General features: G+C 36.5%; 1 protein-coding gene and 1 non-coding gene across 3 annotated transcripts; one reads left to right on the top strand and one right to left on the bottom strand.

Moving 5' to 3' along the window:
- Window positions 1-20177: 20177 nt before the first annotated feature.
- LOC107893956 (uncharacterized) lies at window positions 20178-23031 on the top strand. Of its 2 annotated transcripts, none has more exons than XM_016819117.2 (5): window positions 20178-20561; window positions 20913-21013; window positions 21590-21706; window positions 21790-21891; window positions 22693-23031. In XM_016819117.2, exons 1-5 carry the CDS (start codon window positions 20345-20347, stop codon window positions 22861-22863), a joined length of 708 nt encoding a protein of 235 aa, XP_016674606.1. In that variant the 5' UTR covers window positions 20178-20344; the 3' UTR covers window positions 22864-23031. The 2 variants fall into 2 exon arrangements, with proteins under 2 accessions (XP_016674606.1, XP_016674607.1); XM_016819118.2 differs by having other exon boundaries at window positions 20212-20561; window positions 21593-21706.
- Window positions 23032-53718: 30687 nt separating this feature from the next.
- LOC121207881 (small nucleolar RNA R71) lies at window positions 53719-53825 on the bottom strand. Its single transcript, XR_005902990.1, has one exon. It is a non-coding gene; the product is annotated as a small nucleolar RNA R71 (small nucleolar RNA).
- Between the last annotated feature and the right edge of the window lie 18264 nt (window positions 53826-72089).

Raw genomic sequence — 72089 nt, forward strand, 5'->3', positions numbered from 1 at the left:
CACTAAGTGTGTGAAGTGGAATTCATGTAAGACCTCGTCTGGGACGAAGGCATTGATTTGAGATAGTGTGTAAGACCATGTCTGGGACATGGCATCGGCTCGATATGTGAGAATATGTAAGACCATATCCAGGATATGGCATTGTAAGAGCTATATGTGCTTAATAAGTATCCATAATGATTTCGAATGATTCAACGGGTATATTTAAGATGATAAATAAAGTAAGATCAGAATAAGTGATACAGGTATGTACGGAAGGTATGTGAAAATCAAATGAAAGTAAAAATTGGTGAGTTCATATTATATTATGTTATGTATACTAAAGAAGTGAATACGTAAAAAGATGGTGGATATGTTGTTAAGAAGTAAATTCATGTTATAAATGTGTTACGGATTTAGTCTATGGAATGCTTGGTATATGAAGTCATATGTGCTATTGCTAAATGACCCCTATTTTTTTTGTTAATAATATTCAAGAAATTATTTCAATTAAGTTCGACATTTGAAAGCCTGTAAGAATTTTTGAATACTGATAATTTTGGATATATGGGTTATGTGCTAAAATAAACCCCATGCCGGTATACTATATGAGGCTTTATGCCAAATCGATTGTATACGGGTATCGTTAACGGTGATTGAATGTGCTAAATGAATTCAATGTTCAGGTATGTGGAAGTTGATTTCCTGTTGAAAATAGGTTAAGTTGAATAGTGAGATATGATGGAGTTATAAAGGATATTTATTGGGATGTTTGAGTATATGTGTACTTTCAGTCAGATTACAGCTTATACATGAATGAAAATGTGGGTTACAAATACGTGGGTTGATGATGTGAATTATACATGTTAATATGTGCTTAACATGTGTTTGAAATGCATTTGTGAATTAAATCAAGTGATTATTGCTTATGAAATCAAGAAAATGAGCTATATGTGCATACTTGTAGAAATGTTTATGTATTTGTTTTAAGATAAGAAAATGATTTTTATAGATCGATGCGAAATCAATAATGAATTACAATTGCTATCAATGAGCTAATGTCTTTGTGGATATAATTCAATAAGAGGACGTTATCCTAAACTATGCATCGGTAGAAATTTTCGGGGACGAAAATTTCTTAAGTGGGGGAGAGTTGTGACAGCCCTAAAATGACCCTAGTCGGAAAGCGGTTTCGGGACCGCTAAATCGAGTCACCAAATTATTTGAATATGATATTTATTGTCTAAAATATGTGAATATGAATGTGTGAAAGTTTTAAGCTTCGATTTAGTCGATTGCATGTGAATTTAGTAATAGGACTTATGTGTGACACTTTTGAAATGTTATAGGTTAATCCATAAGGATCTATTAGTGCATGTAATCAAAGGGGTGGACTTGCATGTCAATTTCCCCCATTTAATTACTAGTGGCCAGCCATGACAAAGGGTGATGGGCAAAACATGTCATAAAACATGTTGTGCTAATGGTTTATGTGAGAAAGGATAAAATAATAATGGGAAGGTAAATGATGACAAAAAAAATGTGTGTGGTTGCCCCCCCTCCATTGCCATGAATGGAAGAAAGAAAGACTTCAACTTTTATTTTTCTATCTTGCTTCCTTGTCTCTTTCAAATGAAGCTAGAGAGGAGAGGCCGGCTGCATGTAGGGGAAAACCATGAAATTTGTTTGCTTATAAGTTGAAATTTTCAAGTACAAGGCTAAAAAGGGGAGGAGCAAATTGAATAGGTAGAATCAGTGTTGGGAACCTTGGTGAGTTTTCCTTGAACTTTTATTTGATAATTGTTGAAACTGTCAAATTGCTGTCCGAATTTTACCTTGTTGGTGTTGTTAATTGCTGCCCTGTTTATGCTGTCTAAATATTGTATTATTGATGCTGTCCGAATCAGCCTCCGAATGTGATATGTTACAGCAATTAAGCCAAGTGTTGCGAGTCCTCTTAGACTGCCCACAACGCAACCTTTCAATACTAATGTTACCATGAATTTACCTTCAATTGATGGTGTGGTGTATATACATTTTAGAAAGAAAGATGTTGTTGTTTAGTTGAATTTTCATTTGATAAATGTTCATTCGGTCAAATGGGAGAAGAATGAGATGAATTTAAATGTTGTGGTTTATTATTTTAGTTGCTAAATGAAGAAAATCAGCTAACAAGGGAGTACTAAGGCCGAATACGATTTTGAATATTAGTGGTGTAGTTGTCGAATTTGAACTATGAAGTTATTGAGTAATGTGTGTGTTTTAAGTGATAGAATTGAGTGAATGCTTGGAATGTGATATGTATGAATTATGTGTTAAATTAAGGTTTGCTAAGCTAGCTATTAAGATGAAGTGAAAATGTTAGTAATTGATTGCTAGTGTATATATGTGTACTAGTCGAGCTTTGAATTTAAATAATGGTTGGAGCACCGTGTGTTGTAATGAGATTATTTGAGTGAAATCATAGATATTTATATGATGAATTCAATTGTGGATATACATGCTTAAATAAGATGCATACATGAATGAATAGATAGCTTGGTGTTGCATGTATTCGGTCATAAAGGTGCACATGAGGAAATGTTAGATTAATTGTATTAAATTGCTCAATGTGATTAAAAATGCGTATGACCATTTTGTGTTTGAGCTATAGGTGGCCATATGACCTATCAAACTCCTTGTCATATTCGGCCATAAGCTAGCATAATGAGACTTTAATAAGTTAAATTTGTTTGAATTAGCTCAAGAGCTTAGAGGACCAAAGTTGGATAAGGGAAGGGAAAAAGTGATCGAATCGCCGCCGAAATCGTTCGACCACATCCGAGGTAAGTTTAAAGTGATTAAATGTTGAGTAAATTCAACTATAATAGGATATAATGAGTTGATTTAATAAGATATGATGTGGCCATGATATGTCTTAAACTCAAATGGTAAGTTCCTAAGTGTTTGGACTTGGAAATTTAAGAGCAAATTGTAATAATTTGCTCAGGACAGCCACAGTAACGTGATTTTAGAAAATCACTATAAATGTTTGGTGTGGAATTATAGGCTGAATAAAATATACAATCAAAGCTTAATTAGTCTAGTTTCTTATAAAAGAGACCGTGTAAGCAAAGGAATTTCCTATAAGAGATATTTAAAGTTGTGTGAGACGGTGTCAGAATGACTCCGGAATCCCTTGTTCTGGTTTAAGAAAATCACTATAATTTGTACAAAAATGGTTACAAGATAAAATTTATATGCTTAGACTCCTTAATGAGTCTAGTTTCAAATTAAATCAAATAGAACATACTTTGAATTCTGTACAATGAGAATTTTGATTCGTAGTGAAGACTGGTCAGATTAGTGAAACAGTGAAACAGGGGAAACTTTAAGAAAAATCTGGTATTGATTGGCCAAACCTAAAATTCTGAAATATTTATGGATGAAAGATATACGAGTCTATATTCAGGGAAAATTAACGGCAAGTGATTTGGAGTCTTGTAGCTCCGGTTATAAATAATTTAGTGACCATTGCTCAGGAAAACAGCTCGTAGTGAATATGTGATTTTGTTGTAAACATGGATAAAACTTGTTTTAGTTGCTCATAAGCTATTGATTAAACCCATACTTGAATTCTAAATCATGATATTGTAAGTTTATGAGTATTCTAATATGAAATGATAGTATGGCGTAAAATTGAATTATTCATTGGAAAGTGATGGATGTAGATTCGGCCAAGACCAAGTCTGTACATGATAGTATATGTGGTATGTGAAGTATATTTGAATAAATGTGAAAGTGTATATATGTGATAAGGCCTAATGGCCGATGTGATGAATGTGAAAGTGTATATATGTGATAAGGCCGAATGCCCAATGTGATGAATGTGAAAGTGTATATATATGTGATAAGGCCTAATGGCCGATGTGATGAATGTGAAAGTGTATATATGTGATAAGGCCTAATGGCCGATGTGATGAATGTGAAAGTGTATATATGTGATAAGGCCGAATGGCCGATGTGATGAATGTGAAAGTGTATATATGTGATAAGGCCGAATGGCCAATGTGATGAATGTGAAAGTGTATATATGTGATAAGGCCGAATGGCCGATGTGATGAATGTGAAAGTGTATATATGTGATAAGGCCGAATGGCCGATGTGATGAATGTGAAAGTGTATATATATGTGATAAGGCCTAATGGCCGATGTGATGAATGTGAAAGTGTATATATGTGATAAGGCCTAATGGCCGATGTGATGAATGTGAAAGCGTATATATGTGATAAGGCCTAATGGCCGATGTGATGAATGTGAAAGCGTATATATGTGATAAGGCCTAATGGCCGATGTGATGAATGTGAAAGCGTATATATGTGATAAGGCCTAATGGCCGATGTGATGAATGTGAAAGCGTATATATGTGATAAGGCCTAATGGCTGATGTGATGAATGTGAAAGCGTATATATGTGATAAGGCCTAATGGCCGATGTGATGAATGTGAAAGTGTATATATGTGATAAGGCCTAATGGCCGATGTGATGAATGTGAAAGCGTATATATGTGATAGGGCCGAGTGTCCAACCTGATGGATGTGAAAGTGTAGAAATGTGATAAGTGCCGAAGGGCATTTGTGTCAGTACTATATCCGGGTTAAAACCCCGCAGGCTTTATGCGAGAATATTACTGATTAATGTCCGTAGGCTTCGTGCTCGTACTATATCCGAGCTCTAAAGACCCGATGACTACGTGTGGAGATTTTGTCCAGGTAAGCCCCGAACTAAAGGTTTTGCTGAAGATTCAAGTAAAGCGTAAGATTATACAACTTCACAGTAACAATTGGTAATAAATACGTTCAATGCGTTAAGTTGGTTAGGTATGTATTTTGAGATTATATTTAAGTTTGATTTAGACTAAATCACAAGGTCGTTATGTGATGCACATGTGAGTAAAGCAATAAGACTGTTCTATGATTATTGTGCATTTGGTCAATGTGGAAAGTCAGGAAAAAATATGTAATGTACCTATGATCATAAGAGGTCACTATCAAGTGAGAATTTATCTGCCTATTATATATGATGAGATGTGCATATTCGGTAAAGGGATGGTATGCCCGAAGGAAGAGTGAAATAAAAATACGAACAACTATGTTATAATTTGATTGTTATCTGTTGACACTGCTTAAAACTTACTAAGCATTGTAATGCTTACTCCGTGTACTTTGTTTCCTCTGTTTTATAGATCTCATTTGGAAGCTACAGGCTCGGGGATCATCAGCAACTAGTCACACTATCACTATCCACTGTTTGGTACTGCTACGTTTTAGATTATTTTATGGCATGTATAGAATAGACTAGTAGTGAGAGGATATTTTGGTTAATGTATATAAGCCATGCGAAAATGGCATCTTTTGAATGTGTACTTATAGAAGTTTAAATTGTATCCCTGACTATCTTTAGTACTTATCTAAAGGAATGTTCAAAAAAAAAAATTTACTGTTCTGATATGAGTTTCAAGACTGGTAATGCCCCTTTATCTATTCCGACGACGGATACGGGATTGGGGTATTACAACACAGGTGGAGATACGGTCGTGTGTCTCAACCGTGTAGAGGACACGGCCTAGTACATGTGCATGTACCATGGTCGTGTGCCCTTAAAGGGTTGCTGAGTCAGAAACAGAATGTCAAGGTTTTTGTCCACGGGCTGAGATACGGGCGTGTCATGGCCGTGTAGGGGACATGGGCCATGAACACGGGTGTGTGCCAAGCTGTGTAAAAACCCCTGTAGGTTCAAATCAAGAAATAAATTCACATGAGCTAGAGACACGGGCGTGTCCTAATATGTTTAGGCCGTGTGAGCCACACGGGCCTTCAACATGGCCATGTTAAGAAGACACACGGGCATGTCGCCCTTCCACACGAACGTGTGCCTCTGTCTGCTTGAAATTTTACAAAGTTTTCTAGAGTGCACAAACTAGTCTCGAATCAATTCCAAAGTGTGTTCGGGGCCTCGTAGGCCCATAGTAGGGACATTAAGGTATTGTGAAAAGTTTTGAATTGGAGCGAAATTTCATAATTAGGAAATGTAGGTTTGTATGTGTTGAGATAGATAGCGCCTCATACTCTGTTTCGGAGTCGGATATGAGTAAGGGGTGTTACATTTAGTGGTATCAGAGCTATGGTTTAGTCAATTCTCTGACTAACCTAGCATGAGTACGAGTCTAGCTATACATTCCATTAATACATTCTGATAGTGTGACGACTCTTGACAAATTTAAATTGTGTTTTAATATAGTAAATGGATCCCGACGGAGCAATGGTAGACGATGTAGAGAGTAACGCACCGACTCCCACTGAAAGGACTGCACCAGTAGAGAGCAGGCCTGTGACAATGAGTCAGGGCGGAGGGGTTAGAGAAGCCTACCTCTATATGATGGATGCCTGGTATTCGGAGTTTTTTCGTGCAAATCCGAACACTCCACCTCCCCCACCCGCTCCAATCTCTCAACCTAACCCCATTGCGCCCCAAGGCGTAGAGATGTTAAGAAGGGAGAAACCTCCGGTTGACGGAATTAGGAAGCAAAGGGCCAAGGAATTTACAGCAAATATAGATGATGACCCAGAGAGGGCAGAGTTCTGGCTAGAAAATACCATTAGGGTTTTCAATGAGTTGTCTTGCACACCTGAGGAGTGCATGAAGTGTGTTTGTCACTCCTGCAAGACTCTGCCTACCAGTGGTGGAACACCCTCGTGTCAGTTGTACCAAGGGAAAAGATTACATTGGAGTTCTTCCAAGAGAAATTTCAAAAGAAGTATATTAGTCAGAGGTTTATAGATCAAAAGAAGAAAGAATTTCTAGAATTGAAGCTAGGCCGAATGACAGTAACAGAGTATGAACGTGAGTTCGTAAGGCTCAAAAAATACGTTAAGGAGTGCGTATCTACCGAAGCCATCATGTGCAAGAGATTTGAGGACGGATTGAACGAAGACATCTGATTATTAGTTGGCATCTTAGAGTTAAGGGAGTTTGTGGTGCTTGTATAGAGAGCTTGCAAGGCAGAAGAATTGGTAAAGGAGAAGAGAAAAGCTAATAACGAGTCTCGTGACTCAAAGAAAAGACAAATGGGAAAATTGTTTCAGACCTCGTCCAAGAGATCGAGAGAGTTCACTACTCGGTCAAATACTTTAGTGGGATTCTCGAGTAGAAATAAGAATAAGCAGTACACGGCATCCAAGGCTCAAACCACTTCTATTGCGATTGTTGGTAGTGCTTGACCAAATAGACCAGAATGTTCACGGTGCGGTAGACGCCATTTTGGTGAGTGCCAAGGAAATGAAAGAGGCTATTTCAAATGTGGGTCGTTAGACCATTTCATCTGAAATTGTCCTGAAATGGAGGAGAAATGAGAAAAGCAAGATGCGAGAACGAGTAATGCTCCTTTGAGAGGTAGACCATAGAAAACCCGGAAGAGGAGCTAATAGCAGAGGTGTGCCTAGAGATTTTTCCGTGAGGTCCGATGGCAGAGCGCCTGCAAAGAATTATGCCATTCGCACTAGCGAAGAGGCATCGTCATTATGGGTACCTTTTCTCTCCATGATATTTCTATTGTTGCTTTGATTGATCTGGGGTCTACCCATTTATATGCTTGTGTGAAACTGATGTCTAGCCTAAATATGTCTGTCGAGTCTACAAAATTTGTGGTAAAAAGTGTCAAACCCATTAGGCAAGCATGTGTTAGTTGAAAAAGTGTGTAGAAACTGTCCTTTGATGATTAGAGGTCATTGTTTTCTGGCTAACCTCATGTTATTACCGTTTGATGAATTTGAAGTTATTCTTGGTATGGATTGGTTATCTAGCCATGACGTTATAGTAAATTATGGAAAGAAATTCATTGAACTGGAATGAGAAAATGGGGATGTTCTTCGATTTGAATCAGGTGAACCGGATAGCTTACCTGTACTGATTTCTTCTATGACTACTGTGAAATACATGAGAAAAGAGTATGAGTCTTCTCTCGCATTTGTGATGAATACCAAGTGTCGGAGGTAAAGATTGTGTCAGTGCCAGTAGTATGTGAGTTTTCGAATGTGTTTCCAGAAGGGTTGCCTAGACTGCCTCCATCTAGGGGAGTCTAGTTTGGTATTAAGTTAGTCCCTAGTACTGCACCTATATCGATTGCCCCGTATAGGATGGCACCATTAGAGCTAAAAGAATTAAAGCTCAGCTACAAGAGTTAACGGATAAGGGTTTTGCGAGATCGAGCTATTTTCCGTAGGGTGCTCTGGTACTTTTTGTGAAAAAGAAAGATGGGTCGATGAGGTTATGCATAGACTACAGTCAGCTCAACAAGGTGACTGTGAAGAGGAAGTATCCTTTTCTAAGGATCGATGATCTGTTTGACCAATTGAAAGGATCCATAGTGTTTTCTAAGATAGACTTGAGATTCGATTATTACCAGCTAAGAGTTAAAGAGCAAGATGTGCTGAAAATGGCATTTTAGACTAGGTATGGTCATTATAAGTTCCTTGTCATGCCCTTTGGCTTAACAAATACTCCCGCCGTATTTATAAACTTAAAGAACTTTATTTTTCGACCATACTTGGATAAGTTCGTTGTTGTCTTTATCGATGAAAATTCTCATGGTTGTGGCTATTTTGGTTATGTGTGTTTGTGCTTGGGTTGGTTATGTTTGATGTTGTGTAAGTTGGTGCAAGAAAGGGTGGCAAAAAGGCTTGGTAGATAGCCTTGTTTTTGTCCACATGGGTAGGTAAGGCATGTGTCCCCTACACCTAAAGTTGGCAAAACAGAATGCCCAATAGCAACCACATGGGCGGAGACATGACTGTATGTCTCAACCGTGTGGAGGACATGGTGTAATATCCTGATTTTGGGCCTAGTCGGAATAGTAGTCTCGTGACCACAAAATTCGAGATAGAAACAATTATTTTAGGATTATTTTTAGGTCTATGATATGATTGCATGATTGTGTGAAAATTTCGTGAAGAAATTTTATGCATAAAGTGCTTAAATTGAAATTAGGGACTAAATCGAATAATTTGTAAAATTTGCATTCTAGAAGTTTCTAGTATGAAATTGTTTTGAAATATTAATTAGGAGGTCTTAAATAGAAATTTTACCAATTTCTAAGTCTATGGACAAAAATTGGACACGGATGGAATTTTTGGAAAGTTTAGTAGTAAGGGCATTTTGGTCATTTAGGGGTAAAATGAATTAAAATACAAAATTAAAAGCCAATTTTTCTCATCTTCAATTCCATGGCCGAATATAGCAAGGAGAAACCATGGCTAGGGTTTTTCAAGCTTCCAAGCTCGATTGTAAGTCCGCTCTAGCCTCGTTTTTAATGATTTTTACGTTTTTGGAGTCCCGGTAGCTCGATTTAGCTTATGCTAGCAATAATTTAACCTAGGGTTTATATTTGGAAAAATACCCATAGCTGAAATTTTTGTATTTTGGTGTTTTATGATAGAATATGAGGTTTTAAATTATGTTAGACAACTTGTGCTACTCGGTTTTAAGCGAAAACTAGCAAAATGGCTTAATCGGTAAAAATACCTAATAGTCATAAGTACATGTTAGAGTGAGAATTTGATGTTGCCATAGAAGGGAAAAATGATCAGCATGTCATAAAACATAATAAAATAGGCTGAAGTTTAATTTACGAGCTTTGGGGTAAAAGTGTAAATATGCAAAAGTTTAGGGGCAAAACTATAATTTTGCCAAAATATGATTTTGGGTCAATTTGAATAATGTGAGTCCTAATTAGACTATATTTTAAATGATAGAGCAAGTAAAACTAAAATTCAGGCTAAAATGGGGAAAATACCAAGTTGTGGACGAAATGGTAAAAGTAGCCATTTTCGCATACGAGGTAAGTTCATGTATAAATATAGTAACATAATTGTCATTTTAAGCAATTTAATGTTGTTTATATGATATGATGCTGATTATTATCATGAAATATTATGCTTTGTGGTTATTGTTGAATAATATGTAATTATGTGAATTACTTGATGAGTATGAACTATCACCGAAGTATCAATTTCGATATTCCGTGGAAGATGGCAAAGATGTGTGATCGAGGAAAACGCCCGTTTGAACCTTAGGAATAGATTAGGATACAAGTGACATGTCACTAGGATATTTGGGCATCCGAACTCGTTGAGTTGAGTCCGAGTTCACTTATGGATGCGAATGTCCGAACTCGTTGAGTTGAGTCCGAGTTCGAGAGATGTAACTAGGCATCCAAGCTCGTTGAGTTGAGTCCGAGTTCACTTATGGATGCGAACGCCCGAGCTCGTTGAGTTGAGTCCGAGTTCACTTATGGGTGGGTTACATGGTAGCTTGGCTACATATGTGGCACTTATGTGCAAACTTTCCATGTATCCGAATTATATTCCGATGTGTTCAACGGGTAAAATTCTACTCAAATGGAGGAATACTCGAGATGAAAGGGATGTATTGGTAAGTGTTGTGAAATGAATACTTTGAACAGGTATGTACTTAACCCTCGGGTTGAAAACTCGATATAACAACAATATGGTAAGATGATAAATGAAAATGTGATATGAATGTCTCGGTGATGATTATGCAAATGATGTTTTATGTTTGCTTATATAGTTGTGTTACTTGCTAGTTGCATGTGAGCTTACTAAGAATTTATGCTTACTTCCTCCTTTTCATTCCTTGTAGTGTTGACAAGCCAGCTCGGAAATCGGGAACGGTCAGAGGCATGCTCACACTATATCCGTATACCATCTTCGCATAATGGCTTGCATATTTTGAGTATGGCATGTATAGCATTATAACCATTTTGTATATATGGTCTTATGATATGGTTATTGAGTGGTATGGAAATGCTTGGTAATGATTAGCCATTGGAATGGCTAATCATGATCATATTTGGTGTTATGTATGCTAAATTACTAGCTAATCCATGGAAAACTTGAAATAGGTAAAATTTACCATAAAATAGATTCAGACAGCAGCAGTGACGTGAGTTTGAAAAATCATTAAAAATAGTAGAGATACAATTATATGGTGAATAAAATATGGAATTGAAGAATTATGAGTCTATTTTCATATGGATGGAACAAAACAGGTATATGAGTTATATTTTATGAGATGTTTAAATTTTTGTGAAACAAGTCCAGAGCGATTTCTGGATCCCTTGTTCTGATTTTGTAAATTCACCATAAATTGTTCAAAGATAATTAGAAGTCATGATTTATATTTACAGATTCCTTATTGAGTCTAGTTTTATTAGAAACAAACGGTATAGTCATTGAAGCTCTGTACAGGGAGATATCTGATTCGTAATACACAGAGGTCAGAGCAGTCGAACCCTGAAACAGGAGAGATTTTAACTAATAAACTGTACTAATTTGCTCGACCAAAAATTCTAGAAAAAAAAATTAGTAAATAGATATATGAGTCTAGTTTCAGGGAAAATTTACGGAATTGAATTTCGAGTTTCGTAACTCGAGATATGAATTTTTAAGCGACTATGACGCAGATTGTTAGCTTGACTGAAAATTTTAAAAATAAATTGTTTGAGCTGTTTAAGTAATGAATTAAGTTTGTTAACACCTCGTGTTCGACTCCGGCGAAGGTCTTGGGTACGGGGCGTTACATTTGGTGGTATCAGAGCAGGTTTAGTAGGTTCTCGGACTAACCTAGCATGTGTAAAAGTTTAGCTATACATGCCACAGATCTGTGATAGTGTGATGTCTTTCGACGCGTATGAGTACCGTCTTATTTAGACAGGGTACTCTCCAACCGAGCTGCGCTGACCATGTTCAATGTTATGTGAAGGTATTTGAGTAAAATTATGATTATGATAAGTCTCGGTTCAGAAAAGTATGAATAAAAGTTTATGATACATATGTGATAAATATCCATATTTGCTTAACGCTCATACGATGTAGTGTATGTGGCTTACTTGATAAGATGAACGGAATAAATAGAAAGTAGTAGAGGTATGAATAAAGGTCATAATATCATGATACGAATGAAAATGTCCTTGTCTTGATTGGACGTTGAATGTTGATGAATGTTAATAATAAACAATTTTTATGAGATAAAGGATTATAATGAAATGAACTTATCTATGTTAAATTGTTGGACTGAATTATATGATTGTAATGATATGTACATGATGATGCACGAAATGAAAGTTGTGATTGTGATGCAAATATCTATGTTTGTTTGGCCTTATATGATGTCATGAGCATGAATTAATTTAATTAAATGAATGGATAAGTAAAGCTATCTAGAAAACATAGAATGTATGCATAAGTATATTGTCTAAATGGGACAATAGGAAAATTGGTGTAAGCCAACATGAATGTTGCATTGCCTGAATGAATGACATGATTTTGATGATGTTGCTATGATGATGGAAGTTGTGTCATATGTGTATGTATAAGAAAGTCGAGTCAGAGGTCCTACAACCCCTCCCCCTTACCGAAGTGGTACTTATAATGGAATTTCATGAGATTTGTATTGAATAAGTTTCCGGTTGAGAACCCAAAGAGTTCAGTGATAGAATAATTATAAGTATGATCAGAGATTGAAAATGAGCTGATAAGTAAAGTCAGAGTCAGTAAAGTATCGGATTGATATAAAGATTATTGGAATTATGCACTGTCCCAGTTAGAGAAGGAAATTCTCTTTGGTAAATCGAATTACTCAGGTGCAAGGTCGAGAAAAGTGTAAATAAAAAATTTATTCAGAACTGACATTCTTTAGTGAATGGTTTAATATGAAATTTGTGATGGCAGAACTAGTTGGGGAAATGATATTTGAAATGTGAACTATCTGAGTGTGACAGTTATGACTGGACAGATTTAGCAGTCTCTTTTGAGATGTTCTATGTGTTTACCCGTTCTCAAAAATATTTCTATGGCTATTGATCTTCTGAAGAAATTCTTGTTATATGGGAATGTCTTCTAATTCTGGTGTTGGATGAAAGCATTGGTAGTCTGACTGGTTTATAATTTATATTGCTCTATTTCATCAGGTATTCTATTTCATTTCGTCTGATAAGAATTGATGAGAGAATACGTAAGATATTATGTTTCTGTTTCTTCTACTTGATGCTTCATCTGATATATATGTATGGGAAGATATATTGCTCTTGTTATATTTGATTCCAGTGGGATTAAATGATGTTTTCTTTTGGACTTTCTTTCTTTGAAGAATTATCGGGGTATTCTGTATTTTCTCTATGAGTTTGGTTTTCATTCTCCGGAATAGTATCATATCTTGGGTTTCTTTATCCTAGATCTCTTTATTCTGGATTTCTTTATTCTGGGTTTCTCTATCTTGGATTTTTTTATTCGGTTTTCTTGTTATCTTTGTTCCATAATTTTTCAATTAAGACTCATGTTCGAAGTGCATTCTTCAGCTCGTGATAATCATGTCAAATATGACTATACTTCTAATTTGATCTTTGTAATGTGGTGATTTTAGTATTGGGATTTTTTCTAATTTCTATATAAGGATTTGACATCAGTAAAGGCATAGGTGATAAAAGCGCGAGTTTCAGTCGGTATGGTGAATTATTTATTTGAAAGATTTCATGTGACAATTATGTCAGGATTATTTTTTCAAGTCTGATAATATAATTTCATTTTTGTACGGATAAAAGAGTAAATAGTCTGAACGAGAAGTGTATATTTATTAGAAAGGGTTGGATATTAGTTAAAATCACTACAAATGATAAGGTTTTCATCTTGTGAAAGCTGAAAAGTTCATTACATGTTGACAAAGTTTGGATAGATGAGAATATTGGTAACCGAAGCATCTGAACTAGACTAGTCTACATTGAGTAAAGACTTCCTGACTTTCAGTAATGTACTGTTGTATGAATTGTGATGTGTTTCAAGACAGTGAGGTAATGTGATAGTTTAAAGCATTCGATGTTACATAAAATCGGAGTTGTTAAAGGGGTTAAAGCCGAACATTGGGATCTATCAAAATTATCCTTGTCAGTGTTGATATTAGGATGGAAATGAGAAGGATTATTCTTGAGGCCATATCAGAAATATTTCCATGGCGGAAAGAGGAAAATGTGATGTATCCTATTGTTAAATGTTTGGCGAGATCTATAAATCATATATGTATTGAATGAATTCCTACTCATCAGATTCAAGGAATTTCAGGTCTCTTTGATTGTTGGATTTCTTAGAATTCCGGTCTCCATTAAATCAAGTTGAGATCTGGGTTTTATGTCATGATATCATAGGAAACTGAGAAGGGTTGAAAATTTAAGAACAGTTGAGAGTTGAGACTGTAAGCTTTCAGATCATATGAGAAATTAAAGAGATGTATTGGAGGTACAGCCTAAGTGAAAGTTCTTCGGCACCGAATATGAGATTAAAAGTGAAGACCACTTTTCTGGTAAGATTTTCGGGGACGAAAATCCCTAAAGGGGGGAGAGTTGTAATATCCTGATTTTGGGCCTACTCAGAATAGTGGTTTCGTGACCACAAAATCCGAGATAGAAACAATTATTTTATGATTATTTTTAGGTCTACGATATGATTGCATGATTGTGTGAAAATTTCGTGAAGAAATTTTATGCATAAAGTGCTTAAATTGAAATTAGGGACTAAATCGAATAATTTGTAAAATTTGCATTCTAGAAGTTTCTAGTATGAAATTGTTTTGAAATATTAATTAGGAGGTCTTAAATAGAAATTTTACCAATTTCTAAGTCTATGGACAAAAATTGGACACGGATGGAATTTTTGGAAAGTTTAGTAGTAAGGGCATTTTGGTCATTTAGGGGTAAAATGAATTAAAATACAAAATTAAAAGCCAATTTTTCTCATCTTCAATTCAATGGCCGAATATAGCAAGGAGAAACCATGGCTAGGGTTTTTCAAGCTTCCAAGCTCGATTGTAAGTCCGTTCTAGCCTCGTTTTTAATGATTTTTACGTTTTTGGAGTCCCGGTAGCTCGATTTAGCTTATGCTAGCAATAATTTAACCTAGGGTTTATATTTGGAAAAATACCCATAGCTGAAATTTTTGTATTTTGGTGTTTTATGATAGAATATGAGGTTTTAAATTATGTTAGACAACTTGTGCTACTCGGTTTTAAGCGAAAACTAGCAAAATGGCTTAATCGGTAAAAATACCTAATAGTCATAAGTACATGTTAGAGTGAGAATTTGATGTTGCCATAGAAGGGAAAATGATCAGCATGTCATAAAACATAATAAAATAGGCTGAAGTTTAATTTACGAGCTTTGGGGCAAAAGTGTAAATATGCAAAAGTTTAGGGGCAAAACTATAATTTTTCCAAAATATGATTTTGGGTCAATTTGAATAATGTGAGTCCTAATTAGACTATATTTTAAATGATAGAGCAAGGAAAACTAAAATTCAGGCTAAAATGGGGAAAATACCAAGTTGTGGACGAAATGGTAAAAGTAGCCATTTTCGCATACGAGGTAAGTTCATGTATAAATGTAGTAACATAATTGTCATTTTAAGCAATTTAATGTTGTTTATATGATATGATGCTGATTATTATCATGAAATATTATGCTTTGTGGTTATTGTTGAATAATATGTAATTATGTGAATTACTTGATGAGTATGAACTATCACCGAAGTATCAATTTCGATATTCCGTGGAAGATGGCAAAGATGTGTGATCGAGGAAAACGCCCGTTTGAACCTTAGGAATAGATTAGGATACAAGTGACATGTCACTAGGATATTTGGGCATCCGAACTCGTTGAGTTGAGTCCGAGTTCACTTATGGATGTGAATGTCCGAACTCGTTGAGTTGAGTCCAAGTTCGAGAGATGTAACTAGGCATCCGAGCTCGTTGAGTTGAGTCCGAGTTCACTTATGGATGCGAACGCCCGAGCTCGTTGAGTTGAGTCCGAGTTCACTTATGGGCGGGTTACATGGTAGCTTGGCTACATATGTGGCACTTATGTGCAAACTTTCCATGTGTCCGAATTATATTCCGATGTGTTCAACGGGTAAAATTCTACTCAAATGGAGGAATACTCGAGATGAAAGGGACGTATTGGTAAGTGTTGTGAAATGAATACTTTGAACAGGTATGTACTTAACCCTCGGGTTGAAAACTCGATATAACAACAATATGGTAAGATGATAAATGAAAATGTGATATGAATGTCTCGGTGATGATTATGCAAATGATGTTTTATGTTCGCTTATATAGTTGTGTTACTTGCTATTTGCATGTGAGCTTACTAAGCATTTATGCTTACTTCCTCCTTTTCATTCCTTGTAGTGTTGACAAGCCAGCTCGGAAATCGAAAACGGTCGGAGGCATGCTCACACTATATCCGTATACCATCTTGGCATAATGGCTTGCATATTTTGAGTATGGCATGTATAGCATTATAATCATTTTGTATATATGGTCTTATGATATGGTTATTGAGTGGTATGGAAATGCTTGGTAATGATTAGCCATTGGAATGGCTAATCATGATCATATTTGGTGTTATGTATGCTAAATTACTAGCTAATCCATGGAAAACATGAAATAGGTAAAATTTACCATAAAATAGATTCAGACAGCAGCAGTGACGTGAGTTTGAAAAATCATTAAAATAGTAGAGATACAATTATATGGTGAATAAAATATGGAATTGAAGAATTATGAGTCTATTTTCATATGGATGGAACAAAACAGGTATATGAGTTATATTTTATGAGATGTTTAAATTTTTGTGAAACAGGTCCAGAGCGATTTCTGGATCCCCTATTCTGACTTTGTAAATTCACCATAAATTGTTCAAAGATAATTAGAAGTCATGATTTATATTTACAGATTCCTTATTGAGTATAGTTTTATTAGAAACAAACGGTATAGTCATTGAAACTCTGTACAGGGAGATATCTGATTCGTAATACACAGAGGTCAGAGCAGTCGAACCCTGAAACAGGAGAGATTTTAACTAATAAACTGTACTAATTGGCTTGACCAAAAATTCTAGAAAAAAAATTAGTAAATAGATATATGAGTCTAGTTTCAGGGAAAATTTACGGAATTGAATTTTGAGTTTCGTAACTCGAGATATGAATTTTTAAGCGACTATTACGCAGATTGTTAGCTTGACTGAAAATTTTAAAAATAAATTGTTTGAGCTGTTTAAGTAATGAATTAAGTTTGTTAACACCTCGTGTTCGACTCCGACGATGGTCTCGGGTACGGGGCGTTACACATGGCCTAGTACACGGGCATGTACCATGGCCGTGTGCCCTTAAAGGGTTGCTGACGTTAGAAACAAAATGTCAAGGTTTTTGTACACGGGCTGAGACACGGGTGTGTCATGGCCGTGTGGGGGACACGGGTCAAGGACACGGGCGTGCGCCAAGCTTGTGAAAACCCCTGTAGGTTCGAATCGAGAAATAAATTCGCATGGGCTAAGGACACGGGCGTGTCCCAATATGTTCAGTCCATGTGAGCCAGACGGGCCTTCAACATGGCCATGTTAAGATGACACACGGGCATGTTGCCCTTCCACACGGGCATGTTGCCCTTCCACACAGGCGTGTGCCCCTATCTGCTTGAAATTTTACAAAGTTTTCTAGAGTGTACAGACTAGTCCTGAATCAATTCCAAAGTGTGTTCGGGGCCTCATAGGCCTATAGTAGGGACATTAAGGTATTGTGAAAAGTTTTGCATTGGAGCGAAATTTCATAACTAGGAAATGTATGTTTGTATGTGTTGCGATAAATAGCACCTCGTACTCTGTTCCGGCCTCGGATATGAGTAAAGGGTGTCACATAGCATTTGATTGTTGCAATAAATAATATAAAATATCATAACATACAAAATTTAATAAACATCAAACTGATAATTTACTCAATATAAACTTCAATTTATTTGTATCATAATCATTTACTAAGTTCTCATGGACCTATTATCGAATTCATATCATTTCAACTTCTATAATCATATACACGTTTTTCATATCCAAATAGTCATTTATATATATATTTAAACAATTTAATATCACTATATACATATCAATTTCATATCAAACATAACATCAACAAATTTTCATTCAACTAAATCAATATACCTCAATATGGTACCCAAATCATACCAATTCAATTTATGCAAATCTAACTTATATCATATGACATTCAACCATTAGTCAATCCCATAGTATTTACTTGATACCATTAGTCAATTGCTACTTAGTTAATATCTATTTCACATATAGATAATTCATAGCATCAAACATTACTATTCGATGTCATATATCTATTCATGTCTATCATATAATTCATATTTTTCGATTTAATCCTTTTAATGTAAAAACATTATATAAATAAAAAGTTCAACTATAAAGCAAAACAATATAATAAAAATATATCATTAATTAATAAAGTAAGTCCCATAAGAACTTACTTGAAAAAAATTGCAGCACACAAAACATCAAGCACTAATCCGTAACATCAAGGACTAATCCGTAAAAATTAACTTTTCCTTGATTATCCCTCGATTAACTCAAATCTCGATCTATATAATAATTTATTTCAATTTATTAGTTTCAAATATCTCAAAACAACCTATTGTAATCATAAATTAATTCAATTTTATTTTTCAAATGTTACCTAAAGTTTTGCATTTTATTTAATTTAGTCCCTAAAACTGAAACAACCATAACTTACAAATTTAAACATCGATTTTGAAACCAGTCGCAATTCCATCCTTCTACAACCCTATGTTATCATTAATTATAGAATTTTAATATCAATTTCAAAATATTTACAATTTAGTCCCTAAGTTCAAAACTATCAATTTTCACTTTACAAATTATTACTTTTTCATATCTAAGCTTCAAATCCAACCAAATAACATCAAGAATTTCAAGAAATCATCAACGAAAAAATTTTATATCTTTAACAGTTTTGAAAACGAATATACACTTCAGATAAATTAAATTACAACAATCCCAAAAATATAAAATTTACGAAAAATCGACTTAAAAATCACTTACATGCAAGAGATGGAAGCTTGGTTGAAATAATAAAGATGATAGCTTTTGGGTGATGTTTTATGTTTTATTTTCTTTTAACACTAATTTAATTTATTTTTAACATATAAAACACATAAAATAAACAAGCCAACCGTCCATGGGATTATAAATTGACCAAATTACCTTTTAAAACTCACTAATTATTATTTGAGTCTTTTTAACACTTAAAATTAACTTTTTCAATTTTTACGATTTAGTTTTTATATTTTAATTAATCATTAATTCGTCAAAATTATTGATCCAAAATTTAGTTCATTTATATAACAACTCCGTAAATATTTAATAAAAATATTTACAGTCTCATTTTACAGAAACGAGGTCTCAATACCGCAATTTTCAAAATCACTGACTTTAGAACTGATACTTTTGTACCTTATCTAACTTTCCAAATAACCAAAATTATTAGACCAAAATTCAATATAATATTGGAATACTCTCGTAAATATTAATAAATAATATTTACTAATTCGATCATTAAAAAATAGAGTTCTGAAAAACCGTTTCCAGTACTGCTGTAAATCGAGCTATTGCAGAGTTGATTATGACAATAGTTTAGTTAGTGGCTTAAATCATAATATATATAAATACAATTGATGAAAGTAATAAAATGTGTATAATATAATTAAAATATATCAAAATATAAAAATGAAGTTTTGTTAGAGTAGTAAATTTAAGATTTTATTAATGCACACTAATTGGTATGGGTTTAAAATCCTACTATATGTATATTTTTATTGGTTTTTGTAAAAATAAAAAGATTGATATCCCCTAAAATAATATAACTTATTTTAATTATCAAAAAATATTTTTATAATTTTCTTAACCGAATTGATATTCGATTGATTTATAACACCAACTTAATTAAGAACTTAAATAATAATATAAATAAATGTACAACTAATGGAGATAATATACTATGTTTATTAAAATAAAAATATATAAAATACATTAAAATAAAACTTTAATTGAATAATATATTTAATGATTTACTGATTTAATCTACGTAAATTCAAATCTCATTATAAATATATTTTAACTCATTTTTATAATTATTTTCGTAATTTCTTTAGTAGATTTAATATTTAATTAGCTCGTAAAATCAATTCAATCATCAAAAATAAAAAAAGTCGTGATAGACCAATGATTTGGTACCATGTGTCGATTCCATCACCACGTGTCCATTTCAACTTGTGTGGAGTCGAAACTCTTCCATCTCTTTTTCCTCTCCGACCCGAGCATCTCTGTTCCTTCTTCCTCATCATCAATTCCCATAGATTTCCTCTCCTGAAAAAAGGAAAAAAAGAACCCATTTTAATGGCTAAAACGTCCACTATCTTCCTCTGCACTTTCTCTTTCTCTTCCTTTTCTTCTCTTTCTCGTTGGAGAGAAACTAATTCTTTCCTCCCTAGTCCCTTCAGATTCTCCAATCGTCCATCTCCTTTCCTTCGGTTCTCTTCCAAACCTTCGGATTCCGGCAACTTCCTTGGTGACGATTCTTTCGGTTTCTTTCCTTGGTCCCCTGATGACAACGGTATTCAAAACTTAAAACAAAACCCGTCTCTTTTTTTTTTAATTATGCTTAATTCTCAATTCATTTTAGTTACTTGATCTAAGAGACTGAAATAAAATGTTAGATACCCTTTTCTTTAAATATTATTATTTTACGCTATTGTTTATCATCAAAATCGATGGTCAAAAAAAAAAAGAAAAGTGGCATGATATATTTTTTTAATAGATAAAGCTGCTTCTTTTGTAAGTTGATTAAAGGGTCATATGTGTTAAGGGGTAAATCTAAGAGAAAGATGCGACTTTATAAGTTTTGCATTGTGATTTATATGTTGATGGCTTATTAGCATTCTTTGTATTTTGTTCAAATTTGCAGATTTGGAATGGGTTCAAGAGGAGCGAGTCACTTTATTCACTTCAGACGGACTAATTCAAATTGGAGGTTCAATGGTTCCACGGCGCCCATCTTCTTCTGATGTATGTATTATTACTCTCTTGTTATTTGTGATGTATGTATTCAATTTTGCGTAATTTGGTACTTCTGCTATTATTAATATTCGTATCCCTTAGTCCAAATCACTAAGGTAAAAAAAATCATCAGCATGCTAATGTGATTGTTTTTAGAAACTCGAACTCAAACTCGAAATCTGAAATTTCTTATTTCATTTAGAAATTGAAATTGTGATTATCATAATAGTTATTTTTAACTAATTTATCTTTAAAAAGGATTAGCTCAACCTCATGATTTAGTCCATTTTTTAGAAAGAACTCTACCTATGAGGAAAATTTTAATGTTATTAATGATTTGGACTAAGACATAACAATGATAATAGTAGGATGCCGAATCAAAGTCTCAGGTCTAAACACAAAATCCGCATTTATTAACTCTTTCTTAAGGGTATGTAAGAGCTCTCAATGTTTGATTGACCTAAAGAAAATGGAACTTTGAACTTAGATGGTATATGGCGACTCTTGTCTTATAATTTTCTTTTTTCTGGTTCATCATTTTAGTATATGCTGTTAATTGGACGAAGAATTTTGTTATTTGGGTAGAAGAAACAGGGGAAACTAAAATCATCTCAAAGATTTCAACGGTTTCAAGAGAGTGATTACATGGATCCTAACCAAGGCTTATGTCTAGGTGCTCTTTTTGACATTGCAGCAACAAATGTAAGACACTTTCATGCTGTTAATTTGTCATAAACTCAAGGTTTCAATCTTATAAGACTTAACATTTAGTTTGGTCAATCTAGGGACTTGACATGGGCAGACGGCTTTGTATCATTGGCTTTTGCCGTTCCATTGAGATGCTTAGTGATGTTGTAGAAGATACTGTTTTAGAGCATGGTGGAGAGGTATGTAGCATTAGACTAGAATCATCTTTTCTTAAATCATTACCACATTCCATTTTTATATACATAAAGAGCTTGAGTTGAAATTTGTAGTTTGAAATAGTATATTTGAAGTCTTCTATTACATGGTCTTCACTTTTTAAGATCATCTCACCATATCTTAGTCCTTTGTTCCTTTGTTTTATTGGGTACCATAGTTCATATAGATGTGTAGTGCTTGAATATCAATATTTAGCTGAGGGAACTTTTAGTTAGTAACTTGAAAGCTTGATGGAAGTAGTCAACTAATGATTGAAACTGGGAGTTAGCAGTCTTTTTGTTTGTTTAATCTGGGACTTCGTTTACTTATATTATTGATATAAAAAATGCCGAATTTCCGTCAAATTCCTACAGACTACCAATTATGAAAACTTATGTTTGTCTGTATGGTCTTTGAGCCCCGTTTTCATATTTAATCAGACATACAAATCTGATGTTTATTAAATAAACAAACCATGAAATTGTGTTTGCTGAAATTTCCTGGTAGCATCCCCAGCTTTGAGTGGTCTTCCATTTATCGTATCTTAAGCTTTAGGGTATGCTTGGTTGGGTGAAAAAGTGGGGGATAGGAGGATAAAGTGAAAAAGTAGGGGGATAGGGGGTTAATCAGATCGGGTTTTTGGGGTTTGATTCAGAATTGACTGTGCCTGTTCATATGCTTGTGTTTTGCATTCATATGATCATCATGCACCGATCTTTTTGAGGGTTTACTTGCCTGCTTGTGGCTGCTTGGTAGTTTGAAATTTGCCTATTGATAATGTTCAGGTGGTTGCGGCGGAGAAAGCCATCAAAGGTGGTTTGCATGAAAAGCTCAGCATGACAGTTGCAGTGCCATATCTGTGGGGTGTTCCGCCTGCTTCCGATACACTTCACCTTGCTGTAAGAAGTGGTGGAGGGATTGTGGAGAAGGTTTATTGGCAATGGGATTTTTTGTAAATAATTCATGAATTTCTTCTAACCTATTACTTCACTTGGTTGTCTTCCATTGTGCATTCTGTACATAAAAACTGTTGTATTCCATTGTACAAAACTGAATATTGTATTCAAACTCACCAACCCAATTCACTGGGAATTGATTGTCAATGTCCAATTGATTATTCTTAATTTTGTGTTCATGCCCGAGGTTGTGTTGGTTTCAGGAGAATGGATAACTCAATTGGGATTTGGATTAATGAGTTGTTTTAAAATTTTAGAATCTCATTTTGGGTTGTAGGTTGTTTTGAGATAGGGTAATTTAAGTTCCTGTGAGTCATGATTGTCAATGTGCAACAGACGAGTCTTCCTACCTTATCTGTTTCAACAGGGCATTCTATTATAACATGGGTAGCAATATCCTGAACACTCGCACATCCAACAAGATGGGTCCTCCGTCAAGCGGCTACATATTTCAAAATTTGTTAGGAGCCCTATCACACGAAAATAGTCAAACGAAAGATTGTTTGATTCGTTTTGGCACCGCAGTCCATATTATTCATCATCTCCCAATTGTTCTCCATCAAAGATTTATAAGCATTCGCAACTGAAAACTTGCGAGTATTCCCCATCTCCAAATGCAACGATTAGCACCTCATCCCTGTTAGACGTCAAAATATTAGTTATAACACCCCAAAAACTTCGGCTACAACGTTTGGCACTATTCAGATTGAGGAAATTCTGAGGAAAGTCAGAAATAAATCAGTTAAATAGAAATATTAAGGAATTAAATTGATGCTGGAGTTGGAAATCAATTTAGTGAATTGTGAATATGAAAATGTGGAAAAAGGATCATATCGTAAAATTTGAAAAGAATGAATTTTAAAATATAATTTGACCAAAATGAGAAATGAGAGTTAATAATGAATATTGGCCATGAGAGTGACATTGAATATCTATTGGCACTCATAACATTTGGACTAAATTGGATAAGATCGAAAAATATGGGGATTAAATTATAAATTTTTTATTTTTACTGTGAAAAGGGAAAAGTGTAATTTTCATCTTATTTTGGATACAATTATAATTTATGAAATGCATATATGCTAAAGTGTCATGTATAACGAGAAGAGTAAGTAGATAAAAAGGGATAAAAGTTTAAATTTTTCGTATAAGAGTATTTTGGTCATTTCACACAAAATTCATATTAGAAATATTATTTGATGAGATATTATATTGTTGGGGCTAAATTTGAGCCATTTGATGTGATTATGTCATGGTGATTAAAAGTGGAGTTAAACATTAATTTGGGTTTTGTAGTGTACTTTACATACTTGTCGCCTCTAGCTTGTCCATGAGAGTTCATCCTTTTTTATTTTCTTGTCATTTGTTTTTTAATCAACCTAATTTAATTTCTCGTTAAAATCACTTTAAAAATTACCTTCTAAACATATTTCAATTTTCATCATTTGCATCCAAACTTATGGTTTCATAAATTTAGTAAGAGAAAGTTTCATATAAGGTAAGAAATAGTATTGACATCATTCTTACATTTGATATTTGAGTTTTTTGTTTTGAGAAAGTTTTATAAGGTTGAGTATTAACAATTTTGCTATATTTTGTTATTTTTGAGAAAAGAAGAAATGTGGAAAGTGCACTTCCAAGCTTGTGAAAAATGTGGAAAGTGCACTTCCAAGCTTGTGAAAAGAGGACTCTAAGTATTAAAAACCTTTTGAATTTTTAGCTCAAGGTAAGTACCCTTGAATTTGCTAATTTTCCTTTAATAACATGGATATGAGATTTGATGATTAGTTTAATAAATTGATTAAATAATTATGTATATTGGAATGTGAGTAAACATGGTTGGGTTTGCAGCAGGGATTCAAATAGCGGGCCGATATCAGAATAGCGGCCGTTATATAGCGGTAGCGGCACCGTCCGAAACCGCTTTTGCTGAAAATAGCGGTGTGAAGCGGAGTCACGCCAATAGCGGTGGGTCGCGGCCGCAACTTAACGGGTAACGGCCAATTGCGGCAATAACGGGCCGCTATTCCCGTTATTTTCCGTTACAGTAAATTTTAAAAAAAAAGTCATCCCCTCAAACAAAAATCGACAGAAACAGTGAAAAACAAAAGGGAATATATTCCCCCACCTGCAAAGTGCAAAATCAGAGAGCTTTCAATAAAAAAAGTAAAAAGAAGTCAAAGAAACAAAAAAAGTAATCAAAACTCAAAACCAATAGAAAAGAAATATGAAATTCTGTTTCTTATATATGGGCAAACAACAAGCAGCAGATGAAAGCAAGGAGCCGAGCCAACTGCCGAGGACTTGAATCTGAAAAGCAAACCCATCTATTTCCTCTTCGAAGTACTTCTAGGTTTTTTCCAGTTCTTTCTCAGCCCTTCTAAGTTCTAAGCCAGTATTCCTTTACCTGGTTTTTCACACTTTCAAGTTTCAACAGCAGTAGAGATTCGGCCATTTTTGTTGATAGTCTGATGAGTTGGAGGCTTGGAGCCTTGGAGGCTACTGGTTAGGGTTAGGGAATAGAAAGAATCGTTTCATTTTCTTTTAATTTTTCTGTTTTTGTTTTTGTTTGTGGCTTTATTGGCAATTGGCATGCTGCTCTATTTTGTTTCTTCTTTGACTCTTGTTTTACTCATTAATTAGGGGCAGCCACAGTCCATTTTAACCACTAGAAAATAGGCATGTAAATTGTGCTTTTAACCACCTATCCATTGTTAAAATTTGTCTTAAAATAATTATTTGAAAATTTCTTTATTAAATTTAAATATATATATATAAATTTCTGGACACAATTTTTAATATGACATGGACTTCATATATAAAGTTGTGTTCTCATATCATATTAATAAAGATTTATAAGTGCTAGAAAACATTCTAAAATCATTAAAAGTGAATTTTTATAATTATAATTATAATTACTATGTTTTACAATAAGTTGTGCGAATTTGAAAAAAAATCACGATCGCGATACCCGCAGTGACCGCAATAGCGTCCATTATGTCCGCGACCGCGACAAACGTGACGCGACCGAAAACGCGACCGCGACCGCAATTTAAATCCCTGGTTTGCAGTGCTAATTGGGAAGGAAGGATAATATTATATAATATTGTTTTTGGAATATATGAAAATGAAGTTTTTAAATCATTTAAAACTCTTGAGAGTTATAGCGCCATTTTTGGTGGAAATGAAAGTACGTGTTATTCTGACATATTAAAATAAGGTGGTCAAAATGTGATACTTGACTTATGACTATGAGAAAGTATAGTTTAAAGTTATAAGAAATAATTATAAAAATGAGAAATCATATGCTATGAAAATGGTAAGATAATAAATTGTTTAATAGATATTTTTAGGTGAATTGACTCTTTGGTATTCAGAATTATATGTGATAAATCACCTAATAAAGTGTGTCATACGCTGATATAGTCACCTAATGATTAACTAAACATGTAAATGCGCATAGTTTATAATTAGGTGCCAAAATGTTATAAATGTGAAATATGAGATTCATTGTAAATTCCAAAAAACCTTTTGAGAAATGTGAATAAATTTTGTGAACTACGAAAATATTTATTTGATTAATAATGTGAACAATCCTTGTGAGCTTGGTAGATTAGTCCGGATATAATTGGTGTATTATAAGAATTAGATGCACACTTGTGTGTGTGGGAGATATGATGCCTTATGGCATAGCAATTCATCCTTTTGGTGTGTTTGGAGGGTATGCACTTTGTAACACCCATATCCAATTCCGTTATTGGAATAGAGTTACAGAGTGTTACCGTACAAGTTAGAACAATTTCATTTTAATTAGCATCCAATTATAAAATAATCGCATAAATTCAGATAAGATTCACATGAAATAGAACGTACATTTACATATCTTAAATCGAGCCTTCAAAGCCCTAAAAATAAGTTACGAACATTCATGGGCCAAATCAGAACATTCAAGAAAAAATTGTAACCAATGTGCCATCATTGACACCACATTACATTTCAAAACATTTCACTTCAAAGTTGCATATGCAAGACACAATTTAAACATCAAAAACATCCATTTCATTTCACACCATAGTTCAACATGATGTCAATGTATTTTATTCTTAACCAACAAACTCAACTTAGATAAAACATGCATATTTCCATAAGTCATTCAAACACACATCACAAGTTCAAAGTATAAACTTGATCAAAACTAAGAACTAATACAACATATACAAAAAGGGTCCTATTACATGCCATATATACCAAACCAAAATCAAAGTCTACCAAAGATTCCCGAATTGTGTGATTTCTCGTGTTGATCCGATCTTCTGGGCCCACAAAATTGTAATCTAAAAAACGAACCAAATACAAGTAAGCTTACATAAAGCTTAGAAATTTTGTTTGAATGATAAATAAATTTTTACCCACTCAACATGATAAATGAAACTTTGCATTTAGGCAATGAAATTCCCAACAAACACAACTTCCATCAAATGAATAATATTCGGAGCATTATTTCAGTGTTCGTGTCCGATCATCGGTACAAAAAATCTTATTCAGTATAATCAATGGGTAATGCTTGTTTGAGTAAGCATTAAGTATAATCAGTGGATAATGCTCATTTGAGCAAGTATTCAGTATAATCAGTGGATAATGCTCGTTTGAGAAAGCAGTCAATATAATTAGTGGATAATGCTCGTTTGAGAAATCATTCAAACATTCAGTATAATCAATGGATAGTGATCGTTAAAGAAGCATTCAATATAATCAGTGGATAATGCTCGTCTGAGCAAGCATTCAGTATAATTAGTGGATAATGCTCGTTTAAGCAAGCATTTAGTATAATCAATATTTCATTTTTTGTCTTTAGGGTCATACTATTGTACAAGATAACATTTAATAAAATTATATCATCACGGAATATAAAAATCATTAGAAGTATAAATAACATATGAACTTACAGGACTAATTTGCAGACATATCGAAGTACAATGACCTACTCAGAAATCTTTTCTTTCCTGCGATTGACAACACGTTCTTGATCTAAAATAATAAATTTATTCAATTAATTAAATAAGCAGCAAAATTTAGTCATCTTATGCAATTAAGTCATTTTTGGGCATTTTACAAAATTTCCCTTAACTTTTCACTTGTATTCAATTTAGTCCTTAAGCCTCAAACATGAAATTTAACTATTTTTTCTTAAAACCCAATTCAGGAGAATCATTTATGACCTCCCAATAGCCCGTATTTGAAATAATTTCACCTCAAATACAAGTAAATTTATCATTTTAACAATTTAGTCCTTAAACATTAAAATTATCAAAAATTACTTTATAAAATAGTTTAATCTAGCAACAATATTAAAAAATCTTCCATAAACACTCAATAACAATCCAACTCATCAATGGAAAGAATTATAACATTTAACAGTTTCACAAATTGGTTCTCGAATTAGCTAAATTAAGCTAATTCAAGCTCGAAAATATAAAAACTACTAAAAACGGGCATCAAAACACTTACCTATTGATAAACCCTAGCTAACCAAAGCTTTTCCTCTCTTAAAAATGGCTACACGGTTTGTTGAAGAAGAAAAACAAGATAAATGTTTCATTTTTCTCTTTTAATTTGATAAGTTTTAGCTTATTTACAAAATTGCCATTATGTATTTTAATTTTATTTAATTAAAAACATAAACTGTCCATTCACTTTCTCTAATGATATAAATACCATATTAGTCCCTTTTATTACCATTCTGTAATTATTTAATAACTTTAACTAATAGAATAAACTTTTTCAACTTTTACGATTAGTTCTTTTTTAAATTAACTATCTGAACATTGATATTTCATAACGAAAATTTAGTACCACATTAATGACCTCATAAATATTAATAATTTAATATTTACGGACCAACATATCAAAGTTGTGGTCTTGGAACCATTGTTTTTGGCACTGAAAACCAGGTTGTTACACACTTATTGTGCAAATTCTATCTGTATCTGGTGTGTTTGGTTGGGGTACCTCGGGTGCATTATCTTTCGTATGTCTTAAGTGGAGTTTTGTGTACCCGAATCTATCTTACTAAAGATAAAAAGGGATATGAAATTGAGTTTGATAACTAATTTGATTTGATGTGTAAGAAATAAGTAAATAACTTAGTTCACAACAAGTTCAATTTGCCAACTCATAAGTGTATGGAAAAATGATTTAAGTTATTAGAGTTGTGAAATGAAAATCTATTATTGACCATAAATTTATACAGAACGAGGAAGACCACCTTTCCATCCCTAATGCATTTATAATTACAAGGTTCATCTACCTTTTAGTCAAATCTAAAAGTTTTGATTGCTTGATCAAATCTTTGATTCCATGAGCGGGATGCTTGCTAATATATATATATGAATATAAATAGTTTTCAAACTTTATGATCATTTCCTTTAACTATATATATCTAGTGGGTTGCATCATATAGATGTTTTCTTCAAGATAGTTGTTCAAGAACGTTGTCTTGACATCCATTTTCCAGATCTCATAATCAAGAGTCACTACAATATATATATCAATATGTGGATTGACTTGAGCATGACAACCAAAAAGAAGGCTTCTTTATAATCAACACATTTTTTCTAAGTATAACATTTTGCTACAAGCCTGGCCTTGTAAGTTTCCACTTTTCCATTCGCATTACTTTTCTTCTTTTAGATTCACTTACACCTTATGAGTTTTATCCGTTCTGCTAACTCTACAAGTTCCCACATTAAGTTGGATTACATAGAATATGTCTCAACTTTCATAGCTATTCCTTGGAGCTTGGAATCAGCACATTGCATCACTTCATCAAATGTGAGTTGGTCATCATTTTTCTGTTCAGTAGATTTAGTGTTTAAAACTGTAACACCCCGTATCCGAGACCGTCGCCGGAGTCAGACACGAGGGGTTCGCAGACTTAAATCACTTATTTGCACAGTCCATTTTAAATTTTTCCAGGCAGTTGGCTAACTGCATCACTGTCACCTTAAAAATCATATCTTGAGTTCCAAAACTCGAAAATCAGTTTCGTAATTTTTCCCTGAAACTAGACTCATATGTCCATTTACAGATTTTTTTTCTAGAATTTTTGGTTAGTCCAATTAGTACAGTTTATTAGTTAAAGTCTCCCCTGTTACAGGGTTTGACTACACTGACCTTCTTGCATTGAGACTTAGTTAACTCCTTGTACAGGGCTTCAATACTTATGTCATTTGTTTCTAATGAAACTAGACTCAAAAAGGAATCTATACATATATGGTATGACTTCTAATTGTCTCTGGTTAATTTATAGAGAATTTCCAAAGTCAGATCAGGGGATCCAGAAACCGTTCTGGCCCTGTCTCACGAAAACTTTAACATCTCATAATATACTGTTCATATGAACGTTTCGTTACTTTCCTATGAAAAGAGATTCATCAAGGTTCGATTACATAATTTATTCACTATTTAATTCCATTTGTACTATTTTTAGTGATTTTTCACATCCACATCACTGCTGCTGCCAGCATCTATTTTTAAGGTAAACTTTACCTATTTCATGATCCTCCATGGATCAACTAGAGTTTGTCATACATATACCAAAAGTGATCCTGAATGACCATTCCCATGGCTAACTGTTACCAACATTTCCATACCTCTCGACGAACAACATACAAAACGATTATAATGCTATGATCGAAGTATATTTAAGCCATTTTCGCATGGCTATCCAAATTTACACAAAACCGAAGGGTACATGACCAATAACAAAAAGGGTAGTCCTATACATGCCATTTCAAAGTTCAACCAAAAGTATACCGAAAGGGGCTTTGATAGTGTGGGCGACTTCGACTTCAAAATTCCCGAGTCCGATAGCTGACGAACCAAAATCTATAAAACAGAGGATTAAAGAAACGGAGTAAGCATTAAATGCTTAGTAAGTCTTGAGCAAAGAATTTAAGCACAACTGAAGTATAGCATTCATATAACTAAACGGATAATCCCATATATACATATTCTCAAATCATTCCTACTTCACATTCCAACCCCTATATTCATACATAAGGGATCATCTTAGCCAAATACCGGAAGCTCATTACTCGACTAAGAGAATATTATTCGAAGGGAATCAACTATTCCAATGCACATACGAAACATACCTCATTGTTGGGATTTCACAAGCGTATTAACTGAAATTTTTACAGCAATATCGCTCATTCCCGAATCACATACCTTCGGAATTTAACCGGATATAGCTACTCGCTCAAATGCCTTCGGGACATAGCTCGGTTATAGTAACTCGCACAAATGCCTTCGGGACTTAACCCGGATTTAGTAACTCGCACCAATGCCTTCGGGCTTAGCCCGGAATTAGTAACTCGCACAAATGCCTTTGGATCTTAGTCCGGATGTGACAGCCCAAAATTAACCCTAGTCGGGAAGTGGTTTCGGGACCGCTAAACCGAGTCACCGAAAGGTTTAAATGTGATGTTTATTGTCTAGAATATGTAATCAGGAATGTGTGAAAATTTCAAGCTTAGATTTAGTCGATTGCATGTGAATTTAGTCAATAGGACTTATATGAGAAAATTTTAAAATGTGATAGGTCAATGCATGAGGACCTATTAGTGCATGTGGAAGAAAAAGGGGACTTGCATGTCAAATTCCCCCTCCCTAATATGTAGTGGCCGGCCATGCTATGGGTGGAAACATGTTGGGAACATGTTGGCCTAGTGAGGTATGTAGGATAAAATATAATAAGAAGTATGGGGAAATAAAGAAATGGAAAAAGGAAAGGATGGGTGGTAATTGTTTCTTTCCTCCCCTTTTGCCGTGAAAGTAAGAAGGAAAAACAAAAAAAAAAAGTGTCCATCTTTCTTCATTTCCCCTTGGCCGAATGTTCTAAAGAAGAAAGAAAAAAATTTGTTCATCTTTTATCATCCTTGGCCGAAAATGCTAAGAAGAAGGGGGAAGGGGAAGTAAGACATTCGGCCACTCCTTCTAGTCTTGAATAAGGTATGTAATGCATGGTAGCTTTTGGAAATTGTTGAATGTATTAAGCTAGTTACTAAGTCCCTTACTTAGCCCATGTTCAAATCTTGAATATTGTTGGTAACATGAGCAATCGGTCATTTTAAGTCACTATTAAGGTAAGGAAGTATGTACTAGCTTTTGAAATTTTAGTTGATATTGAGTGAGTTATCAAGTGATTTTTGTAAACCATGTTGAAATTTCGATTTTGGGGGTGAGTATGGTTTTCGGCTATAAAAGATTAATAAGGGTGATGATTGTGTTTCATGCTAAACTTAAATGAATAATGGTAGTTGCTCACATCTTGATATCTATGAGTTTCTTTCTTGGTTCTACCATAGACCCCCAAAGTATATGTTTATCGGGTGTTGTTGGAGGTTTATGATAGAAGCTAATGAGTGAGAGTTTGATAGGTACCATGAGGTTAAACTTCATGAGATTGTAAGCTTGTAAGTTGGATGATGAAATTCATGCTTTGTGAAGGTAAAAGGAGCAGAAGGAGCATTCGGCCATGAAGAAAAAAAAGAGAGCAAAGGGGGAAATTTATGATGAATTAAGTGTTAAATGGAATGAAAATGATGTTATATGGGGGTATGTATATTCGGCCATATGAGTGAATACATAGATGATGTTAAATTTGGTTATGTATAATGGGCCATATAGAGTACACATGGTGACATTAACCTTAATTCTTTATAATTGATCAAGTGGATGATGTTGGTTTATATGGTCGAATTTGAATTATGAATATGTACCTTGAAATAGAATGTTGCCATATGCTTCTTTTGATATGAAACTATTAATGTTACGGGATATAAATAACTAGCAAGGTAATTAAACTAGTTGATTTATTTATTTAAGCTCAAGAACCTAAAGGAGAGGCATCCAACAAGGGGAAATCGAAGGTCATCGAGTAGCCGACTCGGAATTATTTTACCCAACATAAAGTAAGTCATTAAGCATGTAGTTGGTATTATTTCAAATGGTCATAATGTTTATGTATTGATGCTGAATGGAATGAATAAATATACATATATATATATATGCATGTACGTATGTGATGATGAAATTGTTGAATGAAAGAAAAGAGGTAAGATGTACTGAGTTGTTGATCTCGGCACTAAACGTGCGGGATAACCATTTATGACCATGAGATTGGCGCTAAGTGCGCGGGATTAAATTGTACAGCACTAAGTGTGCGATTTGACTATGTTGCACTAAGTGTGCGAAATGAATATGATGCACTAAGTGTGCGAATTGACCATGCGGAACTAAGTGTGCGAGTTTGACTATGTAGCACTAAGTGTGCGATTTGATTACGTAGCACTAAGTGTGCGAGTTGATTATATAGCACTAAGTGTGCGGACTCAATATACATTCGTGAATCATTATGGACACTACGGGTGCGACACTATTGAGTCGATCGCGGACAGCGGATCGGGTAAGTGTCTTGAGTACATGGCTAATAGGTGCTATGCGTATACTTGGTGTTGAGCTCGGTAAGTTTGAACCTATGTGACAAATATACTTGAAGTCACGTACATAAAATTTATCGTAGGATGGGTGAAAGGCCGTTTAGTCGTTTGATTGTAACGAAAATAAATTGATTTATGAAAATGCTTCAATGTCCTATTGATGAGTATATGGAACGTGAATGCATGAATTGATATGAAATTGAATCGATAGGTTGGAGGAACTATGGTATGGTTCGGAATGGATGGAGTAATTAGCCTCGTTCCATTTTGTTTTCTCTTGTGATAATGTTATTGATGGATGGTAGTGCATAGCTTATGGCTTACTGAGTTATAAACTCACTCGGTGTTTCCTTGTCACCCATTATAGGTTGCTTGGACTCATCTATTTTTGCGGGGTCAGGCCGTCATCGAAGTCATCACACCGGATAGCAAGTTTTGGTACTTTCTTCTTAGTTGGCTTAGAAGAACATTTTGGCATGTATAAGCTAGTACGTTGTGTTTGAATTATGGCATGTAAACTTTAAGCCATGCGAAAATGGCACGAATGTTCGATTGAGTTGGATCAAGGGTAGGCATGAAATGGACCTAGTTACTTTCGTAACAGATGCTGGCAGCAGCAGTGTCATGAGATTGAAAAATCACTAAAAATAGTAGGAGTGGAATTAATTGATGAATAAATTATGTAATCGAAGATCGATGAGTCTGTTTTCATGAGGAAGTAACGAAAAGATCATATGGGCAGTATATTAAGAGATAATCAGATTTTTCTGGGACAGGGCCAGAACGGTTTCTGGATTCCCTGCTCCGACTTTGGAAATTCATTATAAATTAACCAGAGATAATTAGGGGTTGTACCATATATGTACAGATTCCTCTCTGAGTCTAGTTTTCATAGAAATAAACGGCATCAGTATTGAAGCCCCGTGCAGGGAGATATCCAAGTCGTAATGGGCAAGGATCAGTGTAGTCGACCCCTGCAACTTGGGAGACTTTGACTAATAAACTGTACTAATTGGCCCGACGAAAAATTCTGGAAAAAAATACATAGATGGGCACATGAGTCTAGTTTCTGGGAAAAATTACAAAACTGATTTTCGAGTTACGAAACTCAAGATATGATTTTTAAAACGACTAGTACACAGATTGGGCAGTGTCTGGAAAATAAATTTTGTAAGGGGTTAAAGTCAGTTAACACCTCGTGTTCGACTCCGGTGTCGGTTTCGGGTTCGGGGTGTTACACCGGATATAGTCACTTAGCACAAAAGCCTTCGGGACTTAGCCCGGTTATCATTCGAATAACCAAGCACATATATCAATAAATCATGACACATCCGTATTTCATTTTCATTACCAAAGCTCAAACACAAGACACTTATCACACTTGCAATTTCGGCTCAATAGCCACATACAAAGAGCATGATTTTGATTTGCTTAAAACATGATCTAATCAAATCATAATCTAAGTTCTATTACTCAAAAACTCACCTCGGATGTCGTCGAACGATTTCGATGGCTATTCGACCACTTTTTCCTTCCCTTTATCGGATCTAGTTCCCCTTTGCTCTTGAGCTTAATTTAACAAATAAATTGATTTAATCATTTGAGCATCGAAAAGAGGAACTCAAGGTACTTAGCCCATATATATTCATTAGACATTAAAGTCACATACATATGAAATCATGAATCAACTCGACATATTATCCCACACTTCCTTTTAGCCGATTGTCTAAGCCAAGATAAAAGCATCAATATGCTTGCCTCTAACTGAATACATGCAACGCCAATCCATCTCATGTGGCTGAATATGCATGTCTACGTTGAGGCCAATTATATACTTAGTACCACATATAAATGGCATACATTTTACTAACTAATGCATTACATATTATAACTCAATACGCATCCATCATTTACTCCATAACTAAAACACCACCATATATAAACATATACCTTGAGATGATATATATATATGTCATACCAATACATCATGTGCAAATATATATATATATATGCAAGAACCGAATCACAAGGCTGATTATAACCATCTCATATATTTTCATCCCATACCCGAATGCACAAGTACATTATAATAGCTTCCAACTTAATTCATCATAAATTTTCTTTTTTTTTCATGGCCGAATGCTCCTTCTACACCATTTACCTTCACAAAGCATGAATTTCATCATCCAACTTACAAGCTTACAATCTCATGAAGTTTAACCTCATAGTATCTATCAAACTCTCACTCATTAGCTTCTATCATAAACCTCCAACAACACCAAATAAACATATACTTCGTGGGTCTATGGTAGAACCAAGAAAGGAACTCATAGATATCAAGATGTAAGCAAACTACCATTATTCATCTAAGTTTAGCATGAAACACAACCATCACCCTTATTAATCTTTTATAGCCGAAAACCATACTCACCCCAAAAATCAAAATTTCAACATGGTTTACAAAAATCACTTGATATCTCACTCAATATCAACTAAAATTTCAAGAGCTAGTACAAACTTCCTTACCTTAATAGTGACCTAAGATGACCGATTGCTTCACTCCCTTCTTCTTCCTTTCAATTCGGCCAAGAAGAACCAAAGAACACAACTTGTTTTTCTTTCTTCCTTAGAACATTCGGCCAAGAGAAATGAAAAAAAGATGGACACTTTTTTTTTGTTTTCTTTCTTACATTCACGGCAATGGGGAGGGGGAGAAACAATCACACACATTCTTTCCTTTTTCCATTTCTTTATTACCCATACTCCTTATTTTATCGTTCCTAACATACATCACTAACATAACATGTTTGTGACATGTTTCCACTCATAGCATGACCGGCCACTAGCTCAAATATTGGGCAATTTGACATGCAAACCCACCATTTCTATAACATGCATTAATAGGCCACTTTACATTTGCCTAGCACATTTCTAAATTTTCTCACATAAGTCCTATTTACTAAAATTCACTTGCAATTAACAAAATTCAAACATGAAATTTTCACACATGCATAAGTACATATAATGAGCATCAACTAGGACGGTTAATTATTTTTTTATGACTCGGTTTAGTGGTCCCGAAACCACTTTTCGACTAGGGTCAATTTAGGGCTGTCACAAAAACACTTCTACCAAATTGGAATAACTCAGGCCTACGAGAAACCCTCCCACCATGACGAAGCTCCCTATGCTATTGATAATTTGCAGGTCTACTATTAGAAGTTGGTTCTGGAACCGTTACCGTAGGGATTTATGTATTTCCCAAAAGTTCCTCGAGTACTTCTTTACTTCAAGGTTTAAAATCGTTCATGTAACTTTCTGCAATGAAAGTAGCTGGAGTCGATACTATATGCCACATCACATATTTTTTATTAATTTATTTGTCAATTCATAAACAAGTTAGTGAGTAGTCAAGTGGTTAAGTGCATAATTTAATTCCTAGAGATCTTAGGTTCAATTCCTATCATCTACTTTTTTTTTAAAAAAAAAAGACCATGTAAAAAAGGATGGTCAAACCCTTTAGCCGTCCACCTCACTTGCCTTATAGGCAAGGATTCCTTTCCTTTTCTTTACAGTGAACTTACTGTACATAGCCCCTTTTTCACTCCCATGATCCATTTTTGGTGTCTTTTTCCCCCTATTTCCATTTTCTCTCCCTTACCATATCTTGGTCGGCCATGCAATTAGACACCCCTAAATTTTCATTTTTATTTTTATTTCTTCTCCTCTCATCTTTTTCTCTCTTTTCCTCCTTCTTCAACCACCATACCACCATCGTTGGCCGCCACTTCTTCATCAAATCACCACAACATCACCCCTAAAACTTTTCCTCTTTTCCACGCCTCCTCCTCTCACCACCACCGTCGCATCATCGTCACACCTCTACCGTCGTAAATCACCATTTCTTGCCGATTTTTATCTTTTATTCATTTCTTCTTTTAAAATCAAAATTTTAATCATCCTCTTTTTTTTTCATAGATTACATACGATTCTAATATCTACTCTGTAACACTCTTAACCCGTATCCATCGTCAGACTAGGGTTAAGAGGCATTACTGGACATATCTAAACATTTAGCACTCATTTTACAATCATCATAGCATCATAGGTCATACATCAATACAGAGTCCCTTACACAGGTCAACGAGACCTAAACATGCTTTAGAAAGGGGTCGGGACTAAACTGAACGCATATAAAATTTTTCGAAACTTAAACATTTTTTCAAAGTTATAAAGATCACATGCCCGTGTGATCAGGCAGTGTGCCTCACACGGCATTAGACACGCCCGTGTGTCTAGGCTGTGGCAAAAAAGGGCATACATACTGACTTGTCCACACGACAAGACATGCCCGTGTGCCAGGCCGTGTGAAAATTAGGGAGGCTACTGACTTGAGTCACATGGCCGGTCTCACTCCCGTATGTCTAGCCCGTGCTCGAAACTGACTTGGCCACACAGCTTGGCACACGCCCGTGTGTGCGACTGTGTGGTCTGCCCAAGCTCATTTCGAAATGGCCTTCGAGCAACACGGTAGTGACACACGCTCTTGTCCTTGCCCATATGGGCAAAATAGGCCATTTACAAGGCCAAAATGCCACCCCTTAAGGGTCCTCCCTACAAGCATCAAAACCAAAACATTTTGTACCAGATTTTCAACCAATTCACAACTAAAACTTACAACATTCATGCCATTTCATTAACAAAATTTTTTATCCTTTTTAACCAATTCAAAACATACCAAAAATCACATAACAAACTCATTCATTCTAACATATCCTTATCTCAATATTTCACATCCAATCTCATGCAAAAATCATAACATTTCTACAACAAAATCATATTACCAACGTACCAAATTGACCATTTATCACTAGGTCATTCATGAACACATCATATGAACATTATTGCATCACATAGTTTATGCTCAAAAGACATTCATAATTATAACCAAAACCAAGCCATATCACATGGCTAGATATACACATTACCAAACATATTCACAAACTTCTAGCCTATACATGCCATACTTCAATATATACAATTTCAAAAGGTACCAAAAATAGAGTTCGATAGTGTGGTGATGATCCTCGATAATCCCTGAGATCCCAGTAGCTTCAATGTCTATAAAACAATGGAAACACACACAAAGTAAGCTTTCAAAAGCATAGTAAGCCATATACAAATAAACTCATCACATAACACATTTCTAAACCATTTCATTTATGTAATTCATGGAAAAACATAACTACATATCCATAATTCTCATATAATTCAATTGTTCATAAGTCACTTACACATAACACATTTCATACTCATATAATTCATACATTTTCATATATCCACATATAAACTTATACTTACCTTTCATTCTTAATCATAATGTACATTTCAAATGTACCTGAATTTGGTTACACATTCTTATATTCATTCATTTCTCAGAATGCCTGTTGAACTGTTCAGAATCAATAAGGATACTCGAATAGCTTGGAAAGCTCGTACATGCCAACGTCCCAGACGTAATTTAACATGTAATCAAATATCGATGCCATTGTCCCAGACAGGGTCTTACATGAAATCAAATACGATGTTGATGTCCCAGACATGGTCTTACACGTAAATCATAAGTCGATGCCAATGTCCCAGACGTGGTCTTACATGAAAAAAGATATCAGATCCTATGTCATGACATATGTATCCTACTATTCCTATGGTTTGTACAGGGCTTTTCGAACGTCGTTACATTATCAGAACTTTCTCAGATAACACATATTGAGCTCTCAAATAGCCATTTATCACAATTCAATGTCATATAAACATAAATAAATCAACTCAAACACGTTTATTTGTATATTGACTTACCTCGTACGGATTCGAACGAACGGAGTCAACTACTCGACGACTTTCGACTTCCCCCGATCTAATTTTGTTTTCTTTTGTTCTTGATCTAAATAAATTCAAATTTAACTCTTTTATTTAACAAATCATTCAAATCAATCCATAAACACACGTTTAGGGCATTTTACAAATTAGCCCTCACGTTTTCACATTTTAACACTTTAGTCCCTAATTACAAAAATCACAACATATACAAAATTTCCATATACCCATGCTTAACTGAATTTTCATATTGTTCATATAAGCCCACATATTTCATTTATTTCACATTTTAGTCCCTAAATTTCTCATTTTCACAATTTAGCCCAAATTACTCAAATTCATCAAAAATTCAAAGACAAAACATATTAACCCAACATCAAGCTTCCATATACTATCATAAAACTTCATAAAACTCATAGTTTCATCAATGAATCAACTTAAAATCATCAAAAATTTTAGAAATTTAGACATGGGCTTGATAGAACACTAAGCAACAATCACAAAAACATAGAAATTATCAAAAACCGAACAAAATACATACCAAAATCAAAATGAACAATAGCCGAACCCTAGCTTGTATTTTTCTTTATTTTTCTTTGTGTTTTTCGGAAAAATGATGAACAAATGGCTAATTTCATGCATTTTGTTTTATTAATCACATATTAATTCATCAATTACTATTTTACCCTTAATGAACATTCATTAAAAATCCACCAACTAGGGACATATTTGTCCATCCAATAAGCTAATGGTTTAATAACAATATAAGGACCCCACATTTAATAAAACATAGCAATTTATCACTTTAACAAATAGAAGGCCACTTACATTTTACGCGATTAGGTCATTTTATCAAATTAAGCACACAAACGATCAAATTTTCATACGTAATTTTCACACATACTAATTCACATATAATAAGCATGAAAAATAATATAAAAATATTTTTTTGACTCAAATTTGTGGTCTCGAAACCACTATTCCGACTAGGGTCTAAACCGGGTTATTACAACTTGATAAACCGTAATTTATACATATTTTTATCCCATGCTCAGCACATTTATGGATGGTTTCTCCTTAGATTTGGTGAATTCGATGCTCCTAATCCTTTAATTTCATGTTTTATACTTAGGTGAGCATAGGAGAGTAAAAAGAATGAGAAATGGGCCGAAAACGAAGAAAATAGGCCCATATGGGAAATCAACACGGCCTGGACTTCCTCACACGGGCGTGTCACACGGCTGTGTCCCTTTGGCAGGATCGAAGCATGACTTACACAGGTAGACTACACGCCCGTGCCTATTCAACAGCCTTGACCACGAGCTGGAGTAATCGCACACGGGTGTTGTGACACCCCAAAATTTACCCTAGTCGGGAAGTGGTTTCGGGACCGCTAAACCGTGTCATAAAAATAATTAGCTGTCATATTTGATGCTTATTATATGTATATATGCATGTGTCAAAATTCCATGTTTGAATTTTTTTTTTAATTGAAGGTGAATTTTAGTAAATAGGACTATGTGAGAAAATCTGGAAATGTGATTGGTTAAATTACAAGGACCTATTAAAGCATGTGGTGAGAATAATGGCTTTGCATGTCAAATACCCCTTCTTTTATACATAGTGGCCGGCCATGATGGAGCATATATTAGAATAGGTGGTAAGTTTCCATGAAGTGGTCATTATTTTATGTAAAGGAAAGGAAATAATAAAAAGAAATACTAAGGATAATAAAAGAAGTAACAAAAAAAAAAGGGGGTCATTACCTTGTTCTTCTTAGCCGTACAAGAAGAAGAAAAAGGAGGGGGGGAGCAAAGGCATTCGGCCTTTTGAATGAAGAGGAGGTTAGTAAATTTTGTTAATTTTTCTTTTGAAATAATAGTTGTTTGGGTTAATCATCACGTTTTTCTTACCTAGCCATACTAAAATTTCGAATTTAGAGTGTTGGATGGAGCTTTTGGTTATGGTATGTGTGAGAAGAACTTGATTTTTTCTTACCTTTAAGTTTTGATGGATAAAGAAACAAAAGGTTGTTGATGAAAGAAATTAATGTGTTAAGAGATTATATGAAACTTATTCATGTTTATATATGTTATATGCATTGAAAATGGTTGATGATTTTGGAGGTGATTAGCTTGAATCGGCCATGGTATATCCATAAACACGATCTATGCTTGTTATGTTACTCATGGTTAAAACGATTCGGCTATGACTCTTGTAAAAAAAAAAGAAAGTGAAAATAGACATGTGAATTTAAAAGATGGTATGAACAAATGTGGAGTTTTGCTAGTTTAAGAGTATTCGGCCAAGTGTTCATGTGGTGGAAATTAAGTGTTAAATGGAATGAAAATGATGTTATATGGGGGTATGTATATTCGGCCATATGAGTGAATACATAGATGATGTTAAATTTGATTATGTATAATGGGCCATATAGAGTACACATGGTGATATTAACCTTAATTCTTTATAATTGATCAAGTGGATGATGTTGGTTTATATGGTCGAATTTGAATTATGAATATGTACCTTGAAATAGAATGTTGCCGTATGCTTCTTTTGATATGAAACTATTAATGTTACGGGATATAAATAACTAGCAAGGTAATTAAACTAGTTGATTTATTTAAGCTCAAGAACCTAAAGGAGAGGCGTCCAACAAGGGGAAATCGAAGGTCATCGAGTAGCCGACTCAGAATTATTTTACCCAACATAAAGTAAGTCATTAAGCATATACTTGGTATTAATTCAAATGGTCATAACATCTATGTAATGATGCCGAATGGAATGAATAAATATATATATATACATGTATGTATGTGATGATGAAATTGTTGAATGAAAAGAAAAGAGGTGAGATGTGTTGAGTTGTTGATCTCGGCACTAAATGTGCGGGTATAACCATTTATGACCATGAGATTGGTGCTAAGTGTGCGGGTTTAAATTGTACAGCACTAAGTGTGCGAGTTGGACTATGTAGCACTAAGTGTGCGAATTGACTATGTTGCACTAAGTGTGCGAATTGACTATGTAGCACTAAGTGTGCGAGTTTGATTATGTAGCACTAAGTGTGCGAGTTGACTATATAGCACTGAGTGTGCGGACTTAATATACATCCTTGAATCATTATGGACACTATGTGTGCGACACTATTGAGTCGATCATGGACAGCGGATCGGGTAAGTGTCTTGAGTTCATGGCTAATAGGTGCTATGTCTATACTTGGTGTTGAGCTTGGTAAGTTTGAACCTATGTGACAAATATACTTGAAGTCACGTACATAAAATTTATCGTAGAATGGGTGAAAGGCCGTTTAGTTGTATGTTTGTAACGAAAATAAAATGATTTATGAAAATGCCTCGAATATCCTATTGATGAGTATGTGGATTGTGAATGCATAAATTGGTATGAAATTGAACCGATAGGTTGGAGGAACTATGGTATGGTTCGGAATGGATGGAGTAATTAGCCTCGTTCCATTTTGTTTTCTCTTGTGATAATGTTATTGATGGATGGTAGTGCATAGCTTATGACTTACTGAGTTACAAACTCACTCGGTGTTTCCTTGTCACCTATTCTAGGTTTCTTGGACACATCTCTTTTTGCGTGGTCGGGCCGTCATCGAAGTCATCACACCGGATAGCAAGTTTTGGTACTTTCTTCTTAGTCGGCTTAGGAGAACATTTCGGCATGTATAGGCTATTATGTTGTGTTTGAACTTTGGTATGTAAACTTTTAGCCATGCGAAAATGGCATAAATGTTCGGTTGGGTTTGGATTCATACGTTAGGTCGCAAATCTTGATAATTCGACCTTTTTATGCCATACGTCATGGTTGATTATTTTGGTGTTAAAATTCATGATATGGCAATAGTGTAGTAGGGGAAAGTTTGACAATGATTAGCCTTTGGCATGGTTAGTCATGATCATAATTTGTGATATGCATGATGAATTATTAGTTAGATCAAGGAGTAAACACGAAGTGGGCATAGTTGCTTTCGTAACAGATGCTGGCAGCAGCAGTGACATGAGATTGAAAAATCACTAAAAATAGTAGGAATGAAATTGATTGATGAATAAATTATGTAATCGAAGCTCGATGAGTCTATTTTCATATAGAAGTAACGAAAGGATCATATGGACAGTATGTTAAGAGATAATCAGGTTCTCGTGGGACAGGGCCAGAACGGTTTCTGGATTCCCTGCTCCGACTTTGGAAATTCATTATAAATTAACCAGTGACAATTAGGAGTCATGCTATATATGTATAGATTCCTCTCTGAGTCTAGTTTCTATAGAAATAAACGTCATCAGTATTGAAGTTCTGTACAGGGAGATATCCAGGTCGTAACGCGCAAAGGTCAGTGTAGTCGACCCCAGTAACTTGGGAGAATTTGACTAATAAACTGTACTAATTGGCCCAACCAAAAATTCTAGAAAAAAACATGTAGATGGGAATATGAGTCTAGTTTCAGGGAAAAATCACGAAACTGATTTTTGAGTTGTGAAACTCAAGATATGATTTTTAAAGCGACAAGTACGCAGATTAGGCAGTGTCTGGAAAATATATTTATAAGGGGTTATAGTCTGTTAACACCTCGTGTTTGACCCCGGTGTCGGTCTCGGGTTCGGGGTGTTACATTTGATTGGTATCAGAGCTATGGTTTAGTCGGTTCTAGGACTACCATAGCGCGTATGAGTCTAGCTATACATGCCTTAATGTTAATGTTTAAATGTGTGATGACTTCTGACGGTTGAAATGTTTTTGTTTTGATTAGTAAATGGATCCCGGTGTAGAAAGAACCCTAGCGGATGACGTTGAGAGCGTAGCGGCTGCTCCTGCACAAGGGACGCCGCCTGTTGAACCTCAGTCATATGCGAATAATCAAGGTGAGGGGGCTAAACAAGCCTTCTTTACCATGATGAATGAGTGGGTCGCGCAATATGCCCGAACCAACCCGGCTGTCCAACAATTCCCGAATTTGAATAATCCACCCCAAGAGCCCGTAATGCCATCAATCACTGATCCTATGAGGCTGAGTAAGCCACCTGTAGACTTGATTAGGAAGCGCGGGGCTGAGGAGTTCAAGGCCATAGTTACTGATGATGCCGAAAGGGCCGAGTTCTGGCTTGATAACACCATTCGGGTGTTCGATGAACTGTCATGCACACCTGACGAATGTCTAAAATGTGCTGTATCTTTGTTGCGAGACTCAGCCTACTATTGGTGGAGGACCCTGATTTCCATAGTCCCAAACGAACGAGTAACTTGGGACTTCTTTCAGACGGAATTTCGAAAGAAATATATTAGTCAACGGTTCATTGATCAAAAGCGTAAGGAATTCTTGGAACTCAAGCAAGGCCGTATGACAGTATCTGAATACGAACATGAATTCGTAAGACTCAGTAGGTATGCCCGGGAGTGTGTAGCTGATGAGGTTGCTATGTGCAAAAGATTCGAGGAAGGATTGAATGAGGATTTAAAGCTACTAATGGGTATTTTGGAAATAAAAGAATTCGTAACACTAGTCGAACGAGCCTGCAAGGCGGAAGAACTTGGAAAGGAGAAGAAGAAGGCTGAATTTGAAGCTAGAGACTACCGTAAAAGATCGACGGGTAAAGCTCCGTTCTCAGCCGTAAAGAAGTTCAGGGAGGACACTAATAAGTCGAGGACGACTGCGGGAATTTCCATCAGAGCAAGACAAATCGACGGACTCCCGAGCTACTTCGGTAGCTAGTGTGGGCAATAATCGTCTAGAGAAACCTGAATGTCCCCAATGTGGAAGACGACACATAGGTGAATGTTGGGGTAAGTCTATTAACAGGGCCTGTTACGGATGCGGTTCGAAGGACCACTTCATTAGAGATTGCACAGAGCTTGATGAGAAGAATAAGATTCAAGGTGCAAGACCTAGTGGAGTGACAACTAGAGGTAGACCACTGAGAATTTTAGGAGGTAGGGGTGGTAGTCAGAGAGGGGCCTCTGATATGGCTGTTCGAGCCGAGAACCGTACTCCTGCTAGAGCATATGCCATTCGCGCACGAGAGGAGGCATCCTCCCCCGACGTCATCACTGGTACCTGCACTCTCTTTGATACTAATGTGATTGCATTGATTGACCTTGGCTCTACTCATTCATATGTATGCGAAACCTTAGCATCCAGTAAGACTCTACCTGTTGAGTCTACTGAGCTCGTAATTCGAGTGTCAAACCCTTTGGGTCAATGCGTACTTGTTGATAAAGTGTGTAAGAGATGCTCTCTAATAATCCGAGAATCCTATTTTCCGGCCGATTTGATGCTTTTGCCGTTTGACGAATTTGATGTTATTCTTGGTTTGGATTGGTTGACCGCGCACGATGCGGTTGTGAATTGCAAAAGCAAGACTATTGATTTGAGGTGCGCAAATAACGAGATAATCCGAGTTGAGTCTACGGACTTAAGGGGGTTGTCAGCTGTAATATCAGCAATGTTGGCCCAAAAATATGTAAGAAAAGGGTACGAAGCATACCTTGCGTATGTACTTGATGACAAAGAGTTAGGAAAGAAACCCGAATCTGTGCCGGTGGTTTGTGAATACCCGGATGTTTTTCCTGAAGAATTACCGGGTTTGCCACCTGTTCGGGAGATAGAGTTTGGTATTGAGCTTGTACCTGGAACTACGCCAATTTCGATAGCTCCGTATCGTATGGCACTAACCGAGTTAAAAGAATTGAAAGCTCAATTGCAAGAGTTGACGGATAGAGGTTTCGCTCGACCAAGTTTCTCACCCTGGGGTGCACCAGTATTGTTCGTGAAAAAGAAGGACGGAACCATGAGGTTGTGCATTGACTATCGTCAACTAAATAAAGTGACGATAAAGAATAAGTATCCGTTACCGCGTATTGATGATTTGTTTGATCAATTAAAGGGAGCATCAGTGTTTTCAAAGATAGATTTGAGATCGGGTTATTATCAGTTGCGGATTCGAGATTCGGACGTACCCAAAACTGCTTTCAGAACGAGGCACGGTCACTACGAGTTCTTAGTGATGCCGTTTGGGCTCACTAATGCCCCTGCGGTGTTTATGGATTTGATGAATCGGATCTTCAGACCATATTTGGATCGGTTCGTAGTTGTGTTCATTGATGACATCTTGGTCTATTCAAGAGATGAGACCGAACATGCTGAGCATCTGAGGCTAGTGTTGCAAACTTTGCGGGATAAGCAGTTATGTGCTAAGTTCAGTAAGTGTGAGTTCTGGTTAAGAGAGGTTAGCTTCTTGGGTCATGTAGTATCCGCATCGGGTATTCGAGTTGACCCGAGCAAAATTTCAGCCATACTTAACTGGAAGCCTCCGAGAAATGTTACCGAAGTCCGGAGCTTCCTAGGGCTCGCCGGTTATTACCGACGATTTGTCAAAGGTTTCTCGATGATAGCCACACCAATGACGAAGCTACTTCAAAAGGATGTTAAGTTTGAATGGACGGAGAAATGTCAGAAAAGTTTCGATCAACTGAAAACTCATTTGACTGAAGCTCCAATTTTAGTGCAACCCGAATCAGGTAAAGAGTTTGTCATCTATAGTGACGCATCCCTACTTGGGTTGGGTTGCGTATTGATGCAAGAAGGTAGAGTTGTGGCCTATGCGTCGAGACAATTGAAGCCACATGAGAGAAATTATCCGACCCATGACCTCGAACTAGCTGCCATCGTGTTTGCTTTGAAAATATGGCGACATTATTTGTTTGGTGAGAAGTGCCATGTATTTTCGGATCACAAAAGTCTCAAGTATTTGATGACTCAAAGAGACTTAAATCTGCGACAAAGACGTTGGCTTGAGTTGTTGAAAGATTACGAGCTTGTCATTGATTACCATCCGGGAAAGGCTAATGTGGTTGCAGACGCCTTAAGCCGGAAATCGCTGTTTGCTTTACGAGCAATGAATGTGCACTTGTCTGTTCTACCCGACAATGTGTTAGTAGCTGAATTAAAAGCCAAACCATTATTGATCCATCAAATTCGTGAAGCCCAGAAAATTGATGATGAATTGGTTGCAAAACGGGCTGAGTGTGTTCCGAACAAGGAATCGGAGTTTCAAATGGATGATGATGATTGTTTGAGGTTCAGAAGTCGTTTGTGTGTTCCAAGGAATTCGGAACTTATTTCGATGATTTTGAATGAGGCTCATAGTGGCCGAATGTCTATCCACCCGGGTAGTACTAAAAAGTACAACGATCTGAAACGTCAATTTTGGTGGTCGGGCATGAAACGAGACATTTCTGAATTTGTTTCAAGGTGTTTGATATGTCAACAAGTGAAAGTGGAACATCAAGTGCCTTCAGGATTACTTCAGCCGACCATGATACCCGAGTGGAAATGGGATCGAGTCACAATGGACTTTGTGTCCGGACTGCCATTGTCAGCAAGTAAGAAGGATACGATTTGGGTTGTTGTTGATAGACTGACTAAGTCGGCTCACTTTATTCCCGTGCGTACGGATTTTTCATTGGATAGACTAGCTGAATTGTACGTTTCTCAGATTGTGAGATTACACGGGGTACCTATTTCTATCGTGTCGGATAGAGATCCGAGATTCACCTTACGATTTTGGAAGAAATTGCAAGAAGCTTTGGGTACCAAGCTGCATTTTAGCACCGCTTTTCATCCCCAAACCGATGGTCAATCCGAGCGGATAATTCAGATACTTGAGGATATGTTGAGATGTTGCATCCTCGAGTTTAGTGGTTCATGGGAACGGTATTTACCCTTGATCGAATTCGCTTACAACAATAGTTTCCAATCAAGTATTAAGATGGCACCTTACGAGGCTTTGTACGGTCGTAAATGCCGTACACCATTGTTTTGGACCGAGCTCGGTGAAAGTAAAATTTTCGGAGTTGATTTGATTAAAGATGCCGAACAGAAAGTAAAGGTAATCCGTGAAAGTCTGAAGGTAGCCACAGATCGTCAGAAATCGTATGCGGATCTGAAACGGAAGGACATTGAATATCAGGTGGGAGATAAAGTGTTCCTTAAAGTTTCGCCTTGGAAAAAGGTACTTAGGTTTGGCCGTAAAGGCAAGTTGAGCCCGAGATTCATTGGGCCGTACGAAATCTCTGAACGAGTGGGGCCGGTTGCATATAGATTGATTTTGCCCCCTGAACTTGAAAGGATACACGATGTCTTTCATGTTTCGATGCTTCGACGCTATAGATCTGATCCTTCGCACATAATTAGTCCGTCGGAGGTTGAAATTCGAGCCGATATGAGTTATGAAGAAGAGCCGATGTGTATCCTAGCTCGTGAAGTGAAGGAGTTGCGGAACAAAAGGGTTCCGTTAGTAAAGGTGTTATGGCTCAAACACGGGATCGAGGAAGCTACTTGGGAAACCGATAGTTCGATGAAAGAACGATACCCAAACCTATTTACCGGTAAGCTTTTCGGGGACGAAAATTTCTTAAGTGGGGGAGAGTTGTGACACCCCAAAATTTACCCTAGTCGGGAAGTGGTTTCGGGACCGCTAAACCGCGTCATAAAAATAATTAGCTGTCATATTTGATGCTTATTATATGTATATATGCATGTGTGAAAATTCCATGTTTGAATTTTTTTTTAATTGAAGGTGAATTTTAGTAAATAGGACCTATGTGAGAAAATCTGGAAATGTGATTGGTTAAATTACAAGGACCTATTAAAGCATGTGGTGAGAATAATGGCTTTGCATGTCAAATACCCCTTCTTTTATACATAGTGGCCGGCCATGATGGAGCATATATTAGAATAGGTGGTAAGTTTCCATGAAGTGGTCATTATTTTATGTAAAGGAAAGGAAATAATAAAAAGAAATACTAAGGATAACAAAAGAAGTAACAAAAAAAAAGGGGGTCATTACCTTGTTCTTCTTAGCCGTACAAGAAGAAGAAAAAGGAGGGGGGGGGAGCAAAGGCATTCGGCCTTTTGAATGAAGAGGAGGTTAGTAAATTTTGTTAATTTTTCTTTTGAAATAATAGTTGTTTGGGTTAATCATCACGTTTTTCTTACCTAGCCATACTAAAATTTCGAATTTAGAGTGTTGGATGGAGCTTTCGGTTATGGTATGTGTGAGAAGAACTTGATTTTTTCTTACCTTTAAGTTTTGATGGATAAAGAAACAAAAGGTTGTTGATGAAAGAAATTAATGTGTTAAGAGATTATATGAAACTTATTCATGTTTATATATGTTATATGCATTGAAAATGGTTGATGATTTTGGAGGTGATTAGCTTGAATCGGCCATGGTATATCCATAAACACGATCTATGCTTGTTATGTTACTCATGGTTAAAACGATTCGGCTATGACTCTTGTAAAAAAAAAAAGTAAAAATAGACATGTGAATTTAAAAGATGGTATGAACAAATGTGGAGTTTTGCTAGTTTAAGAGTATTCGGCCAAGTGTTCATGTGGTGGAAATTAAGTGTTAAATGGAATGAAAATGATGTTATATGGGGGTATGTATATTCGGCCATATGAGTGAATACATAGATGATGTTAAATTTGATTATGTATAATGGGCCATATAGAGTACACATGGTGATATTAACCTTAATTCTTTATAATTGATCAAGTGGATGATGTTGGTTTATATGGTCGAATTTGAATTATGAATATGTACCTTGAAATAGAATGTTGCCGTATGCTTCTTTTGATATGAAACTATTAATGTTACGAGATATAAATAACTAGCAAGGTAATTAAACTAGTTGATTTATTTAAGCTCAAGAACCTAAAGGAGAGGCGTCCAACAAGGGGAAATCGAAGGTCATCGAGTAGCCGACTCAGAATTATTTTACCCAACATAAAGTAAGTCATTAAGCATATACTTGGTATTAATTCAAATGGTCATAACATCTATGTAATGATGCCGAATGGAATGAATAAATATATATATATACATGTATGTATGTGATGATGAAATTGTTGAATGAAAAGAAAAGAGGTGAGATGTGTTGAGTTGTTGATCTCGGCACTAAATGTGCGGGTATAACCATTTATGACCATGAGATTGGCGCTAAGTGTGCGGGTTTAAATTGTACAGCACTAAGTGTGCGAGTTGGACTATGTAGCACTAAGTGTGCGAATTGACTATGTTGCACTAAGTGTGCGAATTGACTATGTAGCACTAAGTGTGCGAGTTTGATTATGTAGCACTAAGTGTGCGAGTTGACTATATAGCACTGAGTGTGCGGACTTAATATACATCCTTGAATCATTATGGACACTATGTGTGTGACACTATTGAGTCGATCATGGACAGCGGATCGGGTAAGTGTCTTGAGTTCATGGCTAATAGGTGCTATGTCTATACTTGGTGTTGAGCTTGGTAAGTTTGAACCTATGTGACAAATATACTTGAAGTCACGTACATAAAATTTATCGTAGAATGGGTGAAAGGCCGTTTAGAAGTATGTTTGTAACGAAAATAAAATGATTTATGAAAATGCCTCGAATATCCTATTGATGAGTATGTGGATTGTGAATGCATAAATTGGTATGAAATTGAACCGATAGGTTGGAGGAACTATGGTATGGTTCGGAATGGATGGAGTAATTAGCCTCGTTCCATTTTGTTTTCTCTTGTGATAATGTTATTGATGGATGGTAGTGCATAGCTTATGACTTACTGAGTTATAAACTCACTCGGTGTTTCCTTGTCACCTATTCTAGGTTTCTTGGACACATCTCTTTTTGCGTGGTCGGGCCGTCATCGAAGTCATCACACCGGATAGCAAGTTTTGGTACTTTCTTCTTAGTCGGCTTAGGAGAACATTTCGGCATGTATAGGCTATTATGTTGTGTTTGAACTTTGGTATGTAAACTTTTAGCCATGCGAAAATGGCATAAATGTTCGGTTGGGTTTGGATTCATACGTTAGGTCGCAAATCTTGATAATTCGACCTTTTTATGCCATACGTCATGGTTGATTATTTTGGTGTTAAAATTCATGATATGGCAATAGTGTAGTAGGGGAAAGTTTGACAATGATTAGCCTTTGGCATGGTTAGTCATGATCATAATTTGTGATATGCATGATGAATTATTAGTTAGATCAAGGAGTAAACACGAAGTGGGCATAGTTGCTTTCGTAACAGATGCTGGCAGCAGCAGTGACATGAGATTGAAAAATCACTAAAAATAGTAGGAATGGAATTGATTGATGAATAAATTATGTAATCGAAGCTTGATGAGTCTATTTTCATATAGAAGTAACAAAAGGATCATATGGACAGTATGTTAAGAGATAATCAGGTTCTCGTGGGACAGGGCCAGAACGGTTTCTGGATTCCCTGCTCCGACTTTGGAAATTCATTATAAATTAACCAGAGACAATTAGGAGTCATGATATATATGTATAGATTCCTATCTGAGTCTAGTTTCTATAGAAACAAACGGCATCAGCATTGAAGTTCTGTACAGGGAGATATCCAGGTCGTAACGCGCAAAGGTCAGTGTAGTCGACCCCAGTAACTTGGGAGAATTTGACTAATAAACTGTACTAATTGGCCCAACCAAAAATTCTAGAAAAAAACATGTAGATGGGAATATGAGTCTACTTTCAGGGAAAAATCACGAAACTGATTTTCGAGTTGTGAAACTCAAGATATGATTTTTAAAGCGACAAGTACGCAGATTAGGCAGTGTCTGGAAAATATCTTTATAAGGGGTTATAGTCTGTTAACACCTCGTGTTCGACCCTGGTGTCGGTCTCGGGTTCGGGGTGTTACAGGTGTGTCCCTACTGAGTCCAAGTATAACCCTATTTGAAAAAGGCCAATTTTGAATGCTCTTAGGCATTCTAAAGCCTATTTAAACACCTGAGGAGGCACTTAGGAGGGGGACACAGAGTAGGAGGCAAGGAATTACTTAAGGGAAGCCGATTGGTCCATTTCAGAAGCCAGATTCATCATCAAGACTGAAAATCTCCCTTCAATTTCCATTCAGGGGTTTTGGGTTTTCTTTATGTTTTGTATTCATTATTCTTCTGAGATGTTTTCTTCTATAATTATGAACTAAATCCCCTAAATACCTAAGAGGAATGAAACCTAAGGTGGATCTTGTTATTATTATCTGAATTGTATGATAAATATTTGACTTGTTCTTAATTATGTGTTCTTAATTCTTGTTTTAATATTCCAGGATATTGATTCGAGTTAATGCTCTTATTCAGAGGAGGAATAGACCTTGTCTAAGAGTAAATTTGTAATAATTAAGCGGAGTTGATTGCATGCCTAGAGATAGGGTGATAAGATTTTGCTGGTTTAGGGTGAAACCTAATAAGGGGATCTATAGATCGAGTTAATGCAACACTAGGTGTTAATTAGAAAGAGATTTCAATTAATCAACCTAGGGTTAGACATTATTAGTCTCGAGAGAGATAATAATATAACTTAGGGATTTCTACGGATCAATTCAAATGAATAAATCGTCTGATTCAGAGTCAAATAACAAGTGAAGTCTAGCTAGATTTTTCCTTGGGTATTGTTTTAATCAATCGAATTTTCCTAAAAGCTTTTCCCCAATTTCTCTCTGTGCACTCTTAGTTTAGTTGATTAATTTAGATAAACAAATCCCTTAATGTTTAGGCTAGATAATAAAAAGAAAGTAATTACTAGTACTTTTGGTTCCTTTGGGTTCGAAAATCCGGTCTTGCTAAAGCTATACTACTGTTTATAAGTATACTTGCCTTCATCGTGATAATAGTTAGTTTCAAGAATGCTTAATTATAAATTTTTAAAACCTGTCGCGAATATCATGTATTAAGTTTTTTGGCGCCATTGCCAGGGAACTAAGATATTAGAAACACTCGATTTTTATTACTTTAGCCATTCTACTTTATTTGCAATTTAATTTTTTATTTTATTTTCTAATTTTTATTTTATTCGTTCCTGGTAGGTTTTTATAGTGTATGACTAGAAGAAACCCATCGGAACCATTACTGTTTGATAGTGAGATCGATCGCACAGTTTGCAGAAACCGAAGAGAAATAAGGCGAAGTTTACGATACACAAAGGAAGAGCAAGAGGACGATACTTCAACCACAACCGAGGAGATGGCTGAAAACCAAGAAAATCTGCTACCTCCTGCGATTGCTGTTAATCCGAATCCTGATCCGTGCACTATGTATGATTATGCTAAACCTTCTTTAACAGGAACTGATGTAGCTGTAAATACTTTTGAACTGAAACCTAACACAATTCAAATGATACAACAATTTGTTCAGTTTGATGGTTTGCAGGAAGAAGATCCCAATGCTCACTTGGCAAACTTTTTGGAACTATGTGATACATTTAAAATTAATGGCGTTTCTGATGACGCCATTTGCCTTCGGTTATTCCCATTTTCGTTGAGGAATAAGGCTAAACAATGGTTGAACTCGTTACCACGAGGGTCAATCACTACATGGGAACAAATGACCGAAAAGTTTTTATTAAAATATTTTTCGCCTGCTAAAACAGCCAAATTACGTAATGATATCTCTTCTTTTATGCAGATGGATTTAGAAACACTCTATGATGCATGAGAGAGATACAAGGACCTTTTGAGAAGGTGCCCTCACCATGGGTTACCATTTTGGCTACAGGTTCAAATGTTTCATAATGTCCTGAATCCTTCGACTCGACAGATGATTGACACAACCGCTGGTGGAACCATCAATAATAAGACATCTGAAGATGCTTATGAATTTATAGAAGAGATGTCACTGAATAATTATCAGTGGCAAGTTATGAAGACAAAGCCAACGAAAATAGCTGGCATTTGTAACGTCGATTCGGTCACCATGCTCTCTAATCAGGTAGAACTTTTTAACAGAAAAATTAACAATTTTCTTGGTTCTTCACAGGTTCACCCAGTAATACAGTGCGAAGCAAGTGGAGGTGGATCAAGCAATCCAGATTACCCACCCTATGGCCATAATATGGAGAACGAGCAGTTAAATTACATGGGTAATAATCCTCGATTTCAAAATAATCCTTATAGTAATACTTACAATGCAGGATGGAGGAATCACCCAAAATTTTTCATGGAAAGGCCAAGGGAATCAGAGACCACTACCACCTCCAGGCTTCCAACAACCACCCTACCAACAAGAGAAAAAGCCAAACCTTGAGGAGATGCTAAGAAAATTCATCTCAGTTTCAAAAACTCACTTTCAGAATACCAAGACAGCACTTAAAAATCAACAGGCGTCGATCCAAAGGCTCGAAACTCAGATAGGTCAGCTCGCTAAATTGATAGCTGAACAACCACAAGGTAGCCTGCTGAGTAACATTGAATCTAACCCAATGGAGCAAATCAATGCAATTACCATTCAAGATGATGAAGGGTTAGTTGCACCTGAACCAGAATCGAGGCAAGAAACTGTGGTAAATAAAGGTAAAGGTGAGGTGGACTACAATGACCAGAAACCGGTAAGTAAAGAGTACAAACCTCGTGTACCATACCCTAATGCGATAAGGAAAGACCGCTTAGATGAAAAATTTAGTAAATTCCTTAAACTTTTAAAGAAATTACATATTAACTTACAGTTTATTGAAGCTCTTTCGCAGATGCCAAAAGCAGTCAAATTCTTAAAAGAGCTTTTAACAAATAAAAGGAAGTTAGATGAAGCATCGCATGTGGAGCTGAACGCGGTTTGCTCAACCATACTACAGAATAAGCTGGCCAACAAATTAAAAGATCCAGGGAGTTTTACGATTCCTTGTTTAATTGGTAGCCTAGATATGTTAATAATGCTTTGGCTGATTTAGGGGCTAGTATCAATGTCATGCCTTACAAAATGTTTAAAAAACTAGGTCTTGGGAAACCCAAACAAACTAGGATGAGTATTCAATTAGCCAATAAAACAATCAGATTTCCTAGGGGGATTATTGACGATGTACTCGTTAAAATTGATAAATTTATATTCCCAGTTGATTTCGTTATTCTAGACATAGAAGAGGATAGTAACGTTCCTTTAATTTTAGGGAGGCCCTTTTTAGCAACCGCTGAACAATAATTGATGTTGGCACAGGTGAACTCACACTTCATGTGGGAGACGAAACAATCACCCTTCAAGCTCGTAATTCGAGTAACACATTGAAAATCGAAGGTGGTTGTATAAATCATTCTACTAAAACTGACCATGTGGTGCAACCTACTTTGCAGGAAATAAGTTCGAAGAACCTACACGAACCATGTTCAAGCAACAACAAAGGACCTATCTATGAAAAACGAAGGCTACAAATCGAGGAACTAGATGAATGGCGGACACAGAAATTGAGAACACCCGATAAACCTAAACTGAGCCAGGACGAGCTCAATACATCACTAAATAAACTTAAGGTTGGAGACAAAGTACTACTAGATGCAGCAGATCCTCGCATTACCACTTCTAAACCTAATGAAGAAATTCTTTCCCATATGGTACAGTCGAGGTAATTCACCCCAAATTCAGAACTTTTAAGGTAAAAAATAGTCTTCTTAAACCTTATATTGATAAAGTTGATAGCATGGATGATGAGTGTAAACTCCTCGAGGCACCATGATCACACATTAGAGAGGTAAGTCAAGCTTAGACTATAAATAAGCGCTTCTCGGGAGGCAACCCGAGCACTAACAGTAATGATTTATTTAAGTTCTAGCTTTTCACATCTAACCTACTAACTAAGTCTTGAAACACAGGGTTTTCCCATTCACATGGCGAGGTACGCGGGCGTGCCTTAGGCCGTGCACACACCATAGGAGGAGACACGGCCGTACGATATGCCGTGTGAAAATAGGGCAAAAATTTTTCCCCAACACGGGATGCGATAAGTCACCACGACCGTGTGATAAGGACGTGGGCAAAACTGCCAAACCAACACGGGCGTGCGACACGCCCTGTTTTGAAAACCGTGGGTGAACCTGTCAATTTAACACGGGCATGCGACACGCTCGTGCCATTCACCCGTGGTCGACACTGTCAAACTAACACGGGCATAGGCTATCATACACGGGCGTGGGAGAAGTGAATGAAGCAAGGCACGACCGTGTGCACCCATATGCCCAAGGAACACGGGCGTGGGGTGAATGTCAGACGTGCCTAAATTTAAAAATCGCAAAACACACGGGTAAAAATTAGGGCACACGGGCGTGTCCCATGGCCGTGTGCCCCAAAATCTATATAAACCCCTCACTATTCATCATCTCCCTCCCCAAAAATCCCTAACCCTAGCCACTGCAACTCCACACGCCCTACCTACTACGCCCGTGCGCTGCCTACAACACTGTTTCCGATGACCCAAGCTTCTCCCTTTAGCGTTTTTTTACTTTTTTTCACTCTACTTTCTTTAAATATTTTGCCTATTTCATGATTTCTCTGATCCATTCGACTATCTTATGTGAATATTCATAGTAGAATAATAATACTCATGCTTGTCATTAAAGAATATTGCCATTTTTCATACTACATTCATCCATTTTTCTCGTTTCCATGGATTTTATGCTTACCCACATGCACTCATGCATTAGATATTCCCGTAGCATTATTCTCATAGTCCTGTTTTAATAACTTAATATATTTGCTTTAGTTGTTTTAGTTCTATTTACTTCATCTAGTACGTGAGTCTCATGAAATATTCCTATTTAGTTTTGTTTTTCCATGCTATTCTTGGGACATATTGGTTGAACTTCGACTTTTCAATGCAGATATACAATGTCATCCTCATGTGGTAAGAAGACCGCTGTCCCCGCCTCGAAAAAGAGGAAAGGAGCAGCGTCATCCTCGGGTCCTACCGCTAAGATCTGTCACCCTTTTCTCGAGTTCCCCTTGAGACCCCAAGAGGAGCTATTTCAGATATTACGGGTTCGACCCCTAGGTGTGGACCGCTGCGTTGACTAGGCCGCACTTGAACAAATTCAGATGGCTGATGCAGTCCGAGTCCTCCTGACAACTGAACCGTGGAGGTATTTCTTTGAGATCATCGAGCCGACATACCTCGAGCTCACGATGAAACTATGCTCGACCTTCCATCTCCAAGTCGTCATGACAAACTTCGATGATTCTGGAACGGTCCAGTTTCGCCTTGGTGGTCTAGTGCGCCAGTTGAGCGTACCAGAGTTCGGGATTGCACTAGGGCTGTACACGGAGGAGTTCATGGACGACAATGAACTCGACACCCTCCACGCCACATCCACTACTCTCTCTCAAAGTGTTAGAGGGACCTCCTATGATCCTAGCCGCTCTAAGGCATCTGCCCTCGCCCCATCCCCGCGATACCTACAAGCCATCTTGGCCCACACTCTAACGAGACAACGAGAGAGCACCAGCATCGTCAACACTCACGAAGCCTATTTCCTATAGAGCATGGTATATGGGCACATCTTCGACCTCGCCTACTTCATCGCCCTCGCCATCCGCTATCAGACGGAGCGACATAGGAGAGGGGTCATCTCTATCGGGCCCTATGTGACTCGATTGGCTCGGTACTTTAGGCTTCTCAACACAGCAACACAATCATCCTCCCTCACTCTCATCGGCCAGATGTCTCCACAGGGCATCTCGAGCATGCTAAACATGAGGATAATCAAGAAACGACATGGCACCTACCCTCCTCAGTACCGCCTCGTCTAGTCCATCGAGGAGGAGGACCCAGAGGACATTACTGATGATATCCCTCCACGTCATGAGGACCCGCCGTCTCAGCCACCACCCATCCATCGTCCAGTTCATGCGGCGACTTCATACTCTGATATCTCTGAGCGCCTTACTCGATTTGAGCAGCAATGTTTTCAGCACTTTGATCACATTAATGCGACTCTACATCAGATTTGTCAGCACTTCCACATCTCATCGCCACCACCACCTCGCGAACCATCTAGCAATAACGATATTTAAAAACTTTTTATTTATTATTTTTATTTTCGCTTTTATCTTTATTTATCTTATTTAAGTACTTTTTATTTCATTTTCCTTTATTATTATTTTAATTTTAGTTTTTATAATTTTTATTGAATAATTTATAGTTTCGGCTATTTCATTACGAGTAATAATGCTTCCTTATATTTCCTAAAAAGTTCCTAATTCTATCACAGTTATAAAAAGCTCCAAAGTTCATCATCGCATAGGAACTAAAAACTCCACTGGCAAAGGTTCTCCACGACTGCCATGTCCTGCTCGACCACGACCATAGCTACCACCAGATATAATATTCTTTTGGCACAAGACTTATGGACTAATGAACCTCTACCACCACCGGAGTATCCTCCTCCACTCTCATCATTGCCTTAGCTGATTATTCTCTATAACTCCAAATCAAGGAGTTCATTCATCATTCAGGAAGTTTCACTTCTCTCCCTATCTTATGATTATTTATCTATATTTTTCAATATATCTATCTTTGTACATTGAGGGCAATGTACATCTTAAGTGTGGGGGGGTCTTTCATATCATCATTAGATATCCCTGAATTTTGTCTTATTCTCACGTGAATCACTCATATCACTATTAGAATGAATTTTAATTAATTTATGATTTTTATTGATATGTCTTGAATTAAAACATAGGCATTTATGCATTAATTGTTTAAACTTTAAGACATTAGGGAATCAAGCATGATAAGTTGATTTTTGAAGAATTTAAAAACTTTTAGGTTGCTTCCACAAGTTTAGGTATTATCTTGAGTTGAAATTTACAAGTTTGAACATCAAAAAGTCATAATTTTTGTGAAATCTTGAGCCTTTAGAGCATATTTTATTTTTTTCATGCTCACTTTGATTATGAGTGCGTCAGTTTTGATTTGTTATTTTGGAACTTGCTTGATTATGCATGTCAAGACCACACTATTTGAGTTGATATGTCAAGATGATAAAGGCACTTAGGTTTAACCCACTCACTCCACAAAAACCTACCTTCATAATTAACCCTTAGTGAACCCCTTTGAGCCTAACAAGCCACTAATTGATTTACCCTCAATATTAACCAATAACCCATTATTGATGAAATCCTCTAATTTGACCCCTATTTTCGTCGAGATTTAATTTGAAATAATTGCTTAGCTATGTTTTATTCTGCGTTGTGATAATTAAGTTCTATGTTGTTTGACTTGTTCTTAAAAATAAATTACTTCAATACATATTAGTAGTAATTCGTCATTTTTGAGCTTGAGTATTAATTCCATATTCTGAGAAGAAGCTCACTTGTAGTCAATTGATGACTAGTTATTTTTCTAGCCAGGTAATTTTTCAATTCAATCTCGATTCTAACCTTTTCCTTTAGCTTGTGACCACACCCCCTAACCAAAGCCACATTACAACCCTCTAAAGACCTTTTTGATTGAAGTATCAGCTCAATATATAGTGGTGGAGATTTGACTTTCAAGCAAGCCTATGGTAATAACTTTTCATATTGACTAATGAGTGCTTTAATTGATGTCCTTAAACACCTATAGTGATTTGAGTAAATCTTTAGTGAGAATGTTAAACTCTGTGATATTTTGATCAAAGGTAATCACTTAGATAAGGGGAGACACCTATGTTTTCGTGATAATAATTAGTTTCAAGAACGCTTAATTATAAATTTTTAAGACCTATCACTAATATCACGTATTACAACTCTCCCCCCTTAGGGATTTTCGTCATCGAAAATCTTACCGTTGAACAGATTCGTATATTACTGTCTCACAGCATCTTTGAGCTCCCACGTAGCCTCTTCAATATCGTGTGGATGCACCATTACTTTTACTAACGGAATTTTATTATTTTACAATTCTTTAACCTCTCGTGCCAAGATACGGATCGGTTCTTCATCGTAGGTCATATCGGACTGAATCTCAATCTCAGATGGAGAAATCAAACGTGAAGGATCGGATCTGTATTGTCGAAGCATCAATATGTTGAACACATTATGAATCTTTTCCAATTCTGATGGAAACAATAATCTATAAGCAACCGACCTAATACACTCGATAATATCATAAGGCCCGATGAACCTCAGACTCAATTTGCCTTTTCTGCCAAATCAAAGTATTTTCTTTCACGGAGATACTTTCAAAAATACTTTATCACCGATCTTGAATTTAATATATTTTCGTTTAATCTGCGTAAGATTTCTGACAATCGGAAGCTGTTTTCAAACTATCTCGGATCACTTTTACTTTCTGCTCAGTCTCTTTTCTCAAATTGACCCCGTGTATTGTATTCTCACTAAGTTCTGACCAATACAATGGTGTATGGCATTTTCTACCATATAAGGCTTCGTACGGTGCCATTTTAATGCTCGATTGAAAAAAATATTATAAACTAATTCAATCGATGGAAAATACTATTCCCACGTACTTCAAACTCAAGAATGCAACATCTTAACATATCCTCGAGTATCTGAATAATCTACTCAGATTGTGGGTGAAAAGTAGTACTGAAATGCAATTTTGTACCTAATGCCTAATGTAGTTTCTTCCAAAACTGTAAAGTGAATCTCAAGTATCTATCTGACACAATAGGTAATGGCACACCGTGCAATCTCACAATCTCAGAAATGTATAACTCAGCTAATTTATAAAGTGAATAATTAGATCGTACCGAAATAAAATGAGCTGATTTCGTTAATCGTTCAACCATAACCTAGATAACATCTTTCTTTCGCGGAGATAGGGGCAAACCCGAAACAAAATTCATCGTCACTCTATCCTATTTCCATTCTAGAATCATAATCAGTTTTAATAAACCGGATGGCACTTGATGTGCAGCTTTAACTTGCTGACAGAGCAAACATTTTGAAACAAAGTCAGAGATATCTCTTTTCATTCCGAACCACCAATAATGCTGTTTCAAATCATTATACATTTTCGAACTACTCGGATGTATAGATAATCTACTGTTATGAGCTTCGTTCAAAATCATCTGAATCAACTCAGGATTTCTCGGTACACAAATTCGATCTCAGAATCTCAAACAATCATCATTACTAACTTGAAATTCAGAATTATAATTCAATTCACACTGAGCTCGTTTTGCTATTATCTCGTTATCAATTTTCTGAGCATCAATAGTTTGTTGTAAAAACAATGGTCTCGCTTTCAATTCGGCTAAAATCGAACCATCATCAGACAGCACCAAATGAGTATTTATCGCACGTAATGCAAACAGTGACTTTCGACTCAATGTATCAGAAACTACATTTGCTTTTCCCGGATGGTAGTCAAGTACAAGCTCGTAATCTTTTAACAACTCTAACCATCTTCGCTGTTGTAGATTTAGATCTTTCTGAGTCATCAAATATTTTATGCTTTTGTGATCGGAATAAATGTGACATTTCTCACCAAACAGATAGTGGCGCCAAATCTTCAAACAATAGCTGCCAATTCTAGATCATGTGTCAGATAGTTCTTTTCATGAGGCTTTAACTGTCTTGAGGTATAAGCTATGACTTTGCCTTCCTGCATCAAAACACAACCTAAACCATTCAAAGATGCATTGCTATAGATCACAAATTCTTTACCCGGTTCTAGTTGTACTAACACCGGAGCTTCAGTCAATAGGGCTTTCAACTGATCAAAGCTTTTCTGACACTTTTCAGACCATTCAAATTTCACATCTTTTTGAAGTAGTTTTGTCAACGGAGTTGCAATCATAGAAAAGCCTTTTACGAATCTTCGGTAATAACCAGAAAGTCCCAGAAAACTACTGACTGCAGAAACATTTCTTGGAGGCTTCCAATCCAGAATAGTTGAAATCTTGCTCGGATCAACTCGGATACCTGAGGCTGATACTATATGACCCAGAAAACCAACTTCGCGTAACCAGAAGTGTAAGAGCCCAATTTAGACCCCATTTAGAATAGTGGTTTTGGGACCACCAATCAGAGTCAGAAAAATATTTTAATATTATTTATGGTGTCTACAGCATTTTAATTTATATGTGTGAAAATTTCGTGTGAAAATTTTATTGTTTGGGTGCTCGATTTAATTAAAAGGACATAATCGCGTAAAACGTAAAAGTGGCTAGCTAATTGTTAAAGTGCTGCATTCCTATTGTTTTTATAATGTGGAGTCCTTAAGATGAAATTTCACCCTTGGAACCATGCATAGACAGTATTAGACTTGATATATGTAGTTTTGTAACACCCCACACCCGAGCCCTACACCAGGACGGGATACGAGGCATTACCACACTTAGTCACATGCATACAATTATATCGATGTCAATAAGACTCGATCAAATTTAAAACTTTTTTAAACTTTGTTTAAACTCCTTAATATGGTCCTACGAGGCCCCAAACATCCATTGGAAACCATTCGGGACCAACCCGGGTCCTTTAACTAACTTTAGAAAAATAACTCTTGAAACAGGGCACGCCTGTGTGAAAGGGCAAGACGCCCATGTGGTCATTATAACACGGCCGTGTTGATGGCCCGTGTGACACACATGGCCTAAGCATCTAGGGAACCGCCCGTGTCCCATGCCTATGTGAATTAAATTCTAAATTCGAACCTACAGGGGTTTTCACATGGCCTGACACACGCCCGTGTCTATGGCCCGTGTCCCTCACACGGCCATGACACTCCCGTGTCCTAGCCCATGTCTAAAAACCTTGACATTCTTTTCTGACGTCAGCATCCAATTTAGGGCACACGGTCAAGGCACACGCCCGAGGCCAGAGGCACTGTCCTCCACACGGTTCAGACACACGGTCGTGTCTCTACTCGTGTGTTTACTACCATGCATACTGACTTGCAAATTTTACGTACAGGGGACACACGGCCAAGCAACATGCCTGTGGGGCTGATAGTGTGTTACATACGGCCTAGATACAAGCTCGTGTGTCTACCTGTGTAGACAAAATAAGGCTATTTAACAAGCCTTTTTGCCACCCTTACTTGCACTAACCTACATAAAATCTAACATGCCAAATCCACACAACAATACAAGGTCTAATTAGCCACACAAGGCATTATCTCATTCATGCAATTTACTCATCCATGAAAATATCATCATTTGCATATATCAATAACGAACATTAGCCATTATCCAAGGCTTTATACAAAATGAAGGGATTCATCCCAAGTCAACATATTTGGCCAAATTAACATTGACACAAAACTCAAATGTCTAAGCCCTATACATGTCATACTCAAAATAATAAAACCAACTATACCAAGTGCTTTGGTTGATAGTGTGATCGATGCCTCCAACGTCCGATGATTCTCGAGCTAATTAGGCGGTACTATAAAAAATGGAAAGGAGAGGGAGTAAGCATAAAGCTTAGTAAGTTACATGCAAATAAATATAACAACAACTTTACCATTCATCACCATGCTCATAATACAAAAGTAGGCATAAGAACAGCTTACTCCTCACTATCCAATGTAATTCACATAGCATATATTGAGCTTACATCTCATACATTTCAAATAGGTACTTGTACCACTCACAACATGGTTATACTTTTCTCGTTTAACTTGAACTGTAACTCTCACCGTTGAACCATTTGGAATGCTATCGGATATTCACTAAGCCTCAAACATAGGGTATAATGCTGACGCCATGTCCCAAACATGGTCTTACACTGACTTTCGAAATTGAGGCCGACACCATTTCCCAGGCATGGTCTTACACTAGCTCCCACATATCCATGCCGATTCCATGTCCCAGACATGGTCTTACACTGACACATCTTGTAGCCGATGCATGTCCCAGACATGTCTTACACTGGCTTACATCTCGAGGCTGATGCATGTCCCAAACATGTCTTACATTAGCTCTCATCTCAATGCTGATGCCATGTCCCAGACATGGTCTTACACTGGCTCTTATAATGTGGCCAATGCATGTCCCAGACATATCTTACACTGGCACACAAATAACCCGAATGTCATGGCATGAATATCCGATTATTTCCTAAGGTTCGAACGAGAGTTCTACTATCTCAATATCCGTCACATATAATCATTTCCATAAACAAGAAATTTATGCTATATCAATTCAAACACATATAATAACAATGTAGTTATATTATTTACATACAACTTACCTCGGATTACAAAATGTAGACGACTAGTTTGGCTTAGTCCACTTGTTTTGCTTTTCCTCGGTCTAGGCTCGAATTTTGTAATTCTTGATCTAAAATGATAGAAATTCATTCATTTCTTCAGCATATTAATCTAGACACTAAAAAATTTATAATTAGGAAAAATGACCATTTTGCCCCTAGACTTTCACAAAATGACCAGTTTACCCTAGGTCCGAAAATCAATTTTTGTCACATCTTCTCACTAACCAAGCCTAGACGAATACTTTTTATTCTAGAAGCAACCCACAATTCTCATTATTTCACACATTTATCACCTATTTTACAACTTACTTAAAATGGTCCGTAGTTAGGGTTTCCATGAAAACTACTTCACAAAAATTGTTTATTTCACAACCATAATTCTTTTCTTCCATAAAATTTCAAAAAAAAAAAACATGAACACTCTCATGGTAAAACCTTAAACTTTCAACCATTTTGCAAAATAGTCTCCTTATTTGAAAGCTCATGCTACAAGGGTTCTAAAAGTACAAAAATCATTATGAAAAACAATCAAGATCACTTACTTGTAGAGAGACTAAGTGGCTGAAATTTCAAGCTTCAAAACCCTCTAATGGCTGCTATTTTCGGTGGAAAAATGGAGAAGAAAGATGACCCCTTTAATTTTATTTTAATATTCAAGTTGCTAATGTCATCAATTACCAACCCTAGTCATCTTTTGACTTTTTGACTCCTCATGTCTCTATGGCCGGCTAGCTTGTCTTTTAAGGGTCTAATTGCCATTTAAAGACCCCAATTTAGGTTCTCTAGCTATTTGACACCCTTAGCTATCAAAATAGGACTTTTACACTTTATGCGATTTAGTCCTTTTTCACAATTAAGCATGAAATCGCTAAAATTAATTCAACAAAATTTTCATACTCTCATATAATCATGCCACAACATATAAAATAATATTAAAAATAATTTCACTGTCCTCAAATTAGTGGTCACGAAACCACTGTTTTGACTGGACCCAAAATCGGGCTGTTACAATTCTCCCCCTTAAGGATTTCCGTCCCTGAAAATCTTACCGGTGAATAGATTTGGGTATTGGTCTCTCATGGTCTCCTCGGGTTCCCATGTGGCTTCTTCCACTCCATGTCTATGCCATAATATTTTAACAAGTTCAATACTCTTATTTCTCAATTGTTTTATTTCCCGAGCCAAAATCTTAACCGGCTCTTCGCCATAAGTCATATCCGAGCTAATCTCAACCCCTGTCGGTGAGATCACATGCGAGGGGTCCGAACAGTAGCGATGTAACATAGACACATGGAATACATTGTGTTCTTTTCTAACTCTGATGGCAACGCTAATCGGTATGCTACCAATCCAGTCACGTTATAAGGTCCAATAAATCGTGGACTTAATTTGCCTTTCCTTCCGAATCAGAGAACCTTCTTTCATGGGGATACTTTCAAAAACACTTTATCCTCGACTTAAAACTTGACCTTTTTCCGTTTCAAATCCACGCAGGATTTCTATCTATCTGAAGCGGCCTTCAAATAGCCACGAATCACCTTAACTTTCTCTTCGATCTCTTTAGCTAAGTCAACCCCGTGTATTTGACTCTCTCTCAGCTCGGTCCAATACAAGGGTGTTCGACACTTACGCCCATACAAAGCCTCATAAGGTGCCATTTTTAGACTTGACTGATAACTGTTGTTGTAGGCAAATTTGACTAGTGGTAAATACTTTTCCCAACTGCCTTGGAACTCGAGAACACAACACCGCAACATGTCTTCTAAGGTCTGAATCATCTTTTTTGACTGACCGTCGGTTTGGGGTGAAAAGCCGTGCTAAAATTTAGTTTCGTCCCCAATTCCTCCAAAACCGCAAGGTAAACCTTGGATTACTATCCGAAATAATGGACAAGGGCACTCCATAAAGTCTTTAACACCCCAAACCCGGCCTGGACGTTATGGCCGAATCTGGCGTGTCACATTGAAGTGTTTTAGCGAAAACCTTGTTTTCATTGAAAACCCTTCTTTAAAATGATACACCTCAATTGCTTTGTAAAATCTCTATTCAGTTGCGGACGCTTTGTTTAAAACATTTAATTTAAATGTAACTTGCCATTTAAAAATTTAGTTGTGAAAACATGATATTTTGAAAACCAGTTGTTGTTTTGGAAAACAGTGCCCTACTTCTAACAGATATTAAGCATGCTAAATAAATTTCCCAAATAAAAAGTTAAGAAAATAAAGAGGCCTTAATACAACCCAAATCAAAAACCAAAGTGCTTAACTAAATAAACAAAATAGAAAAACATGTGCAGTTGTGTGGTAGTCTCCGAGTCCCTCTGCGACACCGATCCACCTAACGCTGGGGATTACCTGCACAGTTAATAAACTGGGTGAGTTCACGAAAACTCAGTGTGTAATCCCCTCTCTAGAGTAACAGTCAGTAAACAGACAAAATTCAGAATCAGTCTGGGCCGGAGCCCATTACAGTAACAGTACAGTCCAGTTCAGAGCATACGTGGGCCAAAACCCGTTACAATATCATTTGGGTCACAGCCCATAACAGAATCAATTAGGCCTAGCCCATCTTAGCCTCAATTGGGCCGAAGCCCACATCGTAATAATATCACAATAATATCATACATGCAATGCTGTGCAACCCACACCAATATCCAACTGCTACACACCAACTCCGCCCCATGGTACACATCATGTGGGGATATAAATATCGACCCACCCATCCAATACACATCAATGGTAGCCCAGTTGCGGTACTGCCTTCATTGCAGCAAGCTACTAATCAAATATTAGGCTTAATAGCCATCGATGGATCCACGGTCGTCAAGCAACCATACGATCCTCACAGACTTCCTTCGTTCTATAATTCCCAACCTGTGCAATATGTCATGTATGTCCTTCTCAATCATCACACGCGTATGCAGAATGGCCATACTGAGTAACAGTCTTTTAAACATATATTAAGAGCATATCAGTCATACAACCACAGTCAAGTCAATTAAAACACAGTCATACATTCATAATCAAATCAGTCAAATTCGAAGTCTAAGTGGGTCATTTACCCTCAAGGGCAAAATAGTCATTTTACCCTACAGGGGTATGTCAGTCATTTTATACTACAAGGGTATTTCGGTAATTTTACACTACAAGGGTATTTAGATAATTTTACAAATCGAGGGTGTTTCAGTAATTTTACAAATTGAGGGTATTTCGATAATTTTACAAATTGTTTACAAATCAAGGGTGTTTCGGTAATTTCACAAATCGAGGGTATTTTAGTAATTTTACAAATCAAGGGTATTTAAGAAATTTTACAATTAAGGGTATTTTAGTAATTTTACAAATTAGGGATATTTCGATAATTTTACAAATCGAAGGTGTTTCGATAATTTTATAAATCGAAGGTATTTCGATAATTTTACAAATCGAAGGTGTTTCAATAATTTTACAAATCGAGGGTGTTTTGATAATTTACAAATCGAGGATATTTCGATAATTTTACAAATTGGGGGTATTTCGATAATTTCACAATCGAGGGTATTTCGGTAATTTTACAAATCAAGGGTATTTCGGTAATTTTACAAATCGAGGGTATTTTAGTAATTTATCATTATTATGGGTTTATTACTTACCTTAGCCCGTTAACAAGTCCTCATTGGCTAAAGTGAACAGATACTATGCACCAGGTAGGATGTCAGAGAAGAGGAGGTGAGTCATTAAGACCGCTTAAGTACCATGCTCTCCCTAGACCCAATCCTAGACATGCATATACCCATTGCCACGCCTTAACCTTATGACTCGTCCATGGTCGCGATTAATTAATTAAGTTTTATGTCCGTTTAAGCAGTTTCAGATACTAAGCCCAAAACCCCTTTCAAAGCCCAAACAAGTCTACATACATGCATATGGCCCACTAGGCCCACTCATTCATATGGCCCATTGGCCCAAATCACATTCGTATGGCCCATTAGGCCCAAATCACATTCATATGGCCCATCGGGCCCAACTACTTCCCACCTAACAGTTAGATTCACACAAGTGGGCCCACAGGCCCATCGGCCCTAGCACACAAGAACGCTCGTGGTGGCTTTCAGCTTTTGCCGATTTCTAACAAAGAAGGATGTGAATACACACCTGTTTATGAGAACGCGCCGAAGTCCACGATCACCAACCTTGGCACATCCTGCATTGGGTCTTAATCACCTTTTTCTTTTTCACCAACTCATCTGGTTTGCTCTATTTAAAGCCAGCTTCTCACCAATTCCCATTTTAGCTTCCCGATGTGAGATTACTTTCAACCATTAGGAAAAATTCATATTTTCTTATGACCACCTCAACCATAGAGTTTCAGTCCAACTCCACCTCCTACACAGCTCAAACACCAAAATAAATACTCCATTGCGCATCCCAGGACTTGAACCTTAGACCTCATAGTTACACAACACGCCACATTGCCACTCCACCACAGACTCTTTCTGTGTCATATTTTATCCTCAATTAAATATAAGGTCTATAGGCCAGAGTCTAGGTTCCTTTAAAAGAAAAACCAAAATAAATTGCAAGAGCCAAGACTTGAACCCAAGCTCCCTTGCAATCTTAATGATGCCACAACAAACTAGACCATAAGCTTCCTTGTGTCATTTATTTACCACAATAATTTAAAAGGCCTTCATCCAAGCACCCAGGGTTTTATTCACTTATTACCAAAATTTTTGCTAAAGCCAAGGTTTGAACCCAAGATTTCTCCAACACTTCTCAGGGCCATTAACCACTAAAGCAAACATTTAATTGTGTCATTTCCTTGTACAATTAAATGCTTATATACAACCTCTTTATGGACCCATACTAAAGGCCCAATGCTTTTAGGCCCAAATTCGAGGCGTTACAAAGTCTCACGATCTCAGAAACATATAGATCAGCCAATTTTTAAGGGAATAGTCAACATGCACTGGTATAAAATGTGCCGACTTAGTAAGTCTATCAACGACTACCCAAACTGAATCCCTTTTCTTTTGTGTTAAAGGCAACCTTGATAGAAAATCCATGGTTACTCGGTCCCACTTCCACTCGGGAACTATCAAAAGCTGAAGTAAACCCGAGGGTACTTGGTGTTTAGCTTTCACTTGTTGACAAACTAGATACTTAGAAACAAACTCAGAAATGTCTCTTTCATCCCCGACCACCAGTCATTTTCTTCAAGTTGTTATACTTTTTTACACTACCTAGATGGATAGACAAGCAACTACTATGTGCCTCTTGTAAAATCCTCTGAATAAGCTCATTATCCTTGGGTACATAAAATCTGTCTTGGTACATCAAGCATTCATCGGTACTAATCTGAAAATTTGATTCAACACCTGACTCACACTGAGTTCTCTTGGCTTGCAATTCACTGTCGTTATTCTGAGCTTCACAAATTTCTTAGAGAAACGTCGGTCTAACCTTTAATTTTACTAGAATTGAACCATCCTCTGACAAGGCCAATTGGGCGCTCATTGCTCTCAAAGCAAATAAGGATTTTCTACTTAATGCATCAGTGACCACGTTCGCCTTTCCCGGATGGTAGTCGATAATCAACTCATAATCCTTTATCAACTTTAACCACAGCTGTTGCCGTAAATTTAGATCCCTTTGAGTCATCAAATACTTTAGACTCTTATGGTCAGTAAATACCTGACATCTCTCGCCATACAATTGGTGCCTCCAAATTTTCAACACAAATACAATGGCGACCAACTCTAAATTGTACGTCGGGTAGTTTCTCTCGTATGGCTTTAGCTGTCTCGAGGCATAGCTATTACCTTGCCTTCTTGCATAAGCACGCACCCCAATCTATTCAAGGAGGCATCGCTATACAGCACGAATTCTTTGCCTGATTCCAGTTGTACTAAACCTGGAGCTTCGGTCAACAAAGGCTTTAATTTCTCAAAACTCTGTTGGCATTTCTCTGACACCATTCGAACTTGACATCCTTTTGTAACAACCTCGTCATCGGAGTGGCTATCATAGAGAATCTATTTACAAATCTTCTGTAGTATCCAGCCAAACCCAGAAAGCTTCGAACCTCTATCACATTCCTTGGTGATTTCCACTCAACGATAGCTGAGATCTTACTCGGGTCAACTCTGATCCTGTCACCCGACACAATGTGTCCCAAGAATCTAACCTCCTGTAGCCAAAATTCATCTTAGTGAACTTAGCGTATAATTGCTTATCTCTCAAGGTTTGTAGAACCGTTCTCAAATACTCTGCGTGTTCACTCTCATCACGTGAGTAAATTAGCATATTGTCGATAAAGACGACTACGAACTTATCTAAGTAGGGTAAAAAAATACGGTTCATTAAGTCCATAAAAACTATCGGGGCATTTTTTAAGCCAAAGGGCATGATGAGGAACTCATAGTGGCCATATGTCGTCCGAAAGGCAGTTTTTGGTGCATCTTGCTCCTTAACCCTTAACTGGTAGTAGCCTTACCTTAAATCTGTCTTAGAAAACACGGTGGATCCCTTCAACTGATCGAACAGATCATCAATTCTTGGCAAGGGATACTTGTTCGTCATAGTCACCTTGTTGAGTTGTCTGTAATCTATACATAACCTCATCGACCCGTCTTTCTTATTCACAAAGAGTACCGAAGCACACCACGAGGAAAAACTTGGTCTCATAAAACCCTTGTCAATTAACTCTTGTAGTTGAAATTTCAACTCCTTCAACTCCGTAGGAGCTATCCTATACGAAGCAATCGAGTTGGGTGCCGTATGGGGACTAACTCGATTCCAAACTCAACTTCCCTAACTAGAGGTAATCCGGGTAATTCCTCCGAAAACACATCTGTAAACTCACATACCACTGGTACTGATTCAATTTTTTACTCATACATTTGAGTATTCAGCACAAAAGTGAGATAAGCTTCACACCCTTTTCTCAAATATCTCTCCGTAGTCATAGACGATATCACTACAGAACCCGAAGAACATTCCCGTCTTCACATTTGAACTTAATAGATTTCCTACCACAGTCTACTACAACACTATGAGAAGTTCACTAATCCATTCCAAGGATTACATCGAATTCATCAAATGGCAACAACATGAGATTAGCCAGAAAACTATGACCCTTAATTGTCAAGGGACACTTTCTACATACTTGGTCAACTAACACATGCTTGCCTAACGGGTTAGACACTTTTACTAAAAATTCAGTAGGTTCAACTAACATATTTATACTGGGTACCAATCTCATGTAGACATAAGAATAGGTAGACCCTGGATCAATTAAAGCAACAACAGAAATATCATGAAGAGAAAAAAGTACCCGTAATCACATCTAGTGAAGATGCCTCTTCGTGAGCGCGAATGGCATAAGTCCTTGTAGGCGCTCGATCCTCAGACCTCACAGCTGTATCTCTAGGACTACCTCTACTGCTAGCCCCACTACTCGAGTTCTTCTGTGGTCTACCCCTCGAAGGAGAACTATTTTCCCTTATATCTTGCTTTTTCTCTTTGTCATCTAATTTCGCCCAGTGCAGGATGAAGTGGTCTAGTGATCCACATTTGAAGCAACCCCTCTCATTCCCTTGGCACTCGCCAAAATGACGCCTACCACATTGTGAACACTCTGGCCTATTTCGCTGAGCACTACCAACACTTGCTATAGAAGGGGTTTGAGCTTTAGACATCATGTGCTGCTTGTTCTTGCTCTTGCTCGAGAACCCCACTGACCCATTTGATCGGGTAGGAAACTCTCTTGATCTCTTAGATGAAGTCTACTGTGATTTCCCTATTTGTCTTTTCCTTGAGTCTCGGGACTCGATGTCAGCT

This window comes from Gossypium hirsutum, chromosome A01 (assembly GCF_007990345.1).
Source record: "Gossypium hirsutum isolate 1008001.06 chromosome A01, Gossypium_hirsutum_v2.1, whole genome shotgun sequence".
In the NCBI taxonomy this organism is placed as follows: Eukaryota; Viridiplantae; Streptophyta; class Magnoliopsida; order Malvales; family Malvaceae; genus Gossypium; species Gossypium hirsutum.

Bases quoted from the DNA above. Each gene is read 5' to 3' on its own strand.
- LOC107893956 (XM_016819117.2), top strand. From the start codon at position 20,345: ATGGCTAAAACGTCCACTATCTTCCTCTGCACTTTCTCTTTCTCTTCC. The intron at 21,707-21,789 runs GTAAGACACTTT...TGGTCAATCTAG, and splicing joins TTGACATTGCAGCAACAAAT to GGACTTGACATGGGCAGACG. The intron at 21,892-22,692 runs GTATGTAGCATT...GATAATGTTCAG, and splicing joins TTTTAGAGCATGGTGGAGAG to GTGGTTGCGGCGGAGAAAGC.